This window comes from Salvelinus namaycush, chromosome 27, assembly GCF_016432855.1.
Source record: "Salvelinus namaycush isolate Seneca chromosome 27, SaNama_1.0, whole genome shotgun sequence".
Taxonomy (NCBI): domain Eukaryota; kingdom Metazoa; phylum Chordata; class Actinopteri; order Salmoniformes; family Salmonidae; genus Salvelinus; species Salvelinus namaycush.
Genome location: NC_052333.1, coordinates 34,831,446 through 34,903,534, shown reverse-complemented (window position 1 = coordinate 34,903,534; position 72,089 = coordinate 34,831,446). Strand labels below are relative to the sequence as shown.

Sequence of the window (72,089 nt, the reverse complement as noted above, 5' to 3'; positions counted from 1 at the left end):
TTAGGGACTATAGAGGATGATCCACAGCTATATATAATACAAATCGAGGTGAGGGCGATGGAAATGCATTTGGCAGTTAATCTACTTCAATTCGGTAAATGGCACTGTGTGCTCTTTTCAAAGGATGGATCCCAGTCGGTTCAGGGCTATGGGATACAGGGGGTCGAGGGTGGTCTGCCGGGCATTGGGATGACAACCCAACTCGGGATGAGGAGGGCTTTTAGCGGGTGGAATAGTAGGGACCAATTGGAGGTTTACTTAGTAGAAATGCAAATATCATGGTACAGCTATATAGACACCTAATCATCATGTTACTTTTTAATGGTACATTTACAAACATATATTTTGATAAAAAATAATTGAAAGTTGTGTCTCATTATGGTAAGTGGTGAAATAAGTATAGCCAGTTACAATTGTAATGGCCTAGCAGATAATAAGAAAAGACAATCAGTATTTACCTGGCTAAAAGAGAAGGAATATAATATCTATTGTTTACAGGAAACCCATTCAACAGTTTTAGATGAAGTTTTGTGGAAAAAGAACTGGGGGGGCGAAATATACTTCTCCCATGGGCAAAGAAACTCAAAAGGGGTGATGGTTTTAATTAACAATAATTTTGATCCAAATGTGCAAATTGTCCAAACAGATCCTCAAGGTAGATGGATTATTTTAAATATGTTATTGGACAATAAACAGATATGGCTTATTAACGGTCTGAATAATGATGATCCAAGCTTCTTTGAAAATATATCTAAGAATTTATCAACTCTACAAGCAACATTAGACTCTATTATTATGGTGGGAGATTTTAATACGGTCTTAAATACCTCTATGGACCGGAAAGGAAATCACACTACAAACTATCACCCTCAGGCACTTAAGGAAATCATGAATGTCATGGATATATTGGAATTAGTGGATATATGGAAACTTAAATACCCTGACCTAGTGAGATATACATGGCAGAGGCTTAATCAAGCTAGTCGTCTTGACTACTTTCTTATTTCATTCTCTCTGGCACCAAAAGTTTAAAAAGTGTTGATAGGACACAGAATGCGGTCGGATCATCACATAATTGGCATATTTATTACTCTTACAGAATTTCCACGTGGGCGAGGATATTGAAAATTTAATCAAAGCCTACTAGATGATAAATTGTTTAGAACTAGGACAGAAGAATTTATAACTGACTTTTTCAGACATAACATAGGTACAGCAGATCCCCTTATTGTATGGGACACTTTTAAATGTGCCTTTAGAGGCAATGCAATTCAGTACTCATCTATAAAACAAAAGCAATTTAGATCAAAGGAGTCCATATTAACAAAGGAAATTGAAGGACTAACAGTACAGTTAGATAGCAATAAAAACGGTACCATAGAGGCACAGAATAAGTTAGACGAAAAACAAAAAGAAATGGAGGGACTTATTCAAGAAAGATCCAGTATAATATATTATCAAAATAAAGCGAACTGGATGGAATATGGGGAAAAATGCACCAAATTCTTTTTCAATCTTCAATATAGAAATGCTACCAAATTTTTTTTATTAAAACTTGCTACAAATGATGAGGTCACGCACGATACACCAAATGATATTTTGAAAGAGGAAGTAAAGTACTTTAAGAATATGTTTTCGTTTCAGGCTCCTCCATCTCCACTAACTGAAACTTATTGTATGGATTTTCCCCCTAATAATAATGTAAAATTAACATCTGTACAGAAAGACTCATGTGAAGGTCAAATTACAGAGGAGGAACTGCTTGATGCAATTGGGGCCTTTAAGGATGGGAAAACTCCAGGGCTGGATGGCATACCAGTGGAAGTATACAAAACTTTTTTTGATATACTCTAAGGACCATTATTAGCTTGTTTTAACCACTCCTATATAAATGGTAGATTATCAGACACGCAACAAGAAGGTCTGATATCATTGTTACTGAAACAGGACCCAAGTGGTATATATAAAGATCCAGTCCATTAAAAAAATTGGAGACCTCTTGCACTTCAGTGTTGTGATGCAAAAATCCTAGGAAAATGCTTGGCGCATAGAATTAAAAAAGTATTGTCAGATATTATTCATCCTAATCAGACAGGTTTTTTACATGGACGATACATTGGAGATAATATAAGACAAGTACTGGAAACAATAGAACACTATGAAATATCGGGGACACCAGGCCTAGTTTTCATAGCTGATTTTGAAAAGGCTTTTGATAAAGTACGACTGGAGTTTATATATAAAATTTATAAAATTCAATTTTGGGGAATCGCTTATAAAAGGGGTTAAAGTTATGTATAGTAACCCTAGGTGTAAAATAGTAAATAATGGCTACATCTCAGAAAGTTTTAAACTATCTAGAGGAGTAAAACAAGGTTGCCCACTATTGGCATATCTATTTATTATTGCCATCGAAATGTTAGCTGTTAAGATTACATCAAACAATAATATTAAGGGATTAGAAATCCGTGGCTTAAAAACGAAGGTGTCATTGTACGCTGATGATTCATGTTTTCTTTTAAAACCACAATTAGAGTCTCTCCACGGCCTCATAGAGGATCTAGATACTTTTGCTATCCTCTCTGGATTAAAACCAAATTATGATAAATGTACCATATTACATATTGGATCACTAAAAAATGCACATTTTACATTACCATGTAGTTTACCAATTAATTGGTCTGACGGAGATGTGGACATACTCGGTATACAAATCCCAAAAGAAAGAAATGATCTCACTCCAATAAATTTTCTAGAAAGTTAGCAAAAATAGATAAGATCTTGCTACCATGGAAAGGAAAATACCTGTCTATTTGTGGAAAAATCACCCTGATTAACTCTTTAGTTATATCACAGTTTACCTATTTGCTTATGGTTTTGCCTACACCTAGTGACCTGCTTTCTAAATTATTTGAACAAAAAATATTCAATTTTATTTGGAACGGCAAGCCAGATAAAATTAAAAAGGGCCTATTTATATAACGAATATGAATTCGGAGGGCAGAAATGATTAAATATTAAAGCATTAGACCTCTCACTAAAAGGCATCAGTCATACAAAAGTTATTCTTAAATCCAAACTGGTTCTCTAGTCAATTGGTATGAATGTCTCATTCTATATTCAAGAAGGGCCTTTTCCCCTTTATTCAGATTACACCTGCTCACTTTCGGTTGTTTGAAAAGGAAATAATCTCCAATATATCTTTATTTTTTAAACAAGCCTTAGAAAGTTGGTTGCAATTTCAGTTTAATCCACCTGAAAGGACGGAACAAATAGTACAACAAATATTGTGGTTAAATTCAAATATACGAATTGATAAAAAAAAAAAACTGTATTTATCGAAGAAATGTTTACAAAAGGTATAATTTTTGTGAATGATATCATAAACAGGACTGGTGGAGTTGTCACACATGCAGCTAACACAGACATATGGAAACGTCTGCTCTCCCCAAAATTACAACCAATTAATTGCAGCATTACCACAAAAATGGAAGAGGCAAGTAGAAGGGGAAAAAAGTAAGGAACTTGTATGTCGGCCCTGTATTAAAGAACAGAAATGGTTAAAGAAAAGTGTGATAAATAAAAACATATACCAATTTCATTTAAGGACCAAAAAACTGACAGCTGTGCCATATAAATTGCAAAATAGTTGGGAAGAGATTTTCGATGTACCCATTCCATGGCACATGGTTTATGAATTGATACGCAAAACAACGCCGGATTCAAAACTTCTAATTTTTCAATTTAAATTACTATACAAAATTCTTGTAACTAATAGAATGTTATATATATGGGGGATACAATCTTCCCAGCTCTGCAGATTCTGCTGTGAGGAGGCAGTCATTAGATAATTTATTTTGGTATTGTCCATATGTAGCTCGTTTTTGGTCACAGGTCCAGGAATGGCTGAAGAATTGCAACATTTGCCTAGAACTAACGCTACAGATAGCAATACTGGGTGATTTGAAAAGCCATAGTCAATCAATTAATAATATAATAATTATTTTAGCAAAAATGTTTATTTTTAATTTACAATCTGTAGAAGCTATGAGAATAGGAAGGTTCAATTATTTTGTGATGCATCACAGCACAGTTGAAAAATATGTGGCAGGTAGAAAACCGAAATGGATGATGTTGAGAGATAGATGGGAGGGGTTGAATGGAGCTGAAGGGTGGGACTAATAACAAGATAAACAATGTAACGCATACGGGATCTGTAAAATGTATATAGGTTCGGAACTTTTGTGAAATAGCATAGTTACAAATAGAAATCAAACTGGATGGACATCAGAAATAGAGGAAGGACTAAGAACAAACAAGAGAGAACTATTGTAAAGTAGACTGTGTCTGTAAAATGTGTATAAGATGTATAAATTGAAGGTAAAAGCAGAAGTGTTTATTAGTTTACTCCAATTGAGGGATCGGTGGTAGGGTTTGCGGGGAATAATAATAAAGGTATATTCTTTAAAAAGTATGTATGTCTATATAGGTATGTGTATGTGTATGTGTATATGTATGCATGCGTGTATGGATATATATATTTACCAAAAAAATATGGGGGATTGGAAATGATGCAGACAATTACATTGGGAGCAACATTCTTTCCGCAATATTAAGCTGATCCACCCCTTAGAAAGAAAAAAAGAAAAGAAAAAAATAGATATATTCCCAGGTAAGAAGTTTTAGGTTGTAGTTATTATAGGAATTATAGGACTATTTCTCTCTATACCATTTGTATTTCATATAACTTTGACTATTGGATGTTCTTATAGGCACTTTAGTATTGCCAGTGTAACAGTATAGCTTCCATCCCTCTCCTCGCCGCTACCTGGGCTCGAACCAGGAACACATCGACAACAGCCACCCTCGAAGCAGCGTTACCCATGCAAAGCAAGGGGAACAACTACCCCAAGTCTCAGAGCGAGTAACGTTTGAAACGCTATTAGCGCGCACCCCACTAACTAGCTAGCCATTTCACATCGGTTACACCAGGCTAATCTCGGGAGTTGATAGGCTTGAAGTCATAAACAGCGCAATGCTTGAAGCATTGCGAAAAGCTGCTGGCAAAACGCACAAAAGTGCTGTTTGAATGAATGCTTACGAGCCTGCTGGTGCCCACCATCGCTCAGTCAGACTGCTCTATCAAATCATAGACTTAATTATAACATAATAACACACAGAAATACGAGCCTTAGGTCATTAATATGGTCGAATCCGGAAACTATCATCTCGAAAACAAAACGTTTATTCTTTCAGTGAAATACGGAACCGTTCCGTATTTCATCTAACGGGTGGCATCCATAAGTCTAAATATTCCTGTTACATTGCACAACCTTCAATGTTATGTCATAATTACGTAAAATTCTGGCAAATTAGTTCGCAATGAGCAAGGCGGCCCAAACTGTTGCATATACCCTGACTCTGCGTGCAATGAACGCAAGAGAAGTGACACAATTTCACCTGGTTAATATTGCCTGCTAACCTGGATTTCTTTTAGCTAAATATGCAGGTTTAAAATACACTGCTCAAAAAAATAAAGGGAACACTTAAACAACACAATGTAACTCAAAGTCAATCACACTTCTGTGAAATCAAACTGTCCACTTAGGAAGCAACACTGATTGACAATAAATTTCACATGCTGTTGTGCAAATGGAATAGACAAAAGGTGGAAATTATAGGCAATTAGCAAGACACCCCGAATAAAGGAATGGTTCTGCAGGTGGTGACCACAGACCACTTCTCAGTTCCTATGCTTCCTGGCTGATGTTTTGGTCACTTTTGAATGCTGGCGGTGCTTTCACTCTAGTGGTAGCATGAGACGGAGTCTACAACCCACACAAGTGGCTCAGGTAGTGTAGTTCATCCAGGATGGCACATCAATGCGAGCTGTGGCAAAAAGGTTTGCTGTGTCTGTCAGCGTAGTGTCCAGAGCATGGAGGCGCTACCAGTAGACAGGCCAGTACATCAGGAGACGTGGAGGAGGCCGTAGGAGGGCAACAACCCAGCAGCAGGACCGCTACCTCCGCCTTTGTGCAAGGAGGTGCACTGCCAGAGCCCTGCAAAATGACCTCCAGCAGGCCACAAATGTGCATGTGTCTGCTCAAACGGTCAGAAACAGACTCCATGAGGGTGGTATGAGGGCCCGACGTCCACAGGTGGGGGTTGTGCTTACAGCCCAACACCGTGCAGGACATTTGGCATTTGCCAGAGAACACCAAGATTGGCAAATTCGCCACTGGCGCCCTGTGCTCTTCACAGATGAAAGCAGGTTCACACTGAGCACATGTGACAGACGTGACAGAGTCTGGAGATGCCGTGGAGAACGTTCTGCTGCCTGCAACATCCTCCAGCATGACCGGTTTGGCGGTGGGTCAGTCATGGTGTGGGGTGGCATTTCTTTGTGGGGCCGCACAGCCCTCCATGTGCTCGCCAGAGGTAGCCTGACTGCCATTAGGTACCGAGATGAGATCCTCAGACCCCTTGTGAGACCATATGCTGACACATGCACATTTGTGGCCTGCTGGAGGTCATTTTGCAGGGCTCTGGCAGTGCCCCTCCTTGCACAAAGGCGGAGGTAGCGGTCCTGCTGCTGGGTTGTTGCCCTCCTACGGCCTCCTCCACATCTCCTGATGTACTGGCCTGTCTCCTGGTACCGCCTCTATGCTCTGGACACTACGCTGACAGACACAGCAAACCTTCTTGCCACAGCTCGCATTGATGTGCCATCCTGGATGAGCTGCACTACCTGAGCCACTTGTGTGGGTTGTAGACTCCGTCTCATGCTACCACTAGAGTGAAAGCACCGCCAGCATTCAAAAGTGACCAAAACATCAGCCAGGAAGCATAGGAACTGAGAAGTGGTCTGTGGTCACCACCTGCAGAACCATTCCTTTATTGGGGGTGTCTTACTAATTGCCTATAATTTCCACCTTTTGTCTATTCCATTTGCACAACAGAATGTGAAATTTATTGTCAATCAGTGTTGCTTCCTAAGTGGACAGTTTGATTTCACAGAAGTGTGATTGACTTGGAGTTACATTGTGTTGTTTAAGTGTTCCCTTTATTTTTTTGAGCAGTGTATATACTTCTGTGTATTGATTTTAAGAAAGGCATTGATGTTTATGGTTAGGTGCACGTTGGAGCAACGACAGTCCTTTTTCGCGAATGCGCACTGCATCGATTATATGCAACGCAAGACACGATAGATAAACTACTAATATCATCAACCATGTGTAGTTATAACTAGTGATTATGATTGATTGATTTTGTTTTTTATAAGATAAGTTTAATGGTAGCCAGCAACTTCTCTTGGCTTCTTACTGCATTCGCGTAACAGGCGGGATCCTCATGAGGCAGGTGGTTAGAGCATTGGACTAGTTAACCGTAAGGTTACAAGATTGAATCCCTGAGCTGACAAGGTAAAAATTTGTTGTTCTGCCCCTGAACAAGGCAGTTAACCCACCGTTCCTAGGCCATCATTGAAAATAAGAATGTGTTCTTAACCTGTTTGGGATAGGGGGCAGCATTTTCAAGTTTGGATGAAAAGCGTCCCCAGAGTAAACTGCCTGCTACTCAGTCCCAGTTGCTAATATATGCATATTATTAGTAGATGTGGATAGAAAACACTCTGAAGTTTCTAAAACTGTTTGAATGATGTCTGTGAGTATAACAGAACTCATATGGCAGGTGAAAACCTGAGAAAAATCCAACCAGGAAGTGGGAAATCTGAGGTTTGTAGTTTTTCAACTCTTTGCCTACCGAATATACAGTGTCCATGGGGTCAAATTGCACTTCCTACGGCTTCCACTAGATGTCAACAGTCTTTAGAACCTTGTTTGATGCTTCTACTGTAAAGGATGGGGGAATGAGAGGGGATTGAGTCAGTGGTCTGGCAGAGTGCCATGAGCTGACCATGCGCGTTCACGTGAGAGCTAGCTTGAGTCCCATTGCATTTCTGAAGACAAAGGAATTCTCCGGTTGGAACATTATTGAAGATCTATGATAAAAAACATCCTAAAGATTGATACTATACTTCATTTGACATGTTTCTACGAACTGTAATATTACTTTTTTGACTTTGTCTGAACTAAGCGATCGCGCATTGAGCATTTGGATTACTGGGCTAAACGCGCGAACAAAAAGGAGGTATTTGGACAAATTATGGACGTTATCGAACAAATCAAACATTTATTGGGGAAATGGGATTCCTGGGAGTGTATTCTGATGAAGATCATCAAATGTAAGTGAATATTTATAATGCTATTTCTGACTTATGTCGACTACACAACATGGCGGGTATATGTTTGGCTTGTTTTGGTCTCGGAGCGCAGTACTCAGATTATTGCATGGTTTGCTTTTTCCGTAAAGCTTTTTGAAATCTGACAAAGCGGTTGCATTAAGGAGAAGTATATCTATAATTCTGTGCATAATACGTGTATCTTTTATCAAATGTATTATGAGTATTTCTGTAAATTGATGTGGCTCTGTGCAAATTCACGGGATGTTTTGGAGGCAAAGCCAAATGTAAACTGAGGTTTTTGGATATAAATATGAACTTGATCGAACAAAACATACATGTATTGTGTAACATGTTGTCCCGGGAGTGTCATCTGATGAAGAATATCAAAGGTTAGTGATTAATTTTATCTCTATTTGGTTGGAAAATGGCTGTATGCTTTCTGTGACTAGTTGCATTATAAATTAAACTGTTCCACAAAAATGTGCATATTAAAATCATAACTGGCACCCAGATTGGTAGAAATGGTCAGATAAATTTGCACTCCAACTGGAAAAGGTTGCCGACTGCTGGTGTAGTCTATTACTAGTCTATCTATCTGTAGTCTATTAGTCCATTATTGGAAACTTCAGGAGCAGAACGGCAGAATTTACGAAGTCCAGCAGCGGAGGGGTTCTTCTGGTTAGGTTGGGGCGGCAGCATAGCCTAGTGGTTAGAGCGTTGGACTAGTAACCGAAAGGTTGCAAGATCGAATCCCCGAGCTGACACGGTACAAATCTGTCGTTTTGCCCCTGAACAAGGCAGTTAACCCACACAGCCACAACTTAACTGACTTGCCTAGTTAAATAAAGGTTACATTTAAATAAAAAAGTGTTTCATGACAAACCATTTTTTACAAATCTGTCAAGTCACCAACTTTGAGAAGGGTTTAAAACAAAGGTTTCAAACCAATTCATGCATGAAAAAAAAGGCTGAATATTATACAATGACTTATCAACAGCTCTAACAATTTGACCCCCACAGGAAATCTACACTGACAGTTATAGAATATACTATATAGCGTAGAAACCTGGTTAAACTATCATTATGACATCATGGATGAATTCTTGAATATACTATATACCCTAGAAACCTGGTTAAACTATCATTATGACATCATGGATTAATTCTAGAATATACTATATAGCCTAGAAACCTGGTTAAAATATCATTATGACATCCTGGATGAATTCTAGAATATACTATACATCCTAGAAACCGGGTTAAACTATAATTATGACATCATGCATGAATTCTAGAATATACTATATATCCTAGAAACCTGGTTAAACTATCATTATGACCTCATGGATGGCCAGTCTTTGTATTCATAGTGTAGTGAATTCAGGGGGGTAGCCCTGAGCTGAACTCAAACCTGGGTCGAGCGACTGTCAAGTCAACGCCTTATAACTGTTACGCCAAGATGTCTTAACTTCTTGACGAGGTCGCTAGGTGTTGGGTTACGGTTTCTACAATATCGTTCTCTATGAATTTGAGAGTGGTTACACTTCTCCTTCCCCCATCCCTCAGCTGTTTACCAAACCAAGTCTCTGGGCAGCCATTTTGTTGCTAATAACAAATCTGTCATTCCACCACTGTTTTGGTAATAAGATGATTATGGGGTTGGAGAAATGTAACTACAGACAGAGACAGACCTATGGATGCAAGGACTGACCATCCATGATATCAACATTATAGTTTTAACCATGTTGAGGCTATACAGTGTTGATTTACATTGTTTCTAAACATTGGAGTAAAAAAAGCTTATTTGGGAATCTGATGGGGTACAACAGTTGAACTAGGCTCATGAAGCATGTGTTATATTCTTCAAGAATCAATGGCTATAAATACATTATTTAAAAGTCACAATATGGATGTAGCAATTGCAGATTTCCGCTTTAACACCAAACATCAGTTCAACAACTGCAGAGTTTGTGCCTCTGTTTTTAAGACAGTACTTACTAGTTTTAATCAGGGTATGGTTTCTCAAAACCATCTTATGGCTAAGTTCACCGTTAGAACCATTGGATGCCTTAAGATGCGTTTGGGAAACCGGGCCCAGATATCCAGTTTCCTCCTCTTCTTCCTCCTCCTTTTTCGATGTAACAGTCATCTCCCACTCCTCCTCTTTCACTCCATAAACTGCATCCTCCTCTCCTTTTACTGTAACATCCTCCTCCTCTTTCACTCTGAACGCTTCTTTTTCTTCTTTAACTGTAACAGCCTCATCCTCTACTTCTTGTTTTACTGTGATATCCTCGTCGTCTTCTTTAGCAGGAGAGTAGCTTAGTGAACTCATGGTCGGAAATGTTAGCTAGCTAGGCTAATGCTAACTTAACCAGACTGCTAGCTGATTAATAACAACAACACCGTAAATATGAAATTAAATCGGATAACTAACTAGACGGCAGAAGTGTGTTTAAAACACAGTGGCTAATATACACTAAAGCGTCTAAAGAGCATTATTGGTTCGGCTATTTTGTCTAGCAAGCTATCGAGGTGGCTGACGTACTGTTGCTGCTGTTGAAATAGTTTCGTCCACTAGATTATACGTCACACCAACAGCATTGCCTTAAAGTGTCACATCGCCATCTGCTGCCTGGAGTGGGTAACGCAGTTGACAAAAAGTGTAGGAAGCATGAGTTTTTACTCACCAGTGTAACAACACAGTGTGGTTAAAAACGTATTAACTGAGTTGTAGTCACGATCTGGGTCCCTATAAGTACAAACAGTTATGTTTTTGCGTTATTACATATTTTTTTTTACTTATTTCCGGATATCTTCTAAACTAACCACACTGCACTATTCTCAAAGTCATATGGCGGATCTACTCTGTGCTACAGAGTTTGTATGCTAGCTCGGTGGCTAGCCCAAGCTTGCTAACGTTAGCCAAACCTCATGCACTTTGTAGTTGTGTTATCTAGTGGGAACCCGTTAGCACGGTAGGCTCTGGTGACTTCTTGCCGTGGGCTCAAAACAAAAGAGAAAATCACACCTGCTTGCTCCTTTTTGTTTTGACAACTTTTCGGTAGGGATGTTACGTTTGATATCGGAGCTACAAGGCATGCGTCGAAATCGCTATGCTGTATACTTCTAAGCAGTGTGCGGATGCCTGTATCACTTTATCAGCAGCACGTGATCAATGGCGTCTGAAGATTCATTTCGTCAAACAACCACCTCATTGGTTTGGTATTGTGCTTGTTCGACATTGCAGGCGACTGCCAACTGACTGATCTACATTGCCCACAATTCAGCATGGATTTCATGCTCTCGAACATGGACCCTCAAAGTAGATGACGCTCTAGGGCGTGTGGGACATCATCTATAATCATTTGGCTGTTCTAAATTCTGTGTTGCTCAAACCTGTTGAACCTACATTACCGTTCAAAAGTTTGGGGTCAATTAAAAATGTCCTTGTTTTCCATGAAAACATTCACGAAATGAGTTGCATGAATAGGAAATATAGTCAAGAAGTTGACAAGGTTATAAATAATTATTTATAATTGGAATAATAATTGTGTCCTTCAAACTTTGCTTTTGTCAAAGAATCCTCCATTTGCAGAAATAACAGCCTTGCAGACCTTTGGCATTCTAGTTGTCAATTTGTTGAGGTAATCTGAAGAGATTACACCCCATGCTTCCTGAAGCATCTCCCACAAATTGGATTGGCTTGATGGGCAGTTCTTACGTATCATACGGTCAAGCTGCTCCCACAACAGCTCAATAGGGTTGAGATCCGGTGACTGCTGACCACTCCATTATAGACAGAATACCAGCTGACTGCTTCTTCCCTAAATAGTTATTGCATAGTTTGGAGCTGTGCTTTGGGTCATTGTCCTGTTGTAGGAGGAAATTAGCTCCAATTAAGCCCAATCCACAGGGTATGGCATGGCATTGCAAAATGGAGTGATAGCCCTCCTTCTTCAAGATCCCTTTTACCCTGTATAAATCTCCCACTTTACCACCACCAAAGCACCCCCAGACCATCACATTGCCTTTATCATGCCTGACAGATGGCGTCAAGCACTCCTCCAGCATCTTTTCATTTTTCCTGCTTCTCACGAATGTTCTTGACATTGACATTGGTGTTTTGCGGGTACTATTTGATAAAGCTGCCAGTTGAAAACTTGTGAGGCGTCTGTTTCTCAAATTAGACACTAATATACTTTTCCTCTTGTTCAGTTGTGCTCAGTTGGGCCTCCCACTCCTCTTTCTATTTTGGTTAGAGCCAGTTTGCGCTGTTCTGTGAAGGGAGTAGTACACAGCGTTGTACGAGATCTTCAGTTTCTTGGCAATTTCTCGCATGGAATAGCCTTAATTTCTCAGAAAAATAATAGACTGACGAGTTTCAGAAGAAAGTTCTTTGTTTCTGGCCATTTTGAGCCTGTAATCGAACCCACAAATGCTGATGCTCCAGATACTCAACTAGTCTAAAGAAAGACAGTTTTATTGCTTCTTTAATCAGAACAACAGTTTTCAGCTGTGCTAACATAATTGCAAAAGATTTTTCTAATGATCAATTAGCCTTTTAAAATGATAAACTTGGAGAATATCAAATATAGAATATATTTTGAGTTGTTTAACACTTTTTTTGGTGACTACATGATTCCATATGAGTTATTTCATAGTTTTGATGTATTCACTATTATTCTACAAAGTAGATAATAGTTAAAATAAAGAAATAACATTGAATTTGGAGGTGTGTCCAAACAATTGACCGGTACTGTATATGCATTGTGGAGGAGAACTGATCCTAGATCTGTACAAAGGCATAACATCTACAGCAGGAACAACTGTCTGTGTTAAAAAGGCCCCGTTGGATTGAATTGAGCTATTTAAATTACATATTTGAATGTGAAATTATTTGTTCTGTTTGTCAATACAAGACAGGGTCTGTGGAGGCTTGGCCTATTAGTGGTAGATTTGGGGGACAATTTGACATGTACAGCAGCTGTAACACAGTACCTGGTCTAGTACATGGCATTGAGAAGGAGAGAGCAGCTGTAACACAGTACCTGGTCTAGTACATGGCATTGAGGAGGAGAGAGCAGCTGTAACACAGTACCTGGTCTAGTACATGGCATTGAGGAGGAGAGAGCAGCTGTAACACAGTACCTGGTCTAGTACATGGCATTGAGGAGGAGAGAGCAGCTGTAACACAGTACCTGGTCTAGTACATGGCATTGAGGAGGAGAGAGCAGCTGTAACACAGTACCTGGTCTAGTACATGGCATTGAGGAGGAGAGAGCAGCTGTAACACAGTACCTGGTCTAGTACATGACATTGAGGAGGAGAGAGCAGCTGTAACACAGTACCAGTGGTGTAAAGTACTTAAGTAAAAGTACTTTCAAGTACTACTGAAGTAGTTGTTTTGGGGTATCTGTATTTATTTTTGACAACTTTTACTTTTACTTCACTACATTGCTAAAGAAGATAATGTACTTTTAAATCCATACATTTTCCCTGACACCCAAAAGTACATTTTGAATGCTTAGCAGGACAGGAAAATGGTCCAATTCAGCACTTATCAACAGAACATCCCTGGTCATCCCTACTGCCTCTGACCTGACGGACTCACTAAACAGAGAACATCCCTGGTCGTCCCTACTGCCTCTGACCTGACGGACTCACTGACCTTCTCCTCTTTCACTCCAAAAACTGTATCCTCCTCTTTCTCTGCCTCCTCTTCTTTTACTGTAACATCCTCCTCTTTCACTCTTTCCGTATCTTCCTCTTCTTTCACGGAAACGCCTTTCTCTTCTTTCACGGAAACGTCTTTCTCTTCTTCACCCTCTACTTGTTCTTGTATTGTAACATCTTTCTCTTCCTCCTCCTCTTTCACGATAGCTTCTTTCTCCGTCCAGCAGACCTCCTCTTCTTTAGCAGGAGATGAGTAACTTAGAAACCTCATGGTCGGAGATCTTAGCTAGCTAGGCTAATGCTAACTTAACCAGCCTGCTAGCTGACTAGTAACAATAACACCGTAAATATTAAATTAAATAGGATAACTAACTAGACGACAGAAGTGGGTTTAAAACACAATGGGTAATATACACGAAAGCGTCCAAAGAGCTTTATTGGTTTGTGTATTTTGTCTAGCAAGGTACCGAGGTGGCTGACTAACTGTTGCTGCTGTTGAAAGAAGCGTTCCATCCACTAGATCACAGGTGTCAAACTCATTCCACGGGGGGCCGAGTGTCTGCGGGTTTTCGCTCCTCCCTTGTACTTGATTGATGAATTAACATCACTAATTAGTTAGGAACTCCCCACACCTGGTTGTCTAGGGCTTTATTGAAAGGAAAAACCAAAAACCTGCAGACACTAGGCCCTCCGTGGAATGAGTTTGACACCCCTGCACTAGATTATACGTCACACCAACAGCATTGCCTTAAAGTCCCACACCGCTATCTGCTGACTGGAGTGGGTAACGCAGTTGAGTAAAAGGTATATTTTCAGACAAAAAGTTAAAGGGTAGGAATCAGGGATGTCGCTAGGCCTAAAATATTAATTAGTCGTCCCCCCCCTAAATAAATCAATATCAGTCAATATATTTTTTCTGTGATTTCTTTTTTTCGTCAACCGTTCCATCGCATCTTAAACTTCCTATCGGGCCGGCACTAGGACCGGGGGAGGCTGCTGCTGCACTAGTGACTGTTAGACTTTCTTCAGCAAAGATGACGGACAGAAATACTAGGAGAGAGGGGTACCCCTACACAGAACTGAACTGGATCAAAGATGGCGGACAGAAATACTAGGAGAGAGGGGTACCCCTACACAGAACTGAACTGGATCAAAGATGGCGGACAAAAATACTAGGAGAGAGGGGTACCCCTACACAGAACTGATCTGGATCAAAGATTGCGGACAGAAATACTAGGAGAGAGGGGTACCCCTAAACAGAACTGAACTGGATCAAAGATGGCGGACTGAAATACTAGGAGAGAGGGGTACCCCTACACAGAACTGAACTGGATCAAATATGGCGGAAAGAAATACTAGGAGAGAGGGGTACCCCTACACAGAACTGAATCAAAGATGGCAGACAGAAATACTAGGAGAGAGGGGTACCCCTACAGAGAACTGAACTGGATCAAAGATGGCGGACAGAAATACTAGGATGGAAGCTAATGTAAGGGATTATCAGGTCATAACGAATCATGCAAAAAACATGTACAGTTGACAGGAATGTTAGTTAATGTAGAGACAAACGATTATGCTTTATTTTATCATAAAGTTAATTTACGAAAATCATGATTTAGCCAGCTAGCTGACTAGCTAACATTAGCCAGCTAGCTGACTAGCTTTATGGGTGTTGTGACATGAGTTTGAAATTGTAATTCTGGTTGTTTTAGGGACTCCTGAAACAACCAGCAAACCAGGCTGTCGTTTTGTGAAACAGTGGATGTAAAGAATCTAGCTAGCTGAAGAATTTACTGCAAATTGAATGTACAATTTTGTAAGCTTGCCTTGTTGATATTTGCCATGCAGATAGATTAAATAACGTAGCTAGCTATGTTCTTGCTTATTGTGCAGTGGATGATTAAAATCCCTGTATGCCTATGGATGTGTAGCTAGCTATCTAGCCGATCTGTGTATGGACCCAAACGTTTGGTATACATATTAGTTCAGAACCTAGCTATGAACCTCAGCTATCATAGCCAGTTGTATCAACTTCAAAACAGCCTGAATGACATTAATGAAGCCTATGGATTGAGTAGAATATAATATCATGTTGTACCAAGGATGCAAGTCGTATATACATGTAGTTATTACCATGCATGAGATCCCCACATTGTAGCCTGTACATTTAATATATTCACTGATCATGTACTCTACCTTGGCAAATAAAGGTGATGTTTAGGTATGAATGTCTTTGAGATTATTTTTCAGTCATATCCAATACCAGGAGTATCAAATTCCAGTCTTTGAATGACGCTGTGTCTGCATGTATGTATTACAATTATACACTTTAACAGTGTCTACCAATCTTGGTCCTGGGACTAGAAACAGGATTTAACTAGTTAATTCATATATACAGAAATAGAATTTAAAAAAACAGTACACTACATTTCCTATGCATAATGTAAATACTCTAACACCGGTTCATCTCAACATCTAATGCCCTTCATCTGCATTGATCTGATAAACACAGGATAGGTGGAGTATTTTATCAAATTACACTTCATTTCAACCAGTAGAGAATGTGAAATGCTTTATTGAAAAGCTCATTATCCAAGTGTTATAAATACAAGTTCAATCTGTACTTCAATGCACATCTGTTGTGCATTATAAAAACAGAGGAAGAAAGAGCTGGCGGGAGAGGTGTAAAAGACAGAAAGGGAAAGAGGTAAGCACATAGGAGCAGGGAAGGCAGCACATGATTAATGAATCACAGTGCTACCTAAATATTCTCTCAGTTCATCACAATTACATAATAGTGTCTCTAGTCAGCCCAAAGGTTATCATAAAAGCGGGTGAGGTGGCGATGATGGGACTGGGGGTTGGCATCCTCTAACATCAAAACATACCTGCAGACGAAAGACAGATGGAGAGAGAGAGCATGTTTAAGCCTTGTGCTTTTATTTTTTATTCTGACATTGTTAGTCATCAATCAGGAGGTGAAATGCAAAACTGATATTGGATCATTAACTCTGGGACTACTGCATCTATCTGTATTTCAATGTAAAGCATCTCTTTAATAATACTTCCTGTATAATATAAACTGACCTGGGATCATTAACTCTGGGACTACTGCATCTCTATCTGTATTTCAATGTAAAGCATCTCTTTAATAATACTTCCTGTATAATATAAACTGACCTGGGATCATTAACTCTGGGACTACTGCATCTCTATCTGTATTTCAATGTAAAGCATCTCTTTAATAATACTTCCTGTTGACCTGACAAAGTGACCTCTCACCTCTGATCATGCTGTGCCGTCTATGTAGCCAGTTCAGATGCAGGAGGGGTTCATCGACACAGCTGATAGAACCTAGAGGATTTAGGGAGAAGGGGAGAGAGGGATGAAGTGAAGAAGAGAGACTGTTATTGAGAAAATAAGGTAGTTAAAGCGACAGTGTTCAACAGGAATCTGTGTGTGGCCTCACCTGGTGTCCACACCACACTAAGTGGCTGCAGGGGACTTTATGCTGAAAAACGGACACACAAGGACAAACAATGTAGTGTAGTTATAGAAATAATGAAGTGTCTTACTATTCTCCATGGTTGGCCCTCTTGCCTATTCTTTGAAAATGGAAGGAGTCACAGTTATACACCTGAGCCTGCTTACTGCACAACACAATCCATCAATCAGATTGATACATGAGTGTGTAGGTGTGGGTTACAGGGTGTCTAATTGTTCTACATTTTTTCAAAATGGGTGATTTAAAATAGCCTGTTTTGTTTTTGCACAGACATCACACCCTTACCTGAACAGCACCCTCACCTGAGAAGTAGAAATCAAAGGGAGAGAAACTGTGAATTGAATAACTGCAGTTGACATAGCTAAGTAAATGGAAGAATACTGTTATTGCAATGTGAATGGCTCTTAAAAGAGCCTTTGGTTGTGCATAGTGTAGCCTATGGTGTTGCCAGGGAACAGCACCCTCTTTGATGAAGTAGGTGAAGATCTCCCGCACACGGATTGCCTCTCTGTCTGCGTTGTTGGACCCCATCCTTGAAACATCCTGCTGAGCAGCAGACTCCTCCTCTGGCACACGGCGGCGAGCTGCAGATCCCCTCCTGGTCCTCGTGTCCATCCTCATGAAGTTACGCAGGACACAGGTAGCCTTCATGTAACAGTTGTTAAAGTACTGTGTGAATTTCACCAGGTTCATATATTAATATGGCATGTTGATTTGTTATTATGCATGTCTGCATCCTGGGAGTAGGGGAGTTCATGAATAATGTTGTATATTTAGAGGTTACTCATAAGTGGATGGTATTGTCTCCTAAACAGGTGTTCTACTCCGCTAGCCAGCACCTCTCCTAAACAGGTGTTCTACTCCGCTAGCCAGCACCTCTCCTAAACAGGTGTTCTACTCCGCTAGCCAGCACCTCTCCTAAACAGGTGTTCTACTCTGCTAGCCAGCACCTCTCCTAAACAGGTGTTCTACTCCGCTAGCCAGCACCTCTCCTAAACAGGTGTTCTACTCCGCTGGCCAGCACCTCTTCTAAACAGCTCTCCTAAACAGGTGTTCTACTCCGCTAACCAGCACCTCTCCTAAACAGGTGTTCTACTCCGCTAGCCAGCACCTCTCCTAAACAGGTGTTCTACTCCGCTAGCCAGCACCTCTCCTAAACAGGTGTTCTACTCTGCTAGCCAGCACCTCTCCTAAACAGGTGTTCTACTCTGCTAGCCAGCACCTCTCCTAAACAGGTGTTCTACTCTGCTAGCCAGCACCTCTCCTAAACAGGTGTTCTACTCTGCTAGCCAGCACCTCTCCTAAACAGGTGTTCTACTCTGCTAGCCAGCACCTCGCCTAAACAGGTGTTCTACTCTGCTAGCCAGCACCTCGCCTAAACAGGTGTTCTACTCTGCTAGCCAGCACCTCTCCTAAACAGGTGTTCTACTCTGCTAGCCAGCACCTCTCCTAAACAGGTGTTCTACTCTGCTAGCCAGCACCTCGCCTAAACAGGTGTTCTACTCTGTTAGCCAGCACCTCGCCTAAAACAGGTGTTCTACTCTGCTAGCCAGCACCTCGCCTAAACAGGTGTTTTACTCTGCTAGCCAGCACCTCTCCTAAACAGGTGTTCTACTCTGCTAGCCAGCACCTCACCTAAACAGGTGTTCCACTCTGCTAGCCAGCACCTCGCCTAAACAGGTGTTCTACTCTGCTAGCCAGCACCTCGCCTAAACAGGTGTTTTACTCTGCTAGCCAGCACCTCTCCTAAACAGGTGTTCTACTCTGCTAGCCAGCACCTCTCCTAAACAGGTGTTCTACTCTGCTAGCCAGCACCTCTCCTAAACAGGTGTTCTACTCTGCTAGCCAGCACCTCTCCTAAACAGGTGTTCTACTCTGCTAGCCAGCACCTCTCCTAAACAGGTGTTCTACTCTGCTAGCCAGCACCTCTCCTAAACAGGTGTTCTACTCTGCTAGCCAGCACCTCTCCTAAACAGGTGTTCTACTCTGCTAGCCAGCACCTCTCCTAAACAGGTGTTCTACTCCGCTAGCCAGCACCTCGCCTAAACAGGTGTTCTACTCTGCTAGCCAGCACCTCTCCTAAACAGGTGTTCTACTCTGATAGCCAGCACCTCTCCTAAACAGGTGTTCTACTCTGCTAGCCAGCACCTCGCCTAAACAGGTGTTCTACTCTGCTAGCCAGCACCTCTCCTAAACAAGTGTGCATTTCTTTCGCCTCTAGATTGAATGCATTGATCCATTGTTAACGTTCTGTTTAAGACTGTACTTACTGGTGTTAATCCGATCTTCAGTCTCCTCCTCATCTTCCTCCTCCTTCAATCCAAAAACTGCATCCTCCTCTTTCACTTCCTCCTCTTCTTTTACTGTAACAGCCACCTCTTTCACTCTGAACGCGTCTTCCTCTTTCACTGAAAGGTCTTTCTCTTCTTCTTTCATTGTAACAGGTTCACCCTCTACTTCGTTTTACTGTGATATCCTCCTCTTCTTTCTCAACAACGTTCAGCCAAAGACCCTATTTCTCCGTCCAGCAGACAATCTCTTCTTTAACAGGAGGAGAGTAACTTAATGAACTCATGGTCAGGGGTGTTAGCTAGCTAGTTAGCATTAGCTTAGGGCTAGGCTAATTTAGCTGACTAACAACGTAAATATTACATTAAACGGGGTAACAAGTACATACGACAGAAGTGTGTTCTAAACACAGTGGCAAATAGACACTGAAATGGTCTGAAGGGCCTTAATGTTTCTGCGATGTTGGCTAGCACGCTAACCAGGTGTCTGACTAACTGTTGTTGTTCTCGAAGAAGCGTCCCGTCCACTAGAATACACGTCACATTGGCAGCATCCACTGGGCTGCGTTCAGTACATACAAACGTAAAACAACGTTCAATCGAACAAAAACGGTACTGTACTGAACGACCAGTTGGAAAAACGGGGAGGGGTTGTGTGTTGAAAATGCACAGCTCCTTTTAAATACATCACTCATTGATTAAAGTCACACCCTGGCACACCCACCGAACGTAGCAAACGTATCTCAAAGTCTGTTCAAGAACGTACAATAATGTTTTGGCAAACCGTGTCGTTCAGCACAAACCGTTCCACAACGTAGCAAACGTTCAGTCGACCTGAAGGCAACGCTGAAAGACTTTAACAGAGACAAATATTAATGGCGTCTTTTTGTAGGCACTAACTCTCTGCCATGGTTCGTTGGACAAAGCCTATGGGGAAATTAATAGTTTTTTGTAGGGTTTTTGGATAAACACGGAAAATAAGGTCTGTGGTGAACACAGGCTTAGGAGATCGGATACGTTGTGTTCTATGAGACTCTATAACGTCACTTTTTGTGAATTCTGAAGCATTTACGTAATGAAAACAAGCACATCAATCAAATCAAATGGTCTTTGTCATGTACTCATATTCAGCGGATGTTATCGCCCCTGCAGCGAAATGAAATGTTTACGTTCATAGATCCAACAGTCAGTGCAGTAAAACGTAACAAAACAAAACACAAATATAAAATATAAAATTAAATGTAAAAAATAAATATCAGATTGAGCAATGTCAGAGTTTGGAATATATATATATATATATACACTGAACAAAAATAAACGCAACATGGAACAATTTCACATATTTTACTGAGTTACAGTTCATAGAAGGAAATGAGTCAATTAAAACACATTCATTAGGCCCTAATCTATGGGTTTCACATGACTGGGCAGGGACACAGCAATAGGTGGGCCTGGGAGGGCATAGGCCCACCCACTGGGGAGCCAGGTCTAGCCAATCAGAATTAGTTTTCTCCCACAAAAGGGCTTTATTACAGACAGAAATACTCCTCAGTTTCAACAGCTGTACGGGGGGCTGGTCTCAGACGATCCCGGAGATGAAGAAGCCGAATGTGGAGGTCCTGGGCTGGCGTGGTTACACATGGTCTGAGGTTGTGAGGCCGGTTAGATTTATTGCCAAATTCTCTGAAATGACGTTGGAGGCGGCTTATGGTAGAGAAATGAACATTCAATTCTCTGGCAACAGCTCTAGTGGACATTCTTGCAGTCAGCATGCCAATTGCACGCTTCCTCAAAACTTCTGTGGCATTGTGTTGTGTGACAAAACTCCACATTTTAGAGTGGCCTTTTATTGTCTCCAGCACAAGGTACACCTGTGTAATGATCATGCTGTTTAATTAGCTTCTTGATATGCCACACCTGTCAGGTGGATGGATTATCTTGGAAAAGGAGAAATGCTCACTAACAGGGATATAAACAAATGTGTTCACAACATTTGAGTTAATTAAGCTTTTTGTGCGTATGGACATATTCTGGGATCTTTCATTTCAACAGTTAACTCTTAATTAAGGAGCCGCCCAATTTTCGCGCACATTAGCTCAACCGTCCCGTGGGTGGGACACGATCTGTAGAGAAGGCTTGGGGATGGCCATTTGACACATTACCCAGCTTGGCTTGGGGATGGCCATTAGACACGTTACCCAGCTTGGCTTGGGGATGGCCATTTGACACGTTACCCAGCTTGGCTTGGGGATGGCCATTTGACACGTTACCCAGCTTGGCTTGGGGATGGCCATTTGACACGTTACCCAGCTTGGCTTGGGGATGGCCATTTGACACGTTACCCAGCTTGGCTTGGGGATGGCCATTTGACACGTTACCCAGCTTGGCTTGGGGATGGCCTTTTGACATGTTAACTATTCAGACCCCTTGACTTACTCCACATATATCTACAGAGCCTTCAGAAAGTATTCAGATCCCTTGGGCCCGATGGAACTAGCGAATGCAGTCAGTAAATCCCCTGGGAAGTCCTAGGGCCCGATGGAACTAGCGAATGCAGCCAGTAAATCCCCTGGGAAGTCATAGGGCCCGATGGAACCTCCCACACTGTTCTAGGACTGACCCCATTTAGTAGCCTACACTGTACTAGGACTGACCCCATTTAGTGGACTCTACTGTACTAGGACTGACCCCATTTAGTAGACTACACTGTAGTAGGATTGACTCCATTTAGTAGACTGTTCTGGGTCTGACCACATTTAGTAGACTGGTTGTTTGTTTGGTTGATTGGCTGTTGGTCGACTGTACTGGGACTGACCCCATATAGTGGACTGTTCTGGGACTGACACCGTTTAGTAGACTGTACTGGGACTGACCCCATTTAGTGGACTGTACTGGGACTGACCCCTTTTAGTAGACTGGTTGTTTGTTTGGTTGATTGGCTGTTGGTTGACTGTACTGGGACTGACCCCATTTAGTGGACTGTACTGGGACTGACCCCATTTAGTAGACTGTACTGGGACTGGCCCCATTTAGTGGACTGGTTGTTTGCCTGTTGGTCGACTGTACTGGGACTAACCCCATTTAGTGGACTGGTTGTTTGTTTGGTTGATTGGCTGTTGGTCGACTGTATTAGAACTGATCCCATTTAGTAGACTGGTTGTGTGTTTGGTTGATTGGCTGTTGGTCGACCGACCCCATTTAGTGGACTGGTTGTGTGTTTGGTTGATTGACTGTTGGTTGACTGACCCCATTTAGCAGACTGTACTAGGACTGACCCCATTTAGTGGACTGTACTAGGACTGACCCCATTTAGTGGACTGTACTGGGACTGACCCCATTTAGTAGACTGTACTAGGACTGACCCCATATAGGTAACTGTACTGGGACTGACCCCATTTAGTAGACTGTACTAGGACTGACCCCATTTAGTAGACTGTACTAGGTATGACCCCATTTAGTAGACTGTACTAGGAGTGACCCCATTTAGTGGACTGTACTAGGACTGACCCCATTTAGTAGACTGTACTAGGACTGATCCCATTTAGTAGACTACACTGTTCTGGAACTGGCCCCATTTAGTAGACTACACTGTTCTGGAACTGGCCCCATTTAGTAGACTACACTGTTCTGGAACTGACCCCATTTAGTAGACTACACTGTTCTGGAACTGGCCAAATTTAGTAGACTACACTGTTCTGGATCTGGCCCCATTTAGTAGACTACACTGTTCTGGAACTGACCCCATTTAGTAGACTACACTGTTCTGGAACTGGCCCCATTTAGTAGACTACACTGTTCTGGAACTGGCCCCATTTAGTAGACTACACTGTTCTGGAACTGACCCCATTTAGTAGACTACACTGTTCTGGAACTGGCCCCATTTAGTAGACTACACTGATCTGGATCTGGCCCCATTTAGTAGACTACACTGTTCTGGAACTGACCCCATTTAGTAGACTACACTGTTCTGGAACTGGCCCCATTTAGTAGACTTCACTGTTCTGGAACTGGCCCCATTTAGTGGACTGGTTGTTTGTTTGGTTGAAAGGCTGTTGGTCGACTGAGATTCTCAAATGTATACAAAGAAAAAAATAGAGGTGCGCAAGACACTGGCTCCTGTCTGATTGGCACCTGTCTGATTGGCTCCTGTCTGATTGGCTCCTGTCTGAATGGACTGATCCATTGGGAGGCTCCTTTCTGAGTGGACTGATCCATTGGGAGGCTCCTGTCTGAGTGGACTGATCCATTGGGAGGCTCCTGTGTGAGTGGACTGATCCATTGGGAGGCTCCTGTCTGATTGGCTCCTGTCTGAGTGGACTGATCCATTGCGAAGGCCTGTCATAGTGGACTGATCCATTGCGGAGGCCTTGTGGATGGCACAGTCCATCACTTTAAGACATTGTATATGGTTATATTACATAAGAACAATGGTGCTAGTGAATGTAGCCAGTAAATGCAGCCAGTGAAAAAAATACAATAATCCTCATTAATCTACAAACAAAAGCCCAGAAAGACAATGCGAAAACAGAACCTTCCAGAAGGACAACTATCTATGCAGCACTCCACCAATCAGGCCTTTATGGTAGAGTGGTGGCAGCATCATGCTGTAGGGATGTTTTTCAGCGGCAGGGAGTGGGCGACTAGTGTCTAGTGTCTGGGGGATAGAGAGAAATCAAATGGTGTAGTTTGAGGCTATGTGGCGGAGAGTGATGCAGGCGCTGGAGATGGAGGTGTGTTCTAGTGGGTCTGGGCAGGTGTGATGTAGTTAATGGAGATGGAGATGTGTTCTTGTGGGTCTGGGCAGGTGTGATGTAGTTAATGGAGATGGGGGTGTGTTATAGTGGGTCTGGGCAGGTGTGATGTAGTTAATAGAAATGGGGGTGTGTTATAGTGCGTCTGGGCAGGTTTGATGTAGTTAATGGAGATGGGGGTGTGTTCTAGTGGGTCTGGGAAAGTGTGACATAGTTAATGTTTGTATGATATTGTAATTTGTATGTTTTGTATTGTTTATAAAAAGATCAAATGAAATATTTTTTAAGTCCCAATGCAAAGTTACAGCTTTTACATAAAACCAATCAGAATTCCAAAGAATGCCAAAGTCAGGTGTGAAGTAGTATGGAGGACCAGCCTATTCCCTATGATGTAAACTACAACAGAAATAACTTCAAGTGTATAACTTCAAATTAAACCAATCGTTTGCACTCATGACTTGCGTGATTAAAGTAAACCACAGTTTTGGAAATACATAAATGCCATCTAACCAAATATCAGAGAATGTTAGCTATATGCAGTTATCTTAGCCAGCCAGCTAACATTAGCTATTTAGCAAACTAGCTATGGTCAGCGAGCTGGAGCCCAACTACCGGAGACCAGTTAGAACCCAACTAACAAAACCCAACTAAAACATAACTGCAAATCAAAAGAGACATACAGAAGGATGGCAGGGAAATTCCCCAACATCCAAAACAGATAGATTCCAGATGTCAGTCAGCTAGCGGCTAGCAGTAAGCCAAGGTGGAAAAAGTTACCAAACTCCCGTAGTCTACTTCACAGAGAACATGCTGAAAAATAGTGATGGGAAACAAAGCTTCCTGAAGCATTGTCGCTTTCCAGCCAATTGTGTCAAAAACAGGTTCATTACTCAAGACTTTGAGCGACACAGAATTTAGAACAGCCATATTATTATAGATGACGTCCCACACCGTAGCGCGTGCGCAGCGTAGCCTTTATGTCTTCTACTAAACCACTGCCGGTGTTCGAGAGCATCAAATCCATGCTGCATTGTGGGTAAACTGTTACTGGCTGACTGATTTATAAATAATAATGAGTAATTATTTATGATGCAAGGTGATTTGTAGATCAGTCAGCATGAGGTGTGGTTAACGTTTGCAAGCTTGAGCTAGACATCGACCTAGTGTGACCTTCCTGGTCCCGTCTCTCAAGGCAATGAGTCAACACAGGAAGGAGCAATGAATGGATAGTTCATTTATTTCCAAAGCTGCAATGATGGGACACACACAGTATGGATGAATGATCAGTAGTGACGGGATATAAATAGCACTCCCACAGCAATTCTCCATAAGTCTGCCCTATAATATACTAACAAAAAAACAATTGAAATGTCTATCAAAGTCATTGTGATCGTCTAGTGGATTTAAATCCTATTAATTCCTTATTTACTATAATAATCGAATACATTGTTTCCATGTGTCTCATATTCACAACATCAGAATAAACTCATCCATTTTAGTATCAAAATATATCAAATTAACCTGAAATTACTCACTGTCCCCCTCCGGTGGCGAAGAAGTATAATACACCTAAACTAACAAAACCGGGCTAATAAACTGGCTGGTGTTCATGAGTTTATAAAACATATACTTTATACATTTGTCATAAATTACCTGCATTGATGGAACACACAGTGTGGATGAATGATCAGTAGTCAACAGGATAAAAATAGTACTCCTAAAGAAGATGCAGTGTTGTGTCAAGAGAACAACCTCTCACTCAACATCAACAAAACAAAGGGGATGATCGTGGACTTCAGGAAACAGCAAAGGGTGCACCCCCCTATCCACATCGAAGGGACAGCAGTGGAGAAGGTGGAAAGTTTTAAGTTCCTGGGCGTCCACATCACAGACAAACTGAAATGATCCATCCACACAAATAGTGTGGTGAAGAAGGCGCAACAGCGCCTCTTCAACCTCAGGAGGCTAAAGAAATTTGGCCTGTCACCCAAAACCCTGACAAACTTTTACAGATGCACTATCGAGAGCATCCTATCGGGCTGTACCACAGCCTGTGTACAGCAACTGCACCGCCCTCAACTGCAAGGCTCTCCAGACCCAATCACTGGACACTTCAATAAATGGATCACTAGCCACTTTAAATAATGCTTCTTTAATAATGTTTACATATCTTACATTACTCATAACACATGTATATACTGTTTTGAGACCCAATCACTGGACACTTTAATAAATGGATAAAACTTCACACACTGAACTTAAACATAAGCAACAATGTAAGGAAGTATAATACAAAAATCCTCTAAAAAAAAAATGTAGATTACAATGTTCCCTCACTGGTGTCCATAAAGCAAACAGCACAAAAATAAACACATCTAAACACTGAGTCAATGAAATTGAACATTGGCTACATAACTGCAAGTATAATACAAAAATCCCCAAAACATGCCTCTGTACAAAAGCTTTAACTCACAGCAAATTTTCTTTCACCCTTGTCACCCTGTTAAGGAAGAGTCATAGCATAGCTACTTCAGTGTAACCAGGAAGTAATTACCACTAGTAAACCAGTAGGCGGCGCAGTAACTCACTGCTCTCTGACATCTTGTCAATGATATCATCTTTGTCAAGTCCCATAAGAATCTCCTTCTCTGTTGCCATCCAAAGGAACGCTTCAAGGTTCTCTTGAGTGAGGGAGGTTCTTATGCGGTTCTTCACAAATTTCATGGTGGAGACGGTCCTCTCACAAGCCACCTGAGTGATGGATAGGGTGAGGAGGAACTTGTAGCCCAAATCAATGATGTGATATGCATCCGTGAGCAGATTGTACTGAGACAGGAGAAGATAGCAGCATATTGGGCAGTTTTTACACGTGGAACAACTTCTGCTCACCAACTCCACCCTTTCATCAGGATCCTCAAAGCCTTCCCCTGATACATCACTGGTGGCAGTGGCCCTGGTGTTGTACTCCTCCAATGCTGACCTTTTCAGTTTTTCCCACTGTTGTGCAAGGCTGATCAGTTCAGCCTGCAATGCCTCAACAGTGGCATGTTCATCAAATTCCAGTAAGCATTTGCTGAGCTCCTTCATGGCTGTCTTTGGAAGGCTCTTTTCTCTTTTCTCAGGAAACGGCTAGGGATTCATGCAGGAGACATCTGCACACAGCACTGCATTTGCTGCATAACGGCAGTGAATACCTTCAACAACAGTGTCCAGTACCACATTGTGGATCTTGATTTTGTAGTCCATGTCTGCATTAGCAATGGGCTCGTCTTCTGCCAACTCACCTGGTTTTCTCTTCTTTTTTCTGTTGTTCTCTTCTCTGGCAGAACAGTCTGGGCTCCGGCATCACAGTCCTGCTGCTCCTCCAGAATGCCATTGGCCCACTCAACAAAGTCGTCTGCTGCCCTCTTCACACCCTCAAAGTCTCGGGCACACTTTCTCAGGTTATCCTACGTTCCCGTCACCAAGTGCTGTGCTGTTACGATATCCATGCCACTTGTTTACAAGTATTTAGAGAGAGGGGACATCTGCTCAAAATTCCTGAGAAAAACCTCAGCTGTATGTATGGTTTCATATTTTAGGAGACCATTCTTGTACACTTGGTCGGATGGCAGGTTTTATGGTCACATCCTGTTCAAGTCTTTCCATAGTGATGACCACATCCATGTAAAGTGCACGGTCAGGCTTTGCAAAGCTTCCAAATACTTTCCTCAAGGCCTCGTCTTTGGCCCACCAGCGTGTTTCACCAATTACATCAAGCCGTCCGTGTCTCCTCTCCTCACTGGTTTCCTCCCATAGATTCATGCGCTTGTAGGAATCTCGAACGAACACGACAATGTCATTCAGTAATGAGAAAAGGGATTCACTTGCCACAACAACCCCAGTGGTGTCAGTTAGCACAAGGTTGAGGACATGTGAGTAACACCATATGTGTACTTGGTTAGGAGACTCTCCTGTGAGCGACGCAGAGAAGCCCCTGTATTGTCCCTGCATAGTAGCTACTCTGTCTGTTGCATTACCAACACACTGTTTTATATCTATGTCCATCTTCTCAAGGGTCTGTTTCACAAGGTCCACAAAGTACTGTCCAGTCGATGACTCACAGTCAATGACTGCAATGAGTCTCTGGTGGACAACATCAGTGACATATAGCAGAACTACTGCACACTGGTCTTTGATGTTAAATCCTGTGTTGTGTCCATTCCTATTGAGAACATCCCTGCCTTTCTCACTTCAATAGCAATTGTCTGCTGAATCAACATTCTGATGACTTCAATTACCCTATTTGCTGTTGTTTTGGACGTCATAGTTACCAAGGGACCCTCTTCCTTTACTTCCCATCTGCTTCATGCTCTTCTCAATGCTCCACTAACATGCTCTTGTAGGCAGACATCATATTTGCTTAGCAACAATATAAGCTCAAGAAACGTGTCATGATTGACGGTCATGTTTCCCAAGTTATATGCAGCTTTGTGTCTGTGTCCTCTGTAGCTAAGCCCACATTTACCAATAACTTTAACTACATCGATCACACGTTCCATGACCTGCCTCCTCTTTGTGACCTGGTCTCGTTGAACTGACATTTGCTTATCACTCAGAAGGGTACGGATGTCTGCTTTGCTGGCTCTGAGGAAAAAGGCTTCTGCACTTTCTCTATTGGTCTTGCTTTTCTCATGTTCCTGTATTTTCTGATGGGCATGTTTCCAGGCCTCCTTTGACAAATGCACTATCACTGGCTGAAGGTTTTGCGAATGCAAGACATACTGAGCAGAACAAGGAGTGAGTTACTTCATTGTAGGTCAGCCATTTTCTGTTTGTTCCATCTTTGGAGTGGAATACATTGGGAATGACTCTTTGAGGGGTTTGTTTTGGTATTGAAAAAATAAGTCAAAATCCTTGGACTGAGGAAAAATAATCAAATGGATTTTCAGTGCTTTCGCTGTCCCTTTCTATTTTCCCTGTACTGGGCTCTGAACCTCTCTCTCGCTCTCTCTCTGCACATCTGGTTGCTCTGCAGAATTGTAAGAACCGACGCCGGACAGGAGAAGCAGGTACAGGGAGTCAAACATTTATTCTGGAACGGACAAAGAACACGACAGGAACAGCGTCAGCACACAGATAAACAAGGACAAACAATCCCGAAGCAGGGAACAGAGCTATGAAACAGACATAGGGAAGGAAATTACACAAGTAATTGAGTCCACGTGAGTCCAATGAGCGCTGATGCGCGTGACGGGGAAAGGCAGGTGTGCGTACTGAAAGTGGCTGAGTGCGTAATGTTGGGGAGTCTGGACCCCTCGAGCGCCAGAGGGAGGAAGAGCGGGAGCAGGCGGGAGCATGTGTGACAAGAATGAGATTAACATTGTAAATAACCTCAATTTAAACTTGTATTACTTGTGCAGTCATCGATTGTATGCCTCCCGATTACAGTACTACTGATAATCTCATAAATAAAGCACATATTAATGTAAAATCATAGCCTGCATGTTTAGGTTTGTGCTTAACAGGTTAAGTTGTACCTGAAGGTTCCTGCTCTGAGTCTGACTCTGAACTGACCAACATCTCCAGTTCTGCAGGAGCACCTGAAGCTCCAGCGCTGCTGCTGCTTCCTTCTCCACCTTTACAAAGAAAATACTCTATTATCATACTCACTATCAGTAGCGTATCAGTAGGCTACATTAATACAGCTCTGGAAAAAATTAAGAGTGGTCTCTTATTTTGGAGAGGTCTGTTAATTTTTCCCAGAGCTGTATATTATTGTAACTTGTAATGCTGGTACTAATGGCGCTAATGGTCTTTGTCATTGCCTGTGCTGTGTCACACGTGTTACGTGTTACGTTCATGGATGTATTATGATTACGTTACTGTAGCCTGTTTCGCTGTACAGTGTATGTGCACTTTCCCCAGCTTATGTGGCATGAGTCGTGACCGAATGCCCGCAAGTCCATAGTCTAGGTTTGCTATTAGTTTAAACATATTGCCTTCAATGTCATATTATGATCGCTATGTTGCACACATTGCTATGATATAATTCCTCCACGAAGACGTAAGACGTGCAAACTGTTTAGCCTACTGGCCGTTGTGTCACTGTTATTAGCTAGGCTACTTAGCTAGCCATGCTGGGTGTCGTGTGTGTGTATCAGTGTGTGTGTTTTTGACTGATCTGGTCCCTTACTGGCGAATATGTTGCTTATTTTGCAGCATTTAGCTGCGTCTGTGGCAAGGGCCTTTCTCTTTTTTATTCTCTCCCTCTCTGCTCCATCTTTCCTTTTCTGACCGTCCATTTCACAGTGTGACTTGTCTAACATGTTATCGGCAGAGAAGCAGGTAGACGGCAGAGAAGCAGGTAGACGGTTGCTATATGAGTCGCGGAGAGACCTGATGTCATTTTTGCGCGGGGACACTGCAGCGAGAGAGTGAGAGTCGCGCCTGATGCGTGGATTCTCCTTCAACTCATTCCTGCTTGCTATATTATCGCTGGTCAAGTTGACTATTCACGGCAGCCAAAACGACCCTCAGGCCACCGGTAAATGTCCCGGTGCTCCCGACGGCCAGTCCGCCACTGCCGCTCGGCCATCGCTCATCCATATACTTATATGTACAAATTCTCATTCACCCCTTTAGATTTGTGTGTATTAGGTAGTTGTTGGGGAATTGTTAGATTACTTGTTAGATATTACTGCACTGTCAGAACTAGAAGCACAAGCATTTCGCTACACTCGCATTAACATCTGCTAATCATTTGGATTTTTGATTTGATTAGATTTTCCAGTTAGCTACCAACTTGAAAGAGGGAACTTTAGCTAGTGTAAAACCCACATGGAAAACTGAGATTCGGCAAATAACATATAAAGAGTGGCTTATTTGACACCAAACCAACAACAGTGGTTACTAAAACATAAATTGCTAATGTACGATGTAAAAGGTGGATTTTATGATGTAATGTAAACTTTATACATGTCTATCCCCGGAACAAAAACTCACGCTTCCTACAATGAACTTGTCTGCAAATTTTAAATATACGTTTTATTCAACTGCGTTACCCACTCCAGTCAGCAGATGGCGGTGTGGGGATTTAAGGCAATGCTGCTAGTGTGACAAATAATCTAGTGGACGGAACGCTTCTTTCAACAGCAGCAACAGTTACTCAGACACCTCGGTAACTTGCTAGACAAAATACACGAACCAATAAAGCTCTTTAGACGCTTTCGTGTATATTAGCCACTTTGTTTTAAACCCACCTCTGTCGTCTAGTGAGTTATCCGATTTAATTTCATATTTATTTTGTTGTTTTTGGTCAGCTAGCTGCCTGGTTAAGTTAGCACTAGCCTAGCTAGCTAACATCCCCAACCATGAGGTCACTAAGCTCCTCTCCTGCGAAAGAAGTGAAAGAGGAGGAGGAAGAGAAGGATGTTACAATACAAAAACAAGTGGAGAGTGAGGCTGTTACTGTGAAAGAAGAAGTGAAAGACGTTTCAGTGAAGGAAGAGGAAGACGCGTTCAGAGTGAAAGAGGAGGAGGATGTTACAGTAAAAGAAGAAGGGGCAGAGAAAGAGGAGGATTCCGTTTTTGGAGTGAAAGAGGAGGGGGAGATGACTGTCACATCCAAAAAGGAAGAGGAAACTGAATTTCTGGTCCCGGTTTCCCAAACGCATCTTAAGGCATCTAATGGTTCTAAGCGTGAACTAAGCCATAAGATGGTTTTGGGAAACCGGGCCGTAATTAACACTAGTAAGTACTGTCTTAAATACAGAGGCACAAACTCTGCAGTTGTTTAACTGATGTGTGGTGTTACAGGGGAAATATGCAATTGCTACACCCATATTTGGACTTTAAATTATTAATTTATAGCCATTGATTCTTGAAGAATATAACACATGCCTCATGAGCGTAGTTCAACTGTTGTACCCCATCAGTACACCAAATAAGCTTTTTTTTACTCCAATGTTTAGAAACAATGTAAACCAACACTGTATAGCCTCAACATATTTAAAACTATCATGTTGATATCATGGATGGTCAGTCCTTACATTATAGGCCTGTCTATGAATTTGAGAATAGTTACATTTCTCCAGCCCCATCCAGCATCTTAATACCAAAACGGTGGTCGAATGACAGCTTTGTTATTATTTCAGCTGCAGATTGCTGGGTTGATTGTGTGGCTTTTTTAAAGGGGCAACCTAGGATTTAAACAGCAACAAAATGGCTGCCCTGAGACTTGGTTTGGTAACAGCTGAAGGATGGGGACCACTCTCAAATTCATAGAGAAAGCTATTGTAGTAACCATAACCCAACACCTAGTTCGGCCATCTTGGCGTAACAGTTATAAGGTGTTGGCTTGACAGTCAGTGGACCCAGGTTTGAGTTCAGCTCAGGGCTACCCCCTGAATTCACTACACTATGAATACAAGGACTGGCCATCCATGATGTCATAATGATAGTTTAACCATGTTTCTAGGCTATATAGTATATTCTAGAATTCATCCATGATGTCATAATGATAGTTTAACCAGATTGAGGCTATATAGTATATTCTAGAATTGCCGGTGACGATTTCCTGTGGGGGCAAATTGTTAGAGCTTTTAAGTTGTTTAATTAAAAAAAATAAAAAAAAATCAGCCAATTTTTTCACTCCCATTACATTAAAGGCGAAACATACCCTAGATTCAATAACATTAATGAATTGGTTTGAAACCTTTGTTTTAAACCCTTCTCAAAGTTGGTGCCTTGGCGGATTTGAAAAAAAAACGGTGTATTATAAAACTTTCTATTATTTAACCTTATTTAACTAGGCAAGTCAGTTAAGAACACATTCTTATTTACAATGACGGCCTACCCCGGACGATGCTGGGCCAATTGTGCGACGCCCTATTGGACTCCAAATCACGTCCGGTTGTGATACAGCCAGGAATTGAATCATGGTCAGTAGTGACGCCTCAAGCACTGAGATGCAGTGCCTTAGACCGCTGCGCCACTCTGGAGCCCAACATTGACTAACATTGGTTAGCATGCATAACTTCTGGTGATTGAAGCTTACTTGTGTTCCCCCGGTGTTAGGGCAACCCCTTTCTTATTTTATATTCATGGAGTTGGAGAGAGAAGCGGTGCTTCTGTCCTCCTCAGATGAGGAAGCAAACCCCCGAGCATCTGGCAAGGGGTATCCCGGAGTGAGGGGTCTTAGCATGGGTCTGAGCGACCAGTGAGCTGCTCCACAAAAACATTACTGTGACGATATTTCATTTTATTACGGCAAATGGGGTACTACGTCAGCCTGTGCCAGAGCACCCTGTGCCAAGTTTACTTGACTCATACCCTGACTTTTTAAAAGGGATTTCGTTGCAATTAGCTTAGGAACCGCATGACAACTTGAACGCTATTGTTCGACTGTCTCTTGGACAGGCGTTATACGTTTTGACATTTTCTGGAAAAGTTTTTATTTGAAAACGTTTTTGTTTACTTGCCTGCCTATTGAATTTGGAATGCACTGTACTGTTCATCTCTGAAACTCACTGAGATAATTCCTTTGGTACAGCAGTAACAATACAGGGATATAACATCTACAGAAAAGACAGGAATGCTTATGGGGGAGGTGTTGCTGTATGCAGTGCATTCGGAAAGTATTCAGACCCCTTGACCTTTTCCACATTTTGTTACGTTAGTCTTATTCTAAAATTGATTAAATTGTTGTTTTTCCTCAATATACACAATACCCCATAATGAGAAAGCAAAAACAGGATTTTAAAAAATGTTGCTAATTATTCATAGTGTTCATAAGTATTCAGACCCTTTACTCAGTGCTTTGTTGAAGCACTTTTCGTAACGATCACCGCCTTGAGTCTTCTTGGGTATGACGTAACAAGCTTGGCACACCTGCATTTGGGGAGTTAATCCCATTTCTTCTCTGCAGATCCTTTCAAGCTCTGTCAGGTTGGATGGGGAGCGTCCCTGTATGGCTATTTTCAGAGATGTTTGATTGGGTTCAAGTCCGGGCTCTGGCTGGGCAACTCAAGGTTATTCAGAGACTTGTCCCAAAGCCACTCCTACGCTGTTTGGGCTGTGTGCTTAGGGTTGTTGTCCTGTTGGAAGGTGAACCTTCGCCCTAGTCTGAGGTCCTGAGCGCTCTGGAGCAGGTTTTCATCAAGGATCTCTCTGCACTTTGCTCCGTTCGTCTTTCCCTCGATTCTGACTAGTCTCCCAGTCCCTGCTGCTGAAAAACATCCACACAGCATTATGCTACCACAACCATGCTTCACCTTTTGGATGGTGCCAGGTTTCCTACAGACGTGTGACTTGGAATTCAGACCAAGGAGTTCAATCTTGGTTTCATCAGACCAGAGAATCTTGTTTCTCATGGTCTGAGTCCTTTGGGTGCCTTTTTTGTCAAACTCCAAGCAGGCTGTCATGTGCATTATACTGAGGAGTGGCTTCCGTCTGGCCACTCTACCATAAAGGACTGATTGGTGGAGTGCTGCAGAGATGGTTGTCCTTCTGGAAGATTCTCCCATCTCCACAGAGGAACTCTGGAGCTCTTAGTTGTTCTAAACTTCTTCCATTAAAGAATGTTGGAGGCCACTGTGTTCTTGGGGACCTTCAATGCTGCAGACATATTTTGGTACCCTTCCCCAGATCTGTGATTCGACACAATACTGTACTCCAATCAATTGAATTCATTGAGTCTCAAACATTTCACTTTTTCATGAGGATTCTTTTTAAAAAAAGTCAATTTTAGAATAAGTAACTTAACAAAATGTGGAAAAAGGGAAGTGGTCTGAACTTTCTGAATGCACTGTATGTTCTTGGGCTGTCCCCGACTAAAACAAAATCGTCTTTTCTTTCTACCAAGCAGTGGTTGAAATTTTATAACGTGTATTTTTTCATATATAATCACACCCCATGTGTTTTGATTAAATCAACTATATGTACTGAACTTGTCTGATGCTTTAAGCACGCTGTTTGATTAAATAGTTAAGACGCACAAATTACTTGAGGGAGCCGGTCATCCAGAAAACCTCTTCCCTGACGCTGCTCCTCCAGGTGCTGCTGGACTTCGTAAATTCTGCCGTTATGCTCCTGAAATGTTTGGTAATAGGCTACACCAGCGGTCGGCAACCTTTTCCATTTGGAGTGCAAATTTATCTGACCATTTCTACCGATCTGCGCGCCAGTTAGGATTTTCATATGCACGTTTTCGTGGAGCAGTTTCATTTAATTTATAATAGTATCTCAAATTCTTTGTCTGTGATTAATCTACATTCTATCTAAATCTACATTAAATTATACAAATCTAAAAGTAAGTTTTATTGCCATTGCCAACTATGTAAAAAAAAATAGCCTACATAAAGGCAACAAATAAAAACATTGCAGCCTGCAGGTAGAAAATATCCTGATTTAAAAAATAAATCACATTAGCTAAGCATGGCCTGTCTACAACGAACTTGAAACGTATCAACTATCTTCTGGGTCGGCAGAAGCTGGAGATAGCAAGCTTGCAACATTGTATAAAATATTCTGGGCCCTCAGTTTCCCTCCCCAGTGAGTTCGGGACAGACACAGCTGTCGGATATTTGTGAAAGGGATAAGAAGTTATCAGGTATTTTATGACATTTCCACTGGAGCAGCGCATTACATTTTTCCCTTTTATTCTGAGTGGTTATCGAAAGTGCGAGAGCTGAAAATATTTTACGAAAATACTTTGAGGAACTATTGCAATTTATTTTAATAAGCCTTTGTGTTCTTGTTGTTTGAGGTGAAGAAAAAATTACTTTGAGAAGCTCCACAACTCATTAGTGGTGGAGCGTTAAGACAATCAGAAATACTATCAGACATCCTCAAATGGGCACATTTTATAGGCCTGTATTTGTGTGCAGGCCAGGTAGATTATTCCTACTTCTATATGTGTAATCAGGTGTGTGTCCTTACTCAACATTGACAGGAGTGTTTCAAACAAAAGACAATGAATAAATTGACAAATCTCTTGTAGGGTCAGGTCTGGGTGGTCTGCCATGGGACGTTTCATTTAGTATCCGTTTGGGTCGGCATGGGGAATGATTGTATTTCCCCATAGTATGTTGTACCGAAGTTGACCGACTGAAAGGGAGTGTAATTGTATGACTATAATTAGTGTTCCCTGAAGGAGGGAAACAAGGTAAAACACCAGTTTGGCCAAACCCCTTCCTGGGTCCGTGAAGAGCGGTATTAAATTGAAGGAATAAATTGATCCTTACGCTCATCACCTGTGGAATGCGGGGCTTCCAGCGATGCACCGATTGAATAGTATGTTGTACCTAGTTTCCCTACTTCAGGGAACAGTAGTTATAGTTATAACGTTAAGCTTGTCATATAATGAACTTCAACTTAAATACTGGATCTTGCTGTCAGTCAGTTTTTTTTGTATTCAGATCTCTGAAATGCACTCTAACTACGTAACATTTCGTGTCTTCTTATGTTACGCTGGGAAAACAGTTTATGGGCACAGAAATCCTAAATCATTTCAGAGTTTGCTAAATCCGAGAGTCCCCTTAAGTTGATTCACAACACCCAAATGGATACTGTCATTAATGTGGTTCTTCTATAATTACACATAATACTTAATACTGTAGCTGTTTAGTTACAGTCACATGTTCAACTATCATCAGCTGATCCCGGAAATCATTTTCTGAATGACAGTCACATGACAAACATCACGACATGCAAGAACAACCAAAGTGCTTCTTCATTCATTACTCTGGTAAAGACAGGTATGCCGTGCTCCATGTTGGATCCAACATCCCTAACAAATTGATGTTTATAATGTTATTGTCTGCTTGATTTACAGTAGGGTCTCGTTAGTCTGTTTGCACACAGTGATACTTAGCTCATAATGTGTAGAGTAGAGGTCGACCGATTAATCGGAATGGCCGATTTCAAGTTTTCATAACAATCGGTAATCTGCATTTTTCGACACCGATCATGGCGCATTACATTGCACTCCACGAGGAGACTGTGTGGCAGACTGACTACCTGTTTTGCGAGTGCAGCAAGGAACCAAGGTAAGGTGCTAGCTAGCATTAAACGTATCTTATAAAAAACAATCAATCTTAACATAATCACTAGTTAACTACACATGGTTGATGATATTACTAGTTTATCTAGCTTGTCCTGCGTTACATATAATTGATGCGGTGCCTGTTAATTTATCATTGAATCACAGCCTACTTCGCCAAACGGGTGATTTAACAATCGCATTCGCGAAAAAAGCACAGTCGTTGCACCAATGTGTACCTAACCATAAACATCAACGCCTTTCTTAACCTCTCTGGGATATGTGGGACGGTAGCGTCCCACCTGGCCAACATCCAGTGAAAATGCAGAGCGCCAAATTCAAATAAATTACTATAAAAATTTAACTTTCATGAAATCACACATTCAATATACCAATCAATCACAGACCATCATATTTCAACCCCCCGGCGCGACACAAAACGCAGAAATAAAGATATAATTCATGCCTTACCTTTGACGAGCTTCTTCTGTTGGCACTCCAATATGTCCCATAAACATCACAAATGGTCCTTTTGTTCGATTAATTCCGTCGATATATATCCAAAATGTCCATTTATTTGGCGCGTTTGATCCAGAAAAACACCGGTTCCAACTTGCACAACATGACTACAAAATATCTCAAAAGTTAAAAGTAAGTTTTGTCCAAGCATAAATCTGAATGGTTTGTCCTCGGGGTTTTGCCTCCCAAATAAGTTATATTATAGTCACAGACATGATTCAAACAGTTTTAGAAACTTCAGTGTTTTCTATCCAATACTAATAATAATATGCATATATTAGCATCTGGGACTGAGTAGGAGGCAGTTTACTCTGGGCACGCTTTTCATCCAAACGTAAAAATGCTGCCCCCTATCCACAAGAAGTTAAAATCAATACACAAGTATATATTTTTAAACCTGCATATTTAGTTAATATTGCCTGCTAACATGAATTTCTTTTAACTAGGGAAAATTGTGTCACTTCTCTTGCGTTCTGTGCAACAGAGTCAGGGTATATGCAGCAGTTTGGACCGCCTGACTCATTGCGAACTGTGTGAAGACCATTTCTTTTTAACAAAGACAGCCAACTTCGCCAAACGGGGGATGATTTAACAAAAGCGCATTTGCGAAAAAAGCACAATCGTTGCACAAATGTACCTAACCATAAACATCAATGACTTTCTTAAAATCAATACACAGAAGTACATATTTTTAAACCTGCATATTTAGTTAAAAGAAATTCATGTTAGAAGGCAATATTAAACTAGGGAAATTGTGTCACTTCTCTTGCGTTCATTGCACTCAAAGTCAGGGTATATGCAACAGTTTGGGCCGCCTGGCTCGTTGTGAACTAATTTGCCAGAATTATTACATAATATGGAAGGTTGTGCAATGTAACAGCAATATTTAGGCTTATGGATGCCATCCGTTAGATAAAATACGGAACGGTTCCGTATTTCACTGAAAGAATAAACGTTTTGTTTTCTAAATGATCGTTTCCGGATTTGACCATATTAATGACCTAACGCTCGTTTCCGGATTTGACCATATTAATGACCTAAGGCTCGTATTTCTGTGTGTTATTATAATTATTGATAGAGCGGTCTGACTGAGCGGTGGTAGGCAGCAGCATGCTCGTAAGCATTCATTCAAACAGCACTTTACTGCGTTTGCCAGCAGCTCTTCGCAATGCTTCAAGCATTGCGCTGTTTATGACTTCAACCCTATCAACTCCTGAGATTAGGCTGGAAATACTAAAGTACCTATTAGAACATCCAATAGTCAAAGGTATATGAAATACAAATGGTATAGAGAGAAATAGTCCTTTAATAACTACAACCTAAAACTTCTTAACTGGGAATATCGAAGACTCATGTTAAAAGGAACCACCAGCTTTCATATGTTCTGAGCAAGGAACTTAAACTTTAGCTTTTTTACATGGCAAATATTGCACTTTTACTTTCTTCTCCAACACTTTATTTTTGCATTATTTAAACCAAATTGAACATGTTTATTTATTTGAGAATAAATAGATTTTATTGATGTATTATATTAAGTTCAAATAAGTGTTCATTTTTCATTCAGTATTGTTGTAATTGTCAATATTACAAATATATATATATATATATATATACACAAATCGTCCGATTCAATCGGTATCGGCTTTTTTTGGTCCTCCAATAATCAGTATCGGCGTTGAAAAATCATAATCGGTCGACCTCTAGTGTAGAAAACTGTTCCTTTATTCAGGACATTTAGAATGACAACACATTAAAGAGTAGCCTAGTGGGATTATTGACAACATTATCTGGTGATCAGGTTATGAAATGTCATGACAAAGACATTTTAGTTTCCATGTTTCACCTGAAATATTAAATCATTTATAGTCCTAGGTCTATATTGTTGTTAGGTGAAGTTATGGGTCCTACAGTAGGTCTATGTTGTTGTTGTTAGGTGAAGTTATGGGTCCTACAATAGGTCTATGTTGTTGTTAGGTGAAGTTATGGGTCCTACAGTTGGTCTATGTTGTTAGGTGAAGTAATGGGTCCTACAGTAGGTCTATGGTATTGGTATAACTAGTTGTTTCCTCATTAGCATGGAGGAGCTTCTGCAACCAAATTGAGTGTGCATCGCCCTCGTGCGCTAATTTTAGTAAACACAGAAAGGGGCCTATATTGGAGACCAAAAGTCGTATGGCACACTGCTTAGGATTTCAACAACTTTAATAACTTAATTATAGCCTACAATCATCAATGTTACTACTAATGTGAAAACAAGACTAAATTTGACTATTGTTGCTCACTTGACTGTCTTAAGACAATTGTCAAATAATTTTAACATTCATTACAGACGTCAATTGTTGTACAACATCATGGCTTCGCTGTTGGCATCAACTTTTACAGTGGATTTCTGCTATTGTGGGCCTTGAACCATCTGTCTGACTTTGTTGTTCACACAGGAGAGAGAAGTGACTACCGTGGGGAGCCTCAACAACATCATGATGCTGATGAGGCAGAGACGAGTCTCCCCAGATCAAAACACCTCAAGAAACACCAGCGGAGACCCACAGGGAAGAAATCTCATTGCTGCTCTGACTGTGGGAAGAGATTCACCTCCTCAGCAGGCATTAAAATTCATCAGAGAATCCACACAGGAGAGAAACCTTATATCTGTGGTCAATGTGGGAAGAGTTTTACTCAGTCAACCAGCCTGATATCACACCAGAGAATACACACTGGAGAGAAACCTTATAGCTGTACTCAATGTGAGAAGAGTTTTACTCATTCAACCAGCCTGATATCACACCAGAGAACACACACAGGGGAGAAACCTTACAGCTGTGATCAATGTGGGAAGAGTTGTAGTCACTTATGCAACCTTCTATCACACCAGAGAACACACACAGGAGAGAAATCTTATAGCTGTAATCAATGTGGGAAGAGTTTTACTCACTTAAGCAACCTGGTATCACACCAGAGAACACACACAGGAGAGAAACCTTATAGCTGTGATCAATGTGGGAAGAGTTTAACTTCATCTAGCAGTCTTATTGTACACCAGAGAACACACACAGGAGAGAAACCTTACAGCTGTGATCAATGTGACAAGAGATACTCTGATAAAAGATCTCTGATCAAACATCAGAAAATACATACATGAAGGAGTTGTTTCATGATATTAATGAATTAATGTCACAGTGTAGAATGTTTTAACATTGTAGTAGGAGTATTATAATGATGTCACAATGTAGGACCGTTTGTCCCCTGTTCTTTTGATTTCAGCGTGATATGGATATTAGCCTCGGGGGAAAATCCAGGCTCTGAAATGGAAGAGTACTATTTATGTGATTTAACAAAAAGTGACTAACACAAAAAGAGCTGTGACCCACTTGAATCAAAATGCAACACTTCAAAATGTAGCTAGTTGTTTTCTACAAGTTGTCCTTTAACCAGTGATGTACACATTATCCCCAGATTCCGTGTGGTTTTTGAGCTGTTAGTTTTAACAGGACGTGAAACCACATCTCCCCACTCTCACACAACATGATATCAAAGAGTGATGACAAATAAGTGTTGTGTTCCTTTGTTTAGCGACCCCTAAATTTAAATGCATCACTCCAAATGTAGCTGACTGTCTTCTGCAGGTTGTCCTCTAACCAGTGAGGTAAAAGATATCTCCCATTTCCATGTGTTTTTTTAGTTGTTAGTTTCAACCGGATTTAATCCCCTAATCGATATCAGTGATTTATTGCTACTTGTCAAAACAACAGCATTTTTGGTGCTTGTGCAATTTATAAGGTGCTTTAAAAAAAAAATTGCAAGTAATATGATTATTGTGGCAGATGTTTGGGTATATAGTACATTTTATGTTTAGGTTTTCAATTTATCCCAAACTGTTTTTGCATTTGGACTATTGATTTGGACACGTTTAAACTGTGACATTGGGGATATCCCACTTAGCAAAATTTTGTTGAAAATAAGACTATGCCCGACCTACAATATAGGTTTTAGTTGAAAGTGAAAGTTGAAAAGGCTATTTAATTTCAACGTACTTGCAGCCTATACACATGGACGCAGTATAATACATTGAGTCTATAATCAGTTTTAGGGATATGAGTTCTGGTAGTCATGGTAATAACGAATCCGCTAGCGGGACAACTTCCTGTTGGAATAAATAATCAGAAATATTATGGATTTTAATCATTTATGAACATACAAGTGTCTTATATCGACTGAAAGCTTACATTTTTGTTAATCTAACTGCACTGTCTGATTTACAGTAGCTATTACAGCAAACATGCCATGCGATTGTTTGAGGATGGCGCCCCACATAAAAAAATTCTACCGGCACAGGTTTTGTAACTTCACATCTAACGATTAAATATGAACTTTTTGAAAATCTTCCTCTGATCTGTCATCCAAAGGGTCCCAACTATAACATGTAGTGTCGTTTTGTTAGATAAAATGCTTCTTTATATCCCAAAAACTCTGTTTAGTTGGCCGCATCGATTTGAGTTATCCACTCATCCAACATGCAGAGAAAGGAATCCGAAAATCTACCCCTAAACTTTGTTTCAACAAGTCAAAATACGTTTCTGTTTACTCCTCAGATACCCTAAAATGTAATCAAACTATAATATTTATTTTGGAAAGAAGTATGTTCAATAGAAAACCAATTTTAGCAGGTGCGTAATGTCTTTATGGCGCGCGCAAACACGAATTTCCAAGACTGTCCTTCGACTAAAACTGATATTTCTTATTCGTTTTTTAAGTTAAAAGCCTGAAACCTTGAACATAGACTGCTGACACGCTGTGGGAGCCATAGGAATTGCATACAGGGAGCTAATTTTCAATATGACCTTTCTCTTGCAATTCTAAGAGGATGGTCTCAGGTTGGTTTTTCTTTGGATTTTCTCCTACCATATCTGTTGTGTTACATTATTTTAACATTTCTACAAACTTCAAAGTGTTTTCTTTCCAATGGTACCAATTATATGCATATCCTGGCTTCAGGGCCTGAGCTACAGGCAGTTTACTTTGGGCACAAAATAATGTATGAGACTATAACACAATTGATATGGCAGGCGAAAATCCAAAGAAAAACCAACCGGAATTGTTTTGGAGCTCCTAGGCTCTTATAATGGAAAGCTATGGGTGCTATGTAATTCCAGCTCCCAGATTGCAATTCCTATGGCTTCCACTAGATGTCAACAGTTTTTGTTCATTGTTTCAGGCTTGTTTCTTCAAAAAACGAGGAAGAATTTGAAGTTTTTGTACAAAGAGTCCCGATACAATATCAGTCTGTTAGCGCGCGATGAAGAGGACGCGCGCTTACTACTTTTACACTGAACATACTTCTTTCCGTATGAAATATTATAGTGTATTTACATTTTAGGATACCTGAGGATTAAATAGAAACGTAGTTTGACTTGTTTGAACAGAGTTTAGCGGTAGCTTTTTGGACTCCTTTGTCTGCACGTTCAACGAGTGGATTACTGAAATCGATGGCGCCAACTGAACTGACTTTTTGGGATATAAGGATTTTATCTAACAAAATGACCATTCATGTTGTAGCTGGGACCCTTGGGATTGCAAACAGAAGAAGATTTTCAAAAGTAAGTGATTTATTTAATCGCTATTTGTGATTTTTATGAAGCCTGTGCCGGTTGAAAAAAATGTTGTGGGGCACCGTCCTCAAACAATCGCATGGTTTCGCTGTAAAGCCTATTGTAAATTGGACAATGCAGTTAGATTACCAATCATTTAAGATTTTAAACGATACAAGATACTTGTATGTTCATAAATGTTTAATATTACGATTATAGATTTGAATTGCGCACCCTCCAATTTCACTGGATGTTGTCCACTTATTAACCTCTCTTGGATACATGAGACTTTAGCATCCCACCTCTTCAACAGCCAATGAAACTGCTGGGCGCCAAATTCAAATACAGAAATACTCATTATAAAAATTCAGAAAACAAAACATATTTTACATAGGTTTAAAGATTAACTTCTTGTGAATCCAACCACGGTGTCAGATTTAATAAATAAATAAATGCTTTACGGCGAAAGCATACCTTACGATTATTTGAGAACATAGCCCAGCAGACAAATCATTACAAACAGTAACCAGCCAAGTAGAAGAGTTACACAAGTCAGAAATAGAGATAAAATTAATCCCTTACCTTTGATGATCTTTATATGGTTGCACTCAGCAGACATTCATTTACTCAATAAATTTTCCTTTTGTTCGATAAAGTCTCTTTATATCCAAAAACCTCCGTTTTGTTCGCGCGTTTTCTTCAGTAATCCACAGGCTCAAACGCAGTCAAAACAGGCAGACAAAAAAATCCAAATTGTATCCGTAAAGTTCATAGAAACATGTCAAACGATGTTTATATTCAATCCTCGGGTTGTGTTTAGCCTAAATAATCGATAATATTTCAACCGGACAATAACTTCGTCAATATAAATGGTAAACAAGAAAGGCACTCTCTCGGTCGCGCGCATGAAAAAGCTCTGTGACACTTTAGGGTCCACTCATTCAGACTGCTCTTACTTCCTCATTTTTCAGAATACAAGCCTGAAACAATTTCTAACGACTGTTAACATCTAGTGGAAGGCATAGGAACTGCAATTTGAGTCCTAAGTCAATGGATACTGTAATGGCATTGAATAGAAAACTACAAAAACAAAACAAAAAAAACTTCCTGACTGGATTTTTCTCAGGTTTTCGCCTACCAAATCAGTTCTGTTATACTCACAGACACTATTTTAACAGTTTTGGAAACTTTCGAGTGTTCTCTATCCATATCTACCAGTTATATGCATATCATATCTTCTGGGCCCGAGAAGCAGGCAGTTTATTTTGGGCATGCTTTTCATCCAAAATTCCGAATGCTGCCCTCTACCCCAGAGAAGTTAAGGGGGAAGGTGTTACAGGCTTTGGTTTTTCCATTTATGTTTTCTTGCTGGGGAACGTAACAACAAACAATGGTGTAAAACAAGCTTATATTTTGGGTTGGATGTTGCATCCAATTGTTAATATTTTAATCAATGTCATTTCCTTACAATGCTCATTAGTCTTTCAATTGTTAGTCTTCTGTTTTTTATCCTCTTATGTTTGTTGTGTACTAAATATTTCTGTTTATTTTCATTGTTTTTTTCCTGTGAAGCCATTGCGTTGCATCCATGTCTGAAATGTGCTGTATAAATATAGCTTGATTTGATTTGAACATATTGTAAAACAAATGAACCCAATGACTGACCAAACAAGACTCTTGCAAAAACAATGAACAAATATGTGCAAAAGCAACACATTTCTTGGTCAATCTTAGTATGATAAACTATCACTTTTCCAGCCTGCTGAAGGCGTGGTAAACACCACCCCCGGCTCTACCAGGGGCTTGAGGTGGGCTCCCACAGCTCTGCTTGTGTCATGTTCTGTGGCCTTGCTGTTCCATTTCTTGACTGCCCCTGCAACACAGAAATAAACATATTTAGTTCTTGTGAATCCAACCACGGTGTCAGATTTAAAAAAAAAAAAAAAAAAAAAAAAAAAAAAAAAAAATGCTTTACGGCAAAAGCATACCTTACGATTATTTGAGAACATAGCCCAGCAGACAAATCATTACAAATAGTAATAACCAGCCAAGTAGAAGAGTTACACAAGAAGAGTTAAAAACAATTACAATATAGACAATCATTGAGCAGTGAGCACACGTAGAGCAACATAGGACAAGCAAGACAGCAACATAGAACAAAAAGCAGCAAGACAAAATTCATAAAAGCAACAAAGTGTTTCCACACCTCACAAGCTACAGACAACATGGAAAGCGGCAATACACAGCTAGGGATTATGTTCACAAATCTGATTGGCCTTTAGCCATGTCTTCATGCATTTTGTGAAAGTGTGATATGTGGTGCAGTTATGTGTGTCTGATGGCAGTGTATTCCAGGATGCTCTCACAGAGAAAGCGGATTTACTAAAGGTGCTTTTCCTTAAGGGAACTATACAGTCACCTCTCATGGCAGACCTTGTGGATCTGCTGCCATATGTTTGGGTTTTCTGTTTAACAAAAATACTGAGTGGAGGGGGAGCCAGTCCATTTAGGATCTTGAATACAAGACATGCGTCGGTGTATTGCAAAAGATTTTTTCAACTCAGGAGCTCATGCTTTCTGAGGATGTAACAGTGATGATGGCTATTGGGCTGCCTATCAAGCACTTTGAGAGCCTGTTTGTAGACAGACTAAATAGGTTTTAATGTTGTACAGCAAGCCTGGGCCCAACTAGTCAAGCAGTATGTTAAGTGGGGGAGTTTCATAGATTTGAAGTACAGTTTTGCTACCTCTGTAGTCAAACAATTTCGTATAAATCGGAGATTAGCCATGTTGAATTTGGTTATTTGAATGACCTATTTCACATGCTTTAAAAAAGAGGTTGGAATCAAGTATGATGCCAAAGTACTTAAAATCAGATACCACCTGGAGCTTCTCCCCTGACACATAGACATCTGGCTCAGTAGCATCTGTTGCCCTCTTTGTGAAGAACATGCAAACAGTTTTTTTCACATTGAGATGCAAACACGAGTCACTGAGCCACTTTGTAACCTGGCCCATTACAGTAGTGAGTTCTTGTGTAGCTTGTTGTTTGCTCTTTGCATGCACATATATCACTGTATCATCTGCATACATTTGAACTTCAGACCCAGTACAGACAGAAGGCAGATGATTAATGTACAGGCATGTGACATGTGGTATAGAAAAGTCCAATCTTAGCAGAGTACATGGGAGGCACTATGCTGTGTGTCTGCAGGTGTCTATCTGGTCAAAACCACTGATACAGATGCCCCTCAACCCTCTGGGATGGATCATGTCTACAGAGAAACCTAGATTCAAATACTTAGACTTGTGTGTATTGGGTATATGTTGTGAAATTGTTAGATATCACTTGTTAGATATTAGTGCACTGTCGGAGCTAGAAACACAAGCATTTTGCTACACCCGCAATAACATCTGCTAAACATGTATGTGACCAATAAAATGTGATTCGATTTGAAATAAACGTTCTATTTATCAAAGGTGCTTTTGGCTGGAGTCAAACTGACTCGAAAGGATTTCAATTTGTTAAAAGTCCATTTTGATACAAAAACACTAAACCCTGATTTCGATTTATTAAGAACAAGTTGATTGACAAAGTCATGAAAAATTGGAAGAATAGAATAAACCACATTTTGGCTATGATAAAAGATATGCCTCTGGGGTCAAAATGATCCATGTCAGAAGTATAGTTCAATGCAAATATGTAGTGGGTGTAAAGTTTGTTTTAAATTCTCACTCATTAAACACGAATCAATCAACACATGCTTCTCTTTGAACGACTTAATATAATATTCAACTTTTATGAAATAAATGAAAAATACAATTTTGCTTCCTCATCTGCGTTGCCCACTCCTTTCAGCAGATGTGCGTCTTTAAGGTTCAATCGATGCTGCCAGTGTGACGTATAATCTAGTGGACGGGACGCTCTTTCAACAATAACAGCTAGTCAGACACCTCGGTAGCTCTCTAGCAAATATAGCTACAACATTCACGCTCTTTACACTGTTTTGGCGTATATTAGTCGCTGTTACACACTTCTGTCGTATGTACTTGTTGGCCCATTCAATTTTATATTTACGTTGTTTGTCAGCTAGCTGGTTTGCTAAATTAGCTTAGAACTAGGCTAGTCGCTAATGCTAGCTAGCTAACATCCCCGACCATGAGTTCACTAAGCTACTCCCCTCCTGCTAAAGAAGAGGCGGTCTGCTGGACAGAGAAAGAATATCTCGTGAAAGAGGAGGAGGAAGAGAAAGATGTTACAATACAAAAACAAATAGAGGGTGAGGCTGTTACCGTGAAAGAAGAAGAGAAAGACGTTTCAGTGAAAGAAGAGGAAGATGCGTTCAGAGTGAAAGAGGAGGATGTTACAGTAAAAGAAGAGGAGAAAGAGAAAGAGGAGGATGCAGTTTTTGGAGTGAAAGAGGAGGAGGGGGAGATTACTGTCACATTGGAGGAAGAAGAGGAGGTTGGAGCTCTGTTTAACACCAGTAAGTACCGTCTCTGCAGTCGTTGAACCAATATGCAGTAAAGGGGTTCTACACTAATGTTGTTCTGTAGGAATGGCTGAAGCTACACTGTAACGTGTAGAACATCAAGAGTGGACACAACGTTAACAATTGGTCAAATGCATCCAATGACAATGACTGAAATACTGTAGTCCTCTATCTCCTATTAGATTAGCCCAATATGTAGTCTTAAAGGGGCAATCAGCAGTTTACATCCATTTTGGGACTTATACATTAATATGTACCCATCTGTTTCTCGAAGAATTCACTTATAAATGCATCATGAGCTTAGTTCAACTGTCATACCCCATCAGAAGCCCAAATATAAGCTTTTTTTACTCCAGTGTTTGTCAGTAAATATAAACAAACACCGTATATCCTCAAAACATGGTTAAAACTATAATGTTGATATCATGGATGGTTACATTTCTCCAGCCACATCCCTCAGCTTTTTACCGAAACGGGCAGGGAGTACGCTTTGTTATTGTTTCTACTGCTGATTGCTGCCTCCGTTACTCCTCAAGGGCCAAGGACTGTATGTTATTTTCAGAGGTAGACTGGCTTTGGCAGGTAAAATAGTCAAATAATCCACCTAAATGTCAACCGATTCTCAATTGTGATACGTTTCTAGAAACATAAATCGCTGTAGTTTCATATCATATCAACATAAGTTCACACAATACTTAAATATCACATCAAAATAATTTCACATAATACTTTCATATCACATCAAAATAATTTCACATAATACTTTCATATCACATCAAAATAATTTCACACAATACTTTCATATCACATCAAAATAGGTAACCAGTCGTGACGCCCCAAACGGTAAACAGAATTAGTTTCTCGTAATTTCTCCTTCCTTCAGGCTTCTTTTTCTTCTTTGGACTTTATATGGCGGTTAGCAACCAACTTTAAGGTGCATTACCACCATCAACTGGACTGGAGTGTGGACCTCAGTTCATCTTTCAATCACCCACGTGGGTATATACCAAGACAGTCGTGAAGAGGGCACAACAAAACCTCTTCCCCCTCAGGAGACTGAAAAGATTTGGCATGGGTCCCCAGATCCTCAAAAGGTAATACAGCTGCACCATCAAGAGCATCCTGACCGGTTGCATCACCGCCTGGTATGGCAACTGCTCGGCATCTGACCGTAAGGCGCTACAGAGGGTAGTGCGAACGGCCCAGTACATCACTGTGGCCAAGCTTCCTGCCATCCAAGACCTATATAATAGGCGGTGTCAGAGGAAAGCCCACAAAATTGTCAGAGACTCCAGTCACCCAAGTCATAGACTGTTTTCTCTGCTACCGCATGGCAAGCGGTACCGGAGCGCCAAGTCTAGGACCAAAAGCCTCCTCAACAGCTTCTACCCCCAAGTCATAAGACTGCTGAACAATTCATAAAATCGCCACCGGACAATTTACATTGACCCCCCCCCCCCCCCTCCCTTTTGTGCACTGCTAATACTCGCTGGTTGTTTGTTACCTATGCATAGTCACTACACCCCCACCTTCATGTACAGATTACCTCAACTAGCCTGTACCCTCGCACACTGACTCGGTACCGGTGCCCCCTGTATATAGCCTCGTTATTTTCATTGTGTTACTTTTTATTTTAATCTACTTGGTTAACGTTTTCTTCTTCTTGAACTGCACTGTTGGTTAAAGGCTTGTAAGTAAAGCATTTCACGGTAAAGTCTAAGTTGGTGTCTTGACTTATTTGTAAAAAACGGTTTGTCATAAAACACTATATATATATATTTTTTTTTCGTGTTGCTGATACCCCTCCCCAGAGGTGTCTCATTATTGGGATTCATTTCTGATTCCTACCTGTAGCTCACTATGAGGTGTCTAGTGATACAGGTTAAGGGCCCTGTTGGAGATTGGTGGTTGGTAGCGGAGTCGAGGGAACAAGCAGGGTTGGACACGGCCATGTTATTATCCCACACACAGTCTCTGTGGTTCATATGAACCCCATTCCTGGGAATTAGATTTGATTACAAATCGCCCCTGTCTGTTACCACAGAAGGGTTCCGTCTGTCCCGTTCCCAGCTAAGTTTACCAGGCGCTTTGTTGCCTATGACTGGTACCTATGACTGGTAGATAGGGGAAACCTCCATGCTTATTGTAGAAAAAGTAATTAGGGGAAAACTATTTAGTAAACTGAAATAAAATAACAAACCTGTTTGAAAAAGGAAAACTATTCCAAAACTATCTTTGACTCAAACTAAAATAGCCTAAAATAATATTATATTAAATAATAATATTATGTTCAGTTTGAATAATTTATATCTTAACTTTGGGCAAAAATAGAATTGGGTTTTAAATATTTTTTATGTGTTTTTAAAGCTTCTGAACCTGTTGGCTGGTAAATGCTGCCATGGGATGGCAATGTTTCAAATAAACCTAGCTTGTGTATCACTATCACTTGCTATCACCAGAAATACTTTAAGAAATTAGGATATTGGAAACTCCTTTCAATTTGTATTAACAGCTTAAAGAAAATAACCTTGGCATGAATTACCCTCTGAACAAGAAGCACAACAATATGAATATTTTCAGAGATGTGAGATAATTAACTTGTTCTCTGTAATATCGTATAGCTTTGCAATCGTGACATTACGTACTTTCAAGGAAAATAAGCATGTTTCTCGACTCATACCCTGACTTTAAAAAGGGATTTCGTGAGAATTAGCTTAGGAAATGCGTGTCACAGCATGACAATGTGAACGCGATTGGTCGACAGTCTCCTGGACAGGCGTTATATACGCTTTGACATTTTCTGGAATAGTTTTTATTTGAAAACGTTTTTGTTTACTTGCCTGCCTATTGAATTTGGAATGCACTGTACTGTTCCTCTCTGAAACTCACTGAGATAATTCCTTTGATACAGCAGTAGCAATACAGGGATATAACATCTACAGAAAATACAGGAATGCTTATGGGGGAGCTGTTGCTGTATACAGTGCATTCGGAAAGTATTCAGACCCCTTGACTTTTTCCACATTTTGTTACGTTAAAGCCTTATTCTAAAATTGATCAAATTATTTTTTCCCCTCTTTCATTTAGCTAATTTATTTGGCACACCTGCATTTGGGGAGTTTCTCCCATCCTTCTCTGCAGATCCTCTCAAGCTCTGTCAAGTTGGATGGGGAACATCACTGCACATCTATTTTCAGGTCTCTCCAGAGATGTTAGATCGGGCTCAAGTCCGAGCTCTGGCTATGTCACTCAAGGACATTCAGAGACTTCTGCCGAAGCCACTCCTGCGTTGTCTTGGCTGTATGCTTAAGGTCGTTGTCCTGTTGGACGGTGAACCTTTGCCCCAGTCTGAGGTCCTGAGTGCTCTGGAGCAGGTCTTTCATCAAGGATCTCTCTGCACTTTGCTCCGTTAATATTTCCCTCTATACTGACTAGTCTCCCAGTCCCTGCAGCTGAAAAACATCCCCACAGCATGATTCTGCCACCACCATGCTTCACCGTAGGGATGGTGCCAAGTTTCCTCCAGGCATTACGCTTGGCATTCAGGCCAAAGAGTTCAATCTAGGTTTCATCAGACCAGAGAATCTTGTTTCTCATGGTCTGAGAGTCATTGAGGTGCCTTTTGTCAAACTCCAAGCAAGCTGTCATGTGCCTTTTACTCAGGAGTGGTTTCCGTCTGGCCACTCTACCATAAAGGTCTGATTGGTGGAGTGCTGCAGAGATCTTTGTCCTTCTGGAAGGTTCGCACAAAGGAACTTTGGAGATCTGTCAGAGTGACCATCAGGTTTTTGGTCACCTCCCTGACCAAGGCCCTTCTCCCCCAATCGCTCAGTTTGGCTGGGTGACCAGCTCTAGGAAGAGTATTCAATTTAAGAATGATGGAGGCCACTGTGTTCTTAGGGACCTTCAATGCTGCAGAATTTTTTTTGGTACCCTTCCCCAGATCTGTGCCTCGACACAATCCTGTCTCGGAGCTCTAAGGACAATTCCTTCGACCTCATTGCTTGGTTTTTGCTCTGACATGCACTGTCAACTGTGGGACCTTATATAGACAGGTGTGTGCCTTCCAAATCATATCCAATCAATTGAATTTACCACAGGTGGACTACGAACAAGTTGTAGATACATCTCAAGGATGATTAATGGAAACAGGATGCACCTGAAAGCAATTTTGAGTCTCATAGCAAAGGGTCTGAATACGTATGTAAATAAGGTATTTCTGTTTTTTTACCTGTTTTCACTTTTTCATTATTGTGTGTAGATTAATGAGGATTCTATTTTTTTTTTTTTTTCCATTTTAAAATAAAGCTGTAATGTAACAAAATGTGGAAAAGGGAAGGGGTCTGAACTTTCTGAATGAACTATGTTTTATTTTATTTAACCTTTATTTAATTCACAATCACGGCCGGTTGTAAACACAGCCTGGACTCGAACCGGGGGGTCTGTAGTGACGCCTCAAGCACTGAGATGCAGTGCCAAAATCATGTTCTAGTGCTGTCCCCATCTAAAATAAATCTTAGTCAACCAAGAGTCGTCTGTTCATTCTACCAATCGATTGGTTGAAATGTTGTATGTATTTTTCCATATATATACACACCCCATGTGTTTTAATAAAATCAACTATATGTACTGAACTGGTCTGATGCTTTAAGCACGTGTTTGATTAAATAATTAAGACACGCAAATGACTCGAGGGAGCCAGAGATCAAGATAACCTAACCAGAAGGAGAAAAATACTGCCGTTGTGATCCTGAAGTTTCCGGTAATGTGCTACACCAGCGGTCGGCAACCTTTTTCTATTTGGAGTGCCAAGTTATCTTACCATTTCTACCAATCTGCGTGCCAGTTAGGATTTTCATCTGCACATTTTACTGGAACAGTTTAATTTAATTCAAAATAGTATCTCAAAATCATAGAATGTAGATTCATCTACATTCTATCTAAATCTAAATGAAAATTATACAAATTTAAAAGTAACTTTTATTGCCATTGCCAACTATGTAAAAATAGCCTACATAAAGCCAACAAATAAAAAATATTGCAGCCTACAGGTAGAAAATATCCTAGAAATCACATTGGCTGCACATGGCCTGTCTACAACGAACTGGAAACATTGTATCAACTATCAACTGGTTCGGCCCAAAACTCGAGATAGCAAGCTTGCAACATTGTATAAAATATTCTGGGCTTTCAGAGTTTCCCGCACCAGTGAGTTTGGGACAGACACAGCTGTCGGCTATTTGTGCAAAGAATAAGAAGTAATCAGGTATTTTATGACATTTCCACTGGATCAGAGCGTTACATTTTTCCCTTTTATGCTGAGTGGTTATCGAAAGGGCGAGAGCTAGAAATATTTTACGAAAATAATTTGAGGAACTATTGTCATTCACAATTGATTTTGATTAGACTTTGTTTACTTGCTGTTTGAGGTGAAGAAAAATTTTATTTGAGAAGCTCCACAACTCATTAGTGGTGGTGCGTTAAGACAATCAGAAATACTATCAGACATCCCCGAATGGGCACATTAATAGGCCTAAATTTGCGCGCAGGCCAGGTAGACTAATCCTACTTCTATATGCGTAATCAGGTGTGCGTCCTTTCTCAACATTGGCAGGAGTGTTTCAAACGAAAGACAATGAATAAATTGACAAAACTGACGCATCTTGCGGGGTCAGGTCTGGGTGGTCTGCCATGGGCCATTTCATTTAGTATCCGTTTGGGTCGGCATCGGTAATGATTGTAATTCCCCATAGTATGTTTTACCGAAGTTGACCGACTGAAAGGGTGTGTAACTTTATGACTATTGTTTGATTCGGGCCAAACTTTGAACATTGAGATATTAAAGACATGATAGATCAGACGCAGAGTATATAAAGGAGTGAGATCTGTAGAAAGACAGAGTGGCTGTGGAATGTGCTGGGTGGACGGGAGGAGAACACAGGATTGCTATAGGGGAAGCGGATGGACATCTGTGGATTAGGCGAAGGAGGGGTTGAGGTCAGGTCAGATCCCCTGAAGGGAGTAATAAGGGTTTAGTATCCTGTTACCCTCTTCCTGTCGAACCAGAAGATGTAAGGATTGGAGAGAAGGAGGAGTGTCCAAAGTGGGGTATATATACTTGTGATGGTGAGAACATGTTTTTGTCTGAATTACAGCTGTAACGACCCTTTGGGAATAATTAAACTTGGTTAAGCTTCTCTAGTGTCCATGAGTTATTTACTCTGAAAAATTTGAATCTAACACTATAATTAGTGTTCCCTGAAGGAGGGAAACGAGGTACAACACCTGTTTGGCCCCACCCCTTCCTGGGTCGGTGAAGAGCGGTATTAAATTTAAGGAATTAACCCGAGCCTCACGCTCATCACCTATAGAAGGCAGGGCTTCCAGCGAGGCGTGAATTTAATAGTATGTTGTACCTAGTTTCCTTCCTTCAGGGAACAGTAGTTATAGTCATAACATTACTCTTGTCATATGATGAACTTCAACTTAAATAGGGGATCTTGCTGTCGGACAGTTTTTTTGTATTCTGAAATGCACTCGAACTACGTATCATTTAGTGGCTCCTTATGTTACGCTGGGAAAACAGTTTATGTTCACAGAAATCCTACATCATTTCAAAGTTTGCTAAATCCAATGGTTTTTAACTGAGAGTCATCTTGTAATCCAAGATGGCGTAGCAGTAAGACGTGTTTGTTGTAAATGTTATGTTTTTTTGTCTTTTTTTGTATATATTGCAATATATTTCAATCTCTTTTTCCATTTTTAAATTAAATATACCTTCCAGCAACCCGCCTCACCCAATGTGATACCGATCTGCTATTTTTTAGACCCTATAGCTAGAACCTCCATCAGCAGCTAGCTATCAGGAGCTAACCAGCTAATTATCTACTAGCTATTTAGTCATTGTTAGCCACTGCTAGCGGCCTTTACCTTTTTAGCTCAGACACCAGCCGCTTTTAGCCTGGATAATAACTGCCAGTCTGCACAGCGCAATATCAACCCTGAGCATATCGGACTGTTTTTCTCCACTACATCACTGTATTCCTGCCGTAAGCTCTGGACCATTACACCGGATAATCGCAGCTAGCTAGCTGCTACCGAGTGGCCCAGCCCCGAAGCTAGCCTTGAGCCAGGCCCATCTCCCGGCCTGCTTAGTGGACCCTATGATCACTCGGCTACACAGCTGATGCCTCCCAGACTCTTCACTAAGACAACTAGAAGCCACTACATCACCGGATTCCTGCCGTAAGCTCTGGACCTTTGCACCGGATTGGCTATAGTGGCTAACGCCCTTGTCCCGAAGCTAACACCAGTTAGCCTCGAGCCAGGTGCATCTCCCGGCTAGCAAACAAAATTACTCCAGCTACAATACCTCTTTTGCCAATTGGCCTGGACCCTTTGTCGACACGGAGCCCCGCCGATCCATCACGACTGGTCTGTCGACGCAATTCCGTCCCATGTGCCCTCAACCGGCCTTTGCCAGACGTCGGTGACGAGGCTAGCACCAGTTAGCCTCGAGCCAGGCGCATCTCCCGGCTAGCGTAGTAATGACTACCTAATGGCTTCCCTGATTCATATATTGCTGTTCACTGGACCCTATGATCACTTGGCTACATAGCTGATGCCTCTGGAGTTAACTGACCCTCTCTGCCCATTCATCGCCATTTTACCTGTTGTTGTTGTCTTAGCTGATTAACTGTTGTTGTCTTACCCGTTGTTGTCTTAGCTAGCTCTCCCAATCAACACCTGTGATTGCTTTATGCCTCGCTTTATGTCCCTCTAATATCAATATGCCTTGTATACTGTTGTTTAGGGTAGTTATCATTGTTTTATTTGACTGCGGAGCCCCTAGTCCAACTCAACATGCCTCAGAGAGCTCTTTTGTCCCACCTCCCACACATGCGGTGACCTCTGTGGTGGTTCATTTCTTTACTATCAAATGAGGAGAGACAAACTTCACACAAGTCAGAGTTATACTTAAACTAAATCTTTAATAATAAGAGCTTTGCAAAAGCAATGACTTATCAACGATTCACCATTTTCTAATGATCAGTTGAGTGGCAAAACAAAAGTACAAAGATCTTTTATAGCCAAGATACACCCCTTTCAACCTACATGACGAACAACAGATACATAGAATGGTCACAAGGTTAAGATTTGTATGAAAGATATCTATAATACATAGTAGACAGCATCTGCTGTGTCAACAGTATTCATTGTATAGACCAGTGTCTGGCCCTCCTACTCCAAACTGGAATCGTCTCTTCCTGGTACGGTATAGAACAGAACCATTAACTCATGTTCTCTGGAATGCTCTTTTGGTTTTATCACCCAAAGACATCGTAAATCTGTCAGTGTTATCTCATAGAGGCCCATCCTCAGTAGAACACACACACAATAGTTAACAGAATACTCTATTCTGTCGAATAAAACAACCATTATAATGCAATACAAGCATTATAACATAATCTTGCAATTTCCCTGACACCTCACCTAGCATAACTGGTGCCTCCAGAGATGCAACCTCTCTTATCGTCAATCAATGCCTAGGTTTACCTTCACTGTACCCGCACACTACCATACCCCTGTCTGTACATTATGCCTTGAATCTATCCTACCACGCCCAGAAATCTGCTCCTTTTATTCTCTGTTCACAACCCACTAGACGACCAGGTCTGATAGCCTTTAGCCGTACCCTCATCCTACTCCTCTGTTCCTCGGGTGATGTAGAGGTTAACCCAGGCCCTGTGTGTCCCCAGGCGCTCTCATTTGTTGACTTCTGTAACCGTAAAAGCCTTGGTTTCATGCATGTTATCAGAAGCCTCCTCCCTAAGTTTGTTTTACTCACTGCTTTAGCACACTCCGCCCACCTTGATGTCCTTGCCGCGTCTGAATCCTGGCTTTGGAAGGCCACCAAAAAATCTGAAATTTCCATCCCCAACTACAACATTTTCCATCAAGATAGAACTGCCAAAGGGGGAGGAGTTGCAATCTACTGCAGAGATGGCCTGCAAAGTTCTATCCTACTTTCCAGGTCTAAGCCCAAACAGTTCGAGCTTCTAAATTTAAAAATGAATCTCTCCAGAAATAAGTCTCTCACTGTTGCCGCCTGTTACAGACCCCCCTCAGCTCCCAGCTGTGCCCTGGACACCATATGTGAATTGATTGCCCCCCATCTATCTTCAGAGTTCGTTCTGTTAGGTGACCTAAACTGGGATGCCTGGTTGTTCTTTAAAAGTAATTTCCTCACCACCTTAAATAAGCATGCCCCTTTCAAAAAATGTAAAACTAAGAACAGATATAGCCCTTGGTTCACTCCAGACCTGACTGCACTCGACCAGCACAAAAACATCCTGTTGCGTACTGCACTGCATCGAATAGTCCCTGCGATATGCAACTTTTTATAGAAGTCAGGAACTAATTCACACAGTCAGTTAGGAAAGCAAAAGCTAGCTTTTTCAAACAGAAATTTGCATCCTGTAGCTCTAACTCCCAAAAGTTTTGGGACACTGTAAAGTCCATGGAGAATAAGAGCACCTCATCCCAGCTACCCACTGCACTGAGGCTAGGAAACACTGTCACTACCGATAAATCCTCGATAATCGAGAATTTCAATAAGCATTTCTCTATGGCTGGCCATGCTTTCCTCCTGGCTACCCCAACCCCGGACAACAGCTCCCCACCCCCCGCAGCTACTTTCCCAAACCTCCCCAGCTTCTCCTTCACCCAAATCCAGATAGCTGATGTTCTGAAAGAGTTGCAAAACCTGGACCCTTACAAATCAGCTGGGCTAAACAATCTGGACCCTCTCTTTCTAAAAATATCCGCCGCCATTGTGGCAACCCCTATTACTAGTCTGTTCAACCTCTCTTTCGTATCGTCTGAGATTCATAAAGATTGGAAAGCATCCGCGGTCATCCCCCTCTTCAAAGGGGGGGACACTCTAGACCCAAATGGTTACAGACCTATATCCATCCAGTATTCGAAAGCCAAGTTAACAAACAGATCACTGACCATTTTGAATCCCGCCGTACCTTCTCCGCTGTGCAATCCGGTTTCCGAGCTGGTCACGGGTGCACCTCAGCCACGCTCAAGGTACTAAACAATATCATAACCGCCATCGATAAAAGACAGGACTGTGCAGCCGTCTTCATCAACCTGGCCAAGGCTTTCGACACTGTCAATCACCGTATTCTTATCGGCAGACTCAACAGCCTTGGTTTCTCAAATGACTGACTCGCCTGGTTCACCAACTACTTCTCAGATAGAGTTCAGTGTGTCAAATCAGAGGGCCTGTTGACCTCTGGCAGTCTCTATGGGGGTACCACAGGGTTCAATTCTCGGGCCGACTCTTTTCTCTGTATATACCAACGATGTTGCTCTTGCTGCGGGTGATTCCTTGATCCGCCTCTACGCAGACGACACCATTCTGTATATATCTGGCCCTTCTTTGGACACTGTTAACAAACCTCCAAACGAGCTTCAATGCCATACAACACTCCTTCCGTGGCCTCCAACTGCTCTTAAACGCTAGTAAAACTAATGTATGCTCTTCAACCGATCGCTGCCCGTACCCGCTGTCCAGCATCACTACTCTGGACGGTTCTGACTTAGAATATGTGGACAACTATAAATACCTAGGTGTCTGGCTAGACTGTAAACTCTCCTTAAGCATTTACAATCCAAAATTAAATCTAGAATCGGCTTCCTATTTCGCAGCAAAGCCTCCTTCACTCACGCTGCCAAACATACCCTCGTAAAACTGACTATCCTACCGATCCTTGACTTCAGCGATGTCATTTTCAAAATAGCCTCCAACACTCTACTCAGTAAACTGGATGCAGTCTATCACAGTGCCATCCGTTTTGTCACCAAAGCCCCATATACCACTGCTCTCGTCGGCTGGCCCTCGCTACATATTTGTCGCCAAACCCACTGGCTCCAGGTCATCTATAAGTCTTTGCTAAGCCGCCTTAACTCAGCTCACTGGTCACCATAGCAACACCCATAGCACGCGCTCCAGGAAGTATATCTCACTGGTCATCCCCAAAGCCAACATCTACTTTGGCCACCTTTCCTTCCAGTTCTCTGCTGCCAATGACTGGAACGAATTACAAAAATCGCTGAAGTTGGAGACTTATATCTCCCTCACTAACTTTAAGAATCAGCTATCTGAGCAGCTTATCGATCGCTGCAGATGTACACAGCCCATCTGTAAATAGCACATCCAACTGCCTACCTCATCCCCATGTTTTTATTTACTTTTTTTGCTCACACCAGTATTTCTACTTGCACATCATCATCTGCACATCTATCACTCCAGTGTTAATGCTAAATTGTAATTACTTTGCTACTATGGCCTATTTATTGCCTTACCTCTGTACTCCATTTGCACACACTGTATATAGATTTTTCTATTGTGTTATTGACTGTACTTTTGTTTATCCCACGTGTAACTCTGTTGTTTTTGTCGCACTGCTTTGCTTTATCTTGGCCAGGTCGCAGTTGTAAATGAGAACTTGTTCTCAACTGGCCTACCTGGTTAAATAAAGGTGGGGGGAAAATTATGTAGGAATTGTTCATGACGTCCTCCAGTGATTTAAAAAAAAAAAACTTTTCCTGTTGTAAAGTATAAACACACTAAAGGGAAACAAATAAATGTTTTGAGCAAAATATATATATTTTTTTTAGAGAACTGCAAACTAGAAGAAGTGAGTGATGTCATAGTAAGGCATTCAAGGAGTTGGCTTGATCGGAAGTCGTGATGTCATCCAATAGGTGACTGATCTTCATGTGAATATTCATTATTATTTTTTAAATCCTTCCTGTTCTGTCAAGTTGGTTGTTGATCATTGCTAGAAAGACATTTTAAAGCTTTGCTATAGACTTTCAAGACGATTTAAGTCCAAACTGTAACTAGGCCACTCAGGAACATTCAATGTCATCTTGGTAAGCTCCTCCAGTGTAGATTTATCCTTGTGGTTTAGGTTATTGTCCTGTTAGTACAGTTTTTTTGTATTCAGATCTCTGAAATGCACTCTACCTACGTAACATTTAGTTTCCTTATATTACGCTGGGAAAACAGTTTATGGCCACAGAAATCTTAAATCATTTCAGAGTATGCAAAATCCAATGGTTCTAACCGAGAGTCACCTTAACTTTATTGACAAAACCCAAATGGATACTGTCATTAACGTGGTTCTTCAATAATTACACATAATTCTTAATACTGTAGCTGTTTTGTTAGTCACATGTTCAACGATAATCAGCTGATCCAGGAAATCATTTTCTGAATGACAATCTCACATGACAAACATCACGACATGCAACAACCCAAGTGCTTCTTCATTCATTACTCTGGTAAAGACAGTTCAAATCATCAAATCAAATATAATGTTATTTGTCACATACACATGGTTAGCAGATGTTAATGCGAGTGTAGCGAAATGCTTGTGCTTCTAGTTCCGACCATGCAGTAATAACCAACGAGTAATCTAACCTAACAATTTCACACCAACTACCTTATACACACAAGTGTAAAGGGATGAAGAATATGTACATAAAAATATATGAATGAGTGATGGTACAGAACGGCATAGGCAAGATGCAGTAGATGGTATAGAGTACAGTATATACATATGAGATGAGTAATGTAGGGTATGTAAACATATAAAAGTGGCAGTTATGCCGTGCTCCACGTTGGATCCAACATCACTAACAAATGTATGTTTATAATGTGTTATTGTCTGCTTGATTTACAGTAGGGTCTCGTTAGTCTGTTTGGACACAGAGATACTTACCTCATAATGTGTAGAGAAATGTTCCTTGATGGATAGGCTATTGTACAACACACAGAGCTATTTTCCTATATTTGTTGTTAGGTGACGTTATGGGTCCTACAGTAGGTCTACGTTATTGTTAGGTGAAGTTATGGGTCCTACAGTAGGTCTATGTTATTGTTAGGTGAAGTTATGGGTCCTACAGTAGGTCTACGTTATTGTTAGGTGAAGTTATGGGTCCTACAGTAGGTCTATGTTATTGTTAGGTAAAGTTATGGGTCCTACAGTAGATCTCTGTTGCTGTTATGGTCGTAGAGTACACTATGTATGTCATGCAACAACAACCAAAGTGCTTCTTCGTTCATTAAATAGGTATATTTTTGATGTTAGGTGAAGTTATGGGCCAATTTGGCAAACAGTGTACAAACCCTCATTGTCAGGCTGATGGAAAAGCTAGCCAAAGAGCATTTTACTGGTTGAAGTGTTTTTTAAGTACAAAGCGGTTGATTTGCGATGATGACACAAACATTATATTAAGCAGGACATTCAAACGAGCCTTACAATTATAATCTAAAGTAGTGTGAAATGCACTCATAAGCAACCTGGAAATGGAGGTTACTCCCCTGAGTTTTCCCATATTCACATTCAGAATACATTGTGAAAAACTAAAATCTTTGCTCACCATTTTTGCTACAACCAGATGTACTACATCCAAAACTATCAGTTTCCTCATTAGCAGGGAGGAGTTTCTACAACCAAATTGCATGTGCATCGCCCTCGTGCCGCAATTTTAGCAAACACAGAAAGGGGCCTATATTGGAGACCAAAAGTCGTCTGGCACACTGCTTAGAGTTTCAACAACATGAATAACTTATTTCTAGCCGACAATCATCGATGCTACTACTAATGTGAAAACAAGACAATATGACTATTGTTGCTCACTTGACTGTCTTAAGACAATTGTCAAATAATATTAACATTCATTAAAGACTTCAATTGTTGTACAACATCATGGCTACGATGTTGGCATCACCTTTTTCAGTGGATTTCTACTGTTGTGGGCCTTTAAATCTGTCTGACTTTTCCATTCACACAGGAGAGAGACGGGACTATCATGGATCCGCTGGGGAGCCTCAACAACCTCATGATGCTGACGAGGCAGAACAGAGTCTCTCCAGATTAGAACACCTCAAGAAACACCAGCAGAGACCAACAGGGAAGAAATCTCACTGCTGCTCTGACTGTGGGAAGATCTTTTCAAAATCATATACATTACAATCACACCAGATAATTCACACTGGAGAGAAATCTCATAGCTTTGATCAATGTGGGAAGAGTTTTACTCCGTCAAGCGGCCTGAAAGTGCACCATAGAACACACACAGGAGAAAAACCTTATAGCTGTGATCAATGTGGGAAGAGTTTTGTTACATCTTGCTATTTGACTGTACACCAGAGAATACACACAGGAGAGAAACCTCATGGCTGTACTCAATGTGGGAAGAGTTTTGCTCAGTCAAGCTGCCTGATATCACACCAGAGAACACACACAGGAGAGAAACCTTATAGCTGTGCTCAATGCGGGAAGAGTTTTATTCAGTCAAGTCATCTGACTATACACCAGAGAACACACACTGGAGAAAAACCTCATAGCTGTGATCAATGTGGGAAGAGATTTACTCAGTCAGGCGGCCTGATATACCACCAGAGAACACACACAGGAGAGAAACCTTATAGCTGTGCTCAATGTGGGAAGAGTTTTGCTACATCTAGCAATCTGACTATACACCAGAGAACACACACTGGAGAGAAACCTCATAGCTGTAATCAATGTGGGAAGAGTTTTGCTCAGCCAAACAACCTGATATCACACCAGCGTACCCACACAGGAGAGAAATATCATAGCTGTGATCAATGTGGGAAGAGATATTCTCGTAAAAGATCTCTGATCAAACATCAGAAAATACATACATGAAGTTGTTTCATGATATCAATGAAATAATGTCACAATGTAGAATGTTTTAACATTGTAGTAGGAGTATTTGAATGATGTCACAATGGCATGATAATGATGGCAAAGTTGTCTAATTACTGTGTCGTCGTATTTCCAGGCCACTATAGTGTCTTGTCAGATAATGGTAGCTAGCTAACTAGTCTTCTCACTGTTGTTTAAGCTGCAGTCAGAGTCAGTCAAAATGTCACAATGTAGAACCCTAAATGTTTGTCCCCTATTTAATTGATTTCAACGTGATATGGATATTAGCCTCAGGGGAAAAATAAAGAGTACTATTTATATGATTTAACAAAAAGTGACTAACAAATAAAGCGTTGTGTTACACTCAAAATGCAACACTTCAAAATGTAGCTAGCTGTTTTCTACAAATTGTCCTCTAACCAGTGATGTACACATTATTCCCAGATTCCGTGTTTTTTGAGCTGTTAGTTTTAACAGGACGTGCAACTTCATCTCCCTCCTCTCGGCACAATTGATTTCAACATGATATCGAAGAGTGATGCCAAATAAGTGTTGCGTTCCTTTGTTTAGCGACCCCTAAATTTAAATGCATCACTCCAAAATGTAGCTGACTGTCTTCTGCAGGTTGTCCTCTAACCAGTGAGGTAAAAGATATCTCCCATTTCCATGTGTTTTTGTTTAGTTGTGTTAGTTTCAACAGCACGTACAACCTGATTTCCCCCCTAATCGATATCAGTGATTTATAGCTGCTTGTGAAATTTATAAGGTGCTTGTCTAAAAAAATACAAGTAATATGATTATTGTGGCAGATGTTTGTGTATATAGCACATGTTATGTTTAGGTTTTGAATTTATCCCAAAATGTTTCTGCATATTGGTTATTGATTTGGACACGTTAAAACTGGGTTGTGACATTGGGACTATCCCACCTAGAAAAATGTAATTGAAAAGACTTTGAAAATAAGACTATGCAACCAAATGTTTCATATTTACATTTCATGTAACATTTAGTAATGATAATTATTTATGCAACCAACTGACAATTTTTGGTACAATTATATTGACATTGTTGCCCTGCTTTTAGGATATCAGGGTTAATTCTCAGATGTGCCAACCCAAATGTACTAGAGCATGACATTGGGGACTGGGCCCCGATCCAACAACATGCCTATCTAGTGAACCCTGAAAAGAGAGAGCTTCCGCAGTGAGGTGGAAAGTTACTATGGATATTTCAGGAGTTTCCTCTTGAAATCAGACATGTTCGTTTCAAGGAAAACTTGCTGAATGTCTCACGGGTGGGCACTCAAAATGTTTGTGTTTTGCATTTAGCCAGTGCGTTGCCATGGATCACAATTTATTATGACTGCATGTTTTTGAGTTTTAGCTAGTGAGTTTTAGGAAGACGAGAATTCTAGAAGCTAGTGGGGGAAAATATATTTTTGTTTGTTTGACAGCCAGTAGACACCATGTTCATATTGTAGAAGGTGAAGCATTGTAGTTGATTATAATTTCAAAATTAGTTTTAGGATTCTAGAAAGAAAAAGGAGAAAACTAATAAGATTGTATATTATTATTTAGAAATATGTGTTTTTTCTTGTTTTTAAATTGTTGACAGGAGGTGATGCATTTTAGTATGAAATGGAAGTTGTTTTCTGTTGGTGGTGAGAACTTGTCCAACAAATATATAGGATATATTTGTTGTCACAGGCTTTGGTTTTTCCATTTATGTTTTGAGGTTGGACTTTAGCACATATAGCTCGTTATCACTGTGAGGGAATTTTCTGTTAAACCTTACTAATGCTTGTGTAGTAAAATATAATTATTTAAGCCGAGGCATTGGGCTTGAGATTGTTAAAGAACCTTACTCCTATAACATAGAAAAGTGTGTTAATATAGGCCTGTTCTAACTGTCCTGGGTGTGTAGAATGACCGCATGATGTTCGGACACTCAGCCAAGAATATGACAGAAACTGACTGGTTCCTCTTGATCCTCCACAGAGTAAAGGTTATATCCTGCACACCAGTAACAGAGCTGTTGTTTTGGAGCCTGTTTCTGGGGAAAGATTGTGGTGGAGAAATCAGAATTAGCTAAGTAACATAGATAATTACGATGTCTTATCTGCAGAATATGCTGATATGAACTATTGACCTCTTGTTATTAGAATGTCTCCTTTCTGACTCTGGTGTTGGCAGCTGCACTTCCTCCCTCAAATGGGCCTCAGTCACCTTGGGTCCAGAGAGGGGAGAAGTCAGGCTTATCCATCACATGTCCCTGTTGCTATGCAGAATATCAGCATCAATCACATGTCCCTGTTGCTAGGCAGATTATCAGCATCTATCACATGTCCCTGTTGCTAGGCAGAATATCAGTATCTATCACATGTCCCTGTTGCTATGCAGAATATCAGCATCGATCACATGTCCCTGTTGCTAGGCAGAATATCAGCAGGGAGTAAGGCAAAGGAGATCAGAAGGAAACATTGTTTCCATATGTGAACTGTGTGTTTATTGCAAACCATGTGAAGGGATGGCGTGAGTAATGGGGAACCAATCACTTGTCTCCACAGTGTCTGTGCGTCAGTCACCTCCTCCTAGTGGGAGATTGTATTTGGGGCCCAAGGTCTGGCACAGGATGTGTGGGGTTGGTGTTTGGAACCATTGTACGTCGTCTCTGAGGTTGCACCTATCCTGAGATAGTATATAACCCAGAAGCAAGCCTCCTTGTTATAACAAGTCTTTTAATAAAAGTAAAACCTTGATTGATTATTAATTTTGCCTCTCCTCATTATTGATTATGGGTAGAATTTCCACCACAGCACGTAGGTTGAACCGATTGGTATCACCTCGTTAGTCAGAATGTGTTACACCTGTGCTGGCTTGTCCATCTTGTTAGGGTTGGATGTTGCATCCAATTGTTAATATTGTAATCAATGACATTTCCTTAGGGTGCTCATTAGTCTTTCAGTTGTTATTCTTCTGTTGTTTTTTTTTATCCTCTTATGTTTGTTGTGTAGTAAATATTTCTGTTTATTTTCATTGTTTTAAAAAAAAAAAAATCCTGTGAAGCCATTGTGTTGCATCCATGTCTGACATGTGCTGTATAAATAAAGCTTGATTTGAACATATTGCAAAAGAAATTAACCCAATGACTGACCAATCAACAGACTCTTGCTAAACCAATGAACAAATATGTGCAAAAGCAACACGTATCTTGGTCCATCTTAGTATGAAAAACAGTATAAATTCAGTATATCTTCCACTATGTCAATATAGTGCATGGTATGTACGTTTAATATCAAGTTTCAACCAACCAGTACATTTGTTGAAAATGGAAAAAGTTGAAATCAACAATATGTCAAAGGATTCAACTACTGAAAACTGAAACAAACAATTGGATCAAACAGATCAATCCCACTGGACATTGGGTTTGATTCAGACCCTGCCAGCATGGCCAGAGATGTAACTTATAACCACAGAACCAACACAGACCTTTCATGCATGACTAAAAACACCTAAGTATTAGATTTACTGCCATGGTCTAGTATGTCACTGCCTCAGACACCATTCACAATGCTGGCTGAGGTACGAGTAAAACATGACATTATTTCCTAGCCATTCACAATGCTGGCTGAGGTACGAGTAAATCATGACATATTATTTCCTAATTGTAAAAAAATCCCCACTCCTTTATCAACTAGTCTCCCACTGTTTAACCAGAATAACACGAGTTGTGTCCTTCAAACTGTTAGTCCATAATCATATTCAGCTACTTAGATGTCATGTATTGTCATGTTCTCTATAATGAAACATCACCAAGTGAAATAAAGTTGATAAGATACTCTTAATAGACATTAAATAAAAAATGGTTGCTCAGAAATCATTAATTATCATGTTGCTCTCATGAAATGAACAACATATTTGAGTAATTGCAAGGAACATAGAATAATTGCAAGGATCATATTTGCATATTGCACATGGACCGTAACAAATCCTGAATGTATTGAAATGCCTGGGCTCGCAGGGAATGTGTTAATTCATTACCCATAATTTATACCTTTTGCTCGAAAGGGGCGTTTCAGGCAGGCTGACACGCTCCCTGACCTTACTTCTTACTTGGCAGGAACTAATGGGGATCCATAATAAACCCCAGGAAGAGTAGCTGCTGCCTTGGCAGGAACTAATGGGGATCCATAATAAACCCCAGGAAGAGTAGCTGCTGCTTTGGCAGGAACACAGTCATGTGATATGTGGTATAGAAAAGTCCAATCTTAGAAATGGGAGGCACTATACTGTGTATCTGCAGGTGTCTATCTGGTCAAAACCACTGATAGAGTTGCCCCTCCACGCTCTGGTGGGATGGATCATGTCTACAGAGAAACCTAGATTCAAATCATTCGTTTTGTGTGTATTGGGTATATGTTGTGAAATTGTTAGATATTACTTGTTAGCCATTACTGCACCGTCGGAGCTAGAAACAAGCTCTTCACTACACCTGCAATAACATCTGCTATGTGACCAATAAAATGTGATTTGATTTTGATTTGAAATAAATGTCCTATTTATCAAAGGTGCTATTGGCTGGGGTCAAAATTACTCCAAAGGATTTTAATTTGTTAAAAGTCCATTTTGATACAGAAAGCTTAAACCACGATTTAGATTTATTAAGAACAAGTTGATTGACAAAGTCATGAAAAATTGAATAAACCACATTTAGGGTATGATTAAAGGTATGCCTCTGGGGTCAAAATGATCCATGTCAGAAGTATGGTTCAATGCAAATATGTAGTGGGTGTAAAATTTGTTTTAAATTCTCACTCATTAAACAAAAATCAATCAACACATGCTTCTCTTTGAACGACTTAATATAATATTAAACTTTTATGAAATAAATGAAAAATAAACTTCAGGTTCCTCAACTGCGTTGCCCAGTCCAGTCAGCAGACGGCGATGTGCGTTTTTTAGGTTCAGGCGATGCTGCCAGTTGTGACATATAATCAAGTGGACGGGACGCTCCTTCAACAACAACAGCTAGTCAGACACCTCGGTAGCTTTCTAGCAAACATAGCTACAACATTCACGCTCTTTACACTGTTTGGGTGTATATTAGTCGCTGTTTATTAAACACACTTCTGTTGTATGTACTTGTTGGCCCATTTAATTATATATTTACGTTGTTTGTCAGCTAGCTGGTTTGCTAAATTAGCTTAGAACTAGGCCAGTCGCTAATGCTAACATCTCCGACCATGAGTTCACTAAGCTACTCTCCTCCTGCTAAAGAAGAGGTCTGCTGGACGGAGAAAGAGACTCTCGTGAAAGAGGAGGAGGAAGATGTTACAATACAAAAACAAGTAGAGGGTGAGGCTGATACCTTGAAAGAAGAAGAGAAAGACGTTACAGTGAAGAGGAAGATGCGTTCAGAGTAAAAGAAGAGGTGGATGCAGTTTTTGGAGTGAAGGAGGAGGGGGAGATGACTGTCACATTGGAGGAAGAAGAGGAGGTTTGAGATCTGTTTAACACTAGTAAGTACCGTCTCTACAGTCGTTGAACCAATATGCAGTGAAGGGGTTCTACACTTTAATGTTGTTCTGTAGGAATGGCTGAAGCTACACTAACGTGTAGAACATCAAGAGTGGACCATCAACAAAACGTTAACAATTGATCAAATGCATCCAATGACAATGCCTGAAATACTGTAGTCCTCAATATCTCCTATTAGATTAACCCAATATGTAGTCTTAAAAGGGGCAATCAGCAGTTACATCCATTTTGGGACTAATACATTAATGATATGTACCCATTGTTTCTTTAAAAATGCACTTATAAATGCCTCATGAGCTTAGTTCAACTGTTGTACCCCATCAGAACCCAAAATATAAGCTTTTTTTTACTCCAATGTTTGTCAGTAAATATTAACAAACACGGTATATCCTCAAAACATGGTTAAAACTATAATGATGGTTACATTTCTCCAGCCCCATCCCTCAGCTTTTTACAGAAACGGGCAGGGAATACGCTTTGTTATTGTTTCTACTGCCGATTGCTGCCTCCGTTACTCCTCAAGGTCCAAGGACTGTATGTTATTTTCAGAGGTAGACTGGCTCTGGCAGGTAAAATAGACAAATAATCCACATATATGTGAATCGATTCTCAATTGCGATACGTTTCTAGAAACATAAATTGCTGTACTTTCATATCACATCAAAATAATTTCACACAATACTTTCATATATTTTGCCACTAGTTATAATTTTTATAACTAGTGGTTTCCGCATTAGCATGGAGGAGTTTCTGCAACCAAATTGCGTGTGCATCGCCCTCATGCGCCAATTTTAGCAAACACAGAAAGGGGCCTATATTGGAGACCAAAAGTCGTCTGGCACACTGCTTAGGATTTCAACAACTTTAATAACTTATTTCTAGCCTACAATCATCGATGTTACTACTAATGTGAAAACAAGACTAAATATGGCTTGTTGCTCACTTGACTGTCTTAAGATAATTGTAACATTCATTACAGACGTCAATTGTTGTACAACATCATCTATCATGTTGGCATCACCTTTTACAGTGGATTTCTGTTGTTGTGGCCCTTTAACCATCTGTCTGACTTTAGGAGAGAGACATGACTACCGTGTATCCTCTGGGGAGTCTCTACAACATCATGAAGCTGACGAGGCAGGGAAGAGTCTCTCCACATCAGAGCACCTCAAGAAACACCAGCGGAGACCCACAGGGAAGAAATCTCACCTCTGCTCTGACTGTGGGAAAGGTTGCAATTCTTCATCAGCACTTAAAATACACCAGCGAGTACACACAGGAGAGAAATCTCACCACTGTTGATTGTGGGAAGAGTTACTTAAGATCAAATTCACTAACAGTACACATGAGAATTCACACTGGAGAGAAACCTTACAGCTGTGATCAATAAGGCAGTGTTGCTGATGAAGTGATGCAAGAACACCCCCTAGTGGACAAAAAGCTTACAACACCTGGTATTCCCAGGCTGTCTCCCATCCAAGTATTAACCAGGCCCGACCCTGCTTAGCTTCCAAGATCTGACGAGATCAGGCATACTTTTTAAATTTGTATTTTATTTTTTATTATGAGAAACAGACAATAATACAGCGTTTCAATCATAATTAAAGGATTAACAATTCACCCTTTTACAAAATCAGAAAGAAAATACAATCAATTAACATTTAAATTACCCACTAAATCCAATTAATAATTAAAACACAAGTTTTCCATTTGATAACATTCCAATAAATGTACTCCCCCACACAAACTGTTTTTCAAAATTTCCTCCACCATATCTATGTATTATCTCTATATTTTTCTCCAACATACTCTTAGAAAATACCTCCACACTCACACATTTCCCCTCATAATGACCCAAGTTCCTTCTTAATCTTACAGCATATCTTGCATGACTTAAAACATAATTAACCAAATTAAAATTCAAAACTTTACTCTTCCCATTAATACCAAAAATAAATAAATCTCCATTTCACCCCATAAAAATCTCCTCCCCCCAATGTTTTACTAACAACCCTTTTAAAAACCCACGAAACCCTCTTAATCTACTGCATTCAATGAAAATGTGCATAAAATTTTCCACCCCTACATGACAAATGTCACATTCCCTATTAATATCTCTATTGATTTGATGTAAAACCACATTAGTAAAAATCCTATTATGTTTTACTTTAAAATCATTATCTTCACATTCTTTGGAATTAAATCTTACATGAACATTCTTCCATATTGATTTCACATCCAAATCTACAAAAACCCTCGACCACACTTTCTCCGAAGCAGGAACTTTTATCTCTTTTAAAATACATTTACTATATACTGTTTTAACTTTCAAACCTGACAAAACATTTTTCACTCCATGACTTTCATTAAATAAAACCGGTAAACCCCTAGCTCTCTTAACCACCTCTGTATTTATTAAAACCACCCACTCCTCAGGAATACACCCCAAAATTTTCATATACATGTTTTCTACAGTAGTTTTGCTTATTTCATCCTCCACCTCAACAACATTGTCATAAATAGCCTGTACAGGAAGAAACCCCAGAATGACTTCATATAAAATATCACAAACCTGTCTCATCCCAGCCCTCATAAAATATTTACAAAACAACATTGTATTATTATACTTGATCTTCGGATTCAAAAAGATTGGCTGATTTAAAATATTTTCCAAAATGTTACAATCATAAGAAATGTGTGGTAAAAACTGACCCCAAGCCTCAACTTCCTTGTAAAGGTATATTTCCCAACATTTCCTGTTTTACACACATTAATAAACCATTATCCCCGATCCTCCCAACCTCCTGCAAATACTCTGTAAAAAACTTTTTCCACCCATAATCTAATTCCCCATATAAATACTTCCGAACCATTTTCACTCTTATCGCTATTTTCCTCACCTTTAGATCCACTAACTTCAAGCCCCCCTCATAACCTGCAATCAAAGTTAAAAGAAATTTTCATCCCCTTCCCATCCCATAAAAAAATTAACTAAAATCTTATTCATTTCGGATAAAACCCATTCTGGCACTTCTAAAACATTCATGACGTGAATAAAAATTGACACCAGTAAAGAATTTATGACAATTACCTTCCCCTTTAATTTTAACAACCTTCCCTTCCACATTTTTACAACCTTCCTAACTTTATTTATCACACCACTCCATGTCAAATCCCTAGCTTCCTTTTCTTTTACCCCTAAAAACACTCCTAACACCTTCAAATAATCTTTGACCTCTTTAAAAGGAAAATTCCCCTCATTAACCTTCCCAATATACATTACTACAGACTTATCCATATTCACTTTAGCTCCTGATGCTCTTCCATATACTTTAATACCTTCTATTACCCTTTTTACACTGTCCTCATCTCTAACTGTTATAGTTGTGTCATCTGCATATTGGTGAATCAAACTAAAACCCCCCTGTGAAGTCTGTACACAATTAATAAGAGTATCCTTCTTAAGAAAAGCTGCTAAAGGTTCAACTGATAAAACATACAATAAAGCAGATAAAGGACATCCCTGTCTTACCGATCTCTCAAGAGTAAAAGAATCAGTTAAAACTCCATTGCATTTCACCCTACTTTTTGCATTTCTATATAATAATCTAATCCACCCTATTATTTTATTACCAAAGCCAAATCTTTCCAAAACCCTAAACATAAAATCATGTTCTACCCTATCAAAAGCCTTATTTGAATCCATGCTTAAAACAATA

The 72,089-nt window shown here is 40.5% G+C and overlaps 1 protein-coding gene across 1 annotated transcript; it reads left to right on the top strand.

The window, feature by feature from the left end:
• Positions 1-40,580: 40,580 nt before the first annotated feature.
• Positions 40,581-62,821, top strand: LOC120022381 (zinc finger protein 271-like; the record flags this gene model as incomplete). The annotated part of the gene is made up of 3 exons (XM_038966271.1): positions 40,581-41,063; positions 41,682-41,721; positions 61,956-62,821. Coding segments are annotated over 3 exons (1,389 nt in total), but the record flags the coding sequence as incomplete, so codon positions are not given.
• Between the last annotated feature and the right edge of the window lie 9,268 nt (positions 62,822-72,089).